This window comes from Salmo salar, unplaced genomic scaffold (assembly GCF_905237065.1).
Source record: "Salmo salar unplaced genomic scaffold, Ssal_v3.1, whole genome shotgun sequence".
NCBI lineage: Eukaryota > Metazoa > Chordata > Actinopteri > Salmoniformes > Salmonidae > Salmo > Salmo salar.
The window spans coordinates 78,975-151,063 of NW_025550917.1; the positions used below are offsets into that span (position 1 = coordinate 78,975).

General features: G+C 48.7%; 1 protein-coding gene across 3 annotated transcripts; it reads left to right on the top strand.

Annotated features, from left to right (window-relative positions):
- Nucleotides 1-12,723: 12,723 nt before the first annotated feature.
- Nucleotides 12,724-18,138, top strand: LOC106575937 (C5a anaphylatoxin chemotactic receptor 1). 3 transcript variants are annotated; one of them, XM_014152687.2, is made up of 4 exons: nt 12,756-12,808; nt 14,359-14,446; nt 15,152-15,345; nt 16,145-18,138. In XM_014152687.2, the coding sequence occupies exons 3-4, from the start codon at nt 15,199-15,201 to the stop codon at nt 17,117-17,119; spliced, it is 1,122 nt and encodes a 373-aa protein (XP_014008162.1). In that variant the 5' UTR covers nt 12,756-12,808; nt 14,359-14,446; nt 15,152-15,198; the 3' UTR covers nt 17,120-18,138. The 3 variants fall into 3 exon arrangements, with proteins under 3 accessions (XP_014008166.1, XP_014008162.1, XP_045569960.1); XM_014152691.2 differs by lacking the exon at nt 14,359-14,446 and having other exon boundaries at nt 12,724-12,808; XM_045714004.1 differs by lacking the exon at nt 12,756-12,808 and having other exon boundaries at nt 13,107-14,446.
- The last annotated feature ends 53,951 nt before the right edge of the window (nt 18,139-72,089 follow it).

The window sequence follows — 72,089 nt, forward strand, 5'->3', positions numbered from 1 at the left end:
GTCAGTTTTACGAGGGTATGTTTGGCAGCCTGAGTGAAGGAGGTTTTGTTGCGAAATAGGAAGCCGATTCTAGATTTAATTTTGGATTGGAGATGCTTAATGTGAATCTGGAAGGAGAGTTTACAGTCTAACCAGACACCTAGGTATTTGTAGTTGTCCACACATTCTAAGTCAGAACCATCCAGAGTAGTGATGCTAGTCGGGCGGGCGGGTGCGGGCAGCGATCGGTTGAAGAGCATGCATTTAGTTTTACTTGCATTTAAGACAAGTTGCAGGCCATGGAAGGAGTGTTGTATGGCATTGAAGCTCGTCTGGAGGGTTGTTAACACAGTGTCCAAAGAAGGGCCAGATGTATACAGAATGGTGTCATCTGCGTAGTGTTGGATCTGATACATACAGAGAAAAGAGTCGGCCCGAGAATTGAACCGTGGTACCCCCATAGAGACTGCCAGAGGTCTGGACAACAGGCCCTCCGATTTGACACACTGAACTCTGTCTGAGAAGTAGTTAGTGAACCAGGCGAGGCAGTCATTTGACAAACCAAGGCAGTCATTTGACAAACCAAGGAACCAAGGCTGTCGAGTCTGCCGAGAAGAATACGTTGATTGACAGAGTCGAAAGCCTTGGCCAGGTCGATGAAGACGGCAGCACAGTAAGGTCTCTTATTGATGGCGGTTATGATATTTACATTTTAGTCATTTAGCAGACGCTCTTATCCAGAGCGACTTACAGCAGTGAATGCATACATTTCATACATTTTTTCTCCGTACTGGTCCCCCGTGGGAATCGAACCCACAACCCTGGCATTGCAAACACCATGCTCTACCAACTGAGCCACACGGGACCACATGATATCATTTAGTACCTTGAGCGTGGTTGAGGTGCACCCGTGACCAGCTCTGGAAGCAGATTGCATAGCGGAGAAGGTACGGTGGGATTCAAAATGGTCAGTAATTTGTTTATTAACTTGGCTTTCGAAGACTTTAGAAAGGCAGGGTAGGATGGATATAGGTCTGTAACAGTTTGGGTCTAGAGTGTCTCCCCCTTTGAAGAGGGGGATGACCGCGGCAGCTTTCCAATCTTTGGGAATCTCAGACGATACGAAAAAGAGGTTGAACAGGCTAGACCTAACCCTAGCTCCTAACCCTAACCCTAACCCTAGCTCCTAACCCTAACCCTAACCCTAACCCTAGCTCCTAACCCTAACCATAGCTCCTAACCCTAACCCTAGCTCCTAACCCTAACCCTAGCTCCTAAACCTAACCCTAACCCTAGCTCCTAACCCTAACCCTAACTCTAACCCTAGCTCCTAACCCTAACCCTAGCTCCTAACCCTAGCTCCTAACCCTAACCCAAGCTCCTAACCCTAGCTCCTAACCCTAACTCTAACCCTAACCCTTAACCCTAACCCTAGCTCCTAACCCTAACCCTAGCTCCTAACCCTAACCCTAGCTCCTAACCCTAACCCTAACCCTAGCTCCTAACCCTAGCTCCTAACCCTAGCTCCTAACCCTAACCCTAGCTCCTAACCCTAACCCTAGCTCCTAACCCTAACCCTAGCTCCTAACCCTAACCCTAGCTCCTAACCCTAACCCTAGCTCCTAACCCTAACACCTAACCCTAACCATAGCTCCTAACCCTAACCCTAGCTCCTAACCCTAACCCTAGCTCCTAACCCTAACCCTAGCACCTAACCCTAACCATAGCTCCTAACCCTAAACCTAACCCTAACTCTAGCTCCTAACCCTAACCCTAAACCTAAACCTAACCCTAAACCTAACCCTAAACCTAAAACTAAACCTAACCCTAGCTTCTAAACCTTAACGTAATTCTAACCCTAACACTAATTCTAACTTTAACCTTAAACCCCCTAGAAATAGCATTTGACCTTGTGGGGACCAACAAAATGTTTAGACAGACAGACAGACAGACAGACAGACAGACAGACAGACAGACAGACAGACAGACAGACAGACAGAATTATTTTGTTTCTGTTCAGCTATAATAGTATCTTTCAGGGAAAGTGTGTCACCATGGCATCCTGGGTGAGAGAGAGAAGAGAAAGGAGACAACGATCTGAGAGTGAAGGGAAAGACAGGGGGAGAGAGAGAGAAGGTGGGGAGAGGCACAGAGAGATAGTAGGGAAACCCCCTGGTGGAAATTCACAGCCGCCTACATCTCAGAGTCAAGGCTCTGCTTCCAGTAAGAGGGATCACGTCTACTGATCCACAACTCAACTGTCCTTAATATCACATCTACTGATCCACAACTCAACTGTCTTTAATATCAATTCTACTGATCCACAACTCAACTGTCTTTAATATCACATCTACTAATCCACAACTCAACTGTCTTTAATATCAATTCTCCTGATCCACAACTAAACTGTCTTTAATATCAATTCTCCTGATCCACAACTCAACTGTCTTTAATATCACATCTACTGATCCACAACTCAACTGTCTTTAATATCAATTCTCCTGATCCACAACTCAACTGTCTTTAATATCAATTGTCCTGATCCACAACTCAACTGTCTTTAATATTAATTATCCTGATCCACAACTCAACTGTCTTTAATATCACATCTACTGATCCACAACTCAACTGTCTTTAATATCACATCTACTGATCCACAACTCAACTGTCTTTAATATCACATCTACTGATCCACAACTAAACTGTCTTTAATATCACATCTACTGATCCACAACTAAACTGTCTTGATACTTTACTTTCGTTTTTGACTCTATGAGTAGTTCCACCTTAGAGAATTTATACAGGAAGAAAACATTTGTGAGAGTTTGAGACAGAGGATAGTGTTAGTGGTGTTAAAACACTTTCTGTTCCTTCTTCTTCTTCTCTCTCTCTCTCTCCTTCTCTCCCTCTCTCATTGTACTTCTCTCCCTCCCTCTCATTGTACTTCTCTCCCTCCCTCTCTCTCTCATTGTACTTCTCTCCCTCCCTCTCTCTCTCTCATTGTACTTCTCTCTCTCTCTCTCATTGTACTTCTCTCTCTCTCTCTCTCTCTCCCTCCCTCCCTCCCTCCCAACCTCTCTCATTGTACTTCTCTCTCCCTCCTTCTCTCTCTGATTCAGTGATCTTTAAGTTCCACGTGGGTAACCTAACCCCATAACCGCACTCATGTTTTCCTGTCGTACATGGGGATGTACTATTAGTACAGACTGATTGTCATTTCCTGTCCCTTACGTTGTCGTAACGTAACAACAGCTCGTCTGTCTCCGTGGGTTCCAACAAGACAACGGTATTTATCAATCAGTAACAGTTATCGGGTCTACGGTTGCTGCAGTGGGTCTGTCTGCGCTTTGACCTAAGAGAGAGAGCCCCAACCCCCATCTCCACTGTTACCTGACCCCTGACCTTATGGTATGAAATGGGGGGCTCAGTACAACGGCAACGTTCCAGTACAGCTCCACCTACTAGAAAAATCATATATACACTGCCTTCCGGGAAGGTATTCACACACCTTGACTTTTATAAAATGCAATTAAAATGTATTTTAATTGTCTGTTTTTTGTTGTTGTTGTTGTTGTGAACGATCTACACAAAATACTCTGTAATGTCAAACGTTTCTAACATTCATGAGAAGAAAAAAAACCCACAAATGTATATTGATTAGATAAGTCTTTCTGGGTAAGTCTCTATGAGCTGATTAAAGGCTGATCGACCCACTAAGTCTCTATGAGCTGATTAAAGGCTGATCGACCCACTAAGTCTCTATGAGCAGATTAAAGGCTGATCGACCCACTAAGCCTCTATGAGCTGATTAAAGGCTGATCGACCCACTAAGCCTCTATGAGCTGATTAAAGGCTGATCGACCCACTAAGTCTCTATGAGCTGATTAAAGGCTGATCGACCCACTAAGTCTCTATGAGCTGATTAAAGGCTGATCGACCCACTAAGTCTCTATGAGCTGATTAAAGGCTGATCGACCCACTAAGTCTCTATGAGCTGATTAAAGGCTGATCGACCCACTAAGCCTCTATGAGCTGATTAAAGGCTGATCTACCCACTAAGTCTCTATGACCTGATTAAAGGGTGATCTACCCACTAAGACTCTATGAGCTGATTAAAGGCTGATCGACCCACTAAGAAAAAAAACTCTACGAAGAAAGAAAGTCTATGCTCTTTCCACACCTGGATTGTACATTTGCCCGTTATTCTTTTCAAAGTTCTTCAAGCTCTGTCAAATTGGCTGTTGATCATTGCTAGACAACCATTATCAGGTCTTGCCGTCAATTTTTCAAGTAGATTTAAGTGTAAACTGTAATTCGGCCCACTCAGGAACATTCCCTGTCTTCTTGGTAAGCGACTCCAGTGTAGATCTGGCCTTGTGTTTTTAGGTTATTGTCCTGCTGAAAGGTGAATTCATCTCCCAGTGTAGATTTGGCCTTGCGTTTTAGGTTATTGTCCTGCTGAAAGGTGAATTCATCTCCCAGTGTAGATCTGGCCTTGTGTTTTTAGGTTATTGTCCTGCTGAAAGGTGAATTCATCTCCCAGTGTAGATCTGGCCTTGTGTTTTCAGGTTATTGTTCTGCTGAAAGATGAATTCATCTCCCAGTGTAGATCTGGCCTTGTGTTTTTAGGTTATTGTCCTGCTGAAAGGTGAATTAATCTCCCAGTGTCTGGTGGTGTAACGTTTTCGCTGGGAGTCAGAAAGCAGGTGCAGAAGGTGAGTTTAATAATAATAATAATAATAATAATACAGAGGGTTAGATAATATAAAACAGGAGAAGTTTACTGAACAAGACAAAACCAATACTACCTGATGACTGAGGATACAGAGGGTTAGATAAAGGGAGAGTAATAAAGGTGATGATGGGTTCCAGGTGTGTAATAATGAGGTACAGGTGTGTGTAATGATGAGATCCAGGTGTGTAATGATGAGGTCCAGGTGTCTGTGATGATTAGGTCCAGGTGTGTGTAATGATGAGGTCCAGGTGTGTGTAATGATGAGGTCCAGGTGTGTGTAATGATGAGGTCCAGGTGTGTGTAATAATGAGGTCCAGGTGTGTGTAATGATGAGGTCCAGGTGTGTGTAATGATGAGGTCCAGGTATGCGTAATGATGGTGCCAGAAGCAGTGGCAGTGGCGACGTGGACCACTGGAGGGGGGTTGCGGGACTAGGCTTGACAAGTGGAAAGCAGACTGAACCAGGTTTTTCCTCTAGGATCCTGCCTGTGCTTAAGTCCATTCCCCGGTCCTTAACGATAACAAGCATACACATGACATGATGCAGCCACCACCATGCTTGGAAATATGGAGAGTGGTACTCAGTAATGTGTTGGATTTGTCCCAAACATAACACTTTGTATTCAGGACATAATGCTAATCGCTTTGCCACATTTTTTGGGAGTAGTACTTTAGTGCCTTGTTGCAAATGTTTTGTAATACTTTTTTATTCTGTACAGGCTTCCTTCTTTTCATTCTGTCATTTAGGTTAATATTGTGGAGTAACTACATTGTTGTTGATCCATCCTCAGTTTTCTCCTATCACAGCCATTAAACTCTGTAACTGTTTTAAAGTCACCATTGGCCTCATGGTGAAATCCCTGAGCGGTTTCCTTCCTCTCCGGCAACTGAGTTAGGAAGGACGCCTGTATCTTTGTAGTGACTGGGTGCATTTATACACCATCCAAAGTGTAATTAATAACTTCACCATGCTCAAAGGGATATTCAATGTCTGCTTTTATTTTATTTTTACCCATCTACCAATAGGTGCCCTTCTTTGCGAGGCATTGGGAAACCTCCCTGGTCTTTGCGGTTGAATCTGTGCTTCAAATTCACTGCTTGACTGAGGGACCTTACATATAATTCTATGTGTGAGGTACAGAGATGAGGTAGTCATTCTAAAATCATGATAAACACTTTTATTGCACACAGAGTGAGTCCATGCAACTTATTGTGTGACTTGTTAAGCTAATGTTTACTCCTGAATTTACACTACATGACCAAAAGCATGTGGACACCTGCTCGTCCAACATCTCATTCCAACATCATCATTAATATGGAGTTGGTCCCCCCCTTTGCAGCTATAACAGCCTCCACTCTTCAGGGAAGTCATTAATATGGAGTTGGTCCCCCCCTTTGCTGCTATAACAGCCTCCACTCTTCTGGGAAGTCATTAATATGGAGTTGGTCCCCCCCTTTGCTGCTATAACAGCCTCCACTCTTCAGGGAAGGCATTAATATGGAGTTGGTCCCCCCCTTTGCTGCTATAACAGCCTCCACTCTTCAGGGAAGTCATTAATATGGAGTTGGTCCCCCCTTTGCTGCTATAACAGCCTCCACTCTTCAGGGAAGGCATTAATATGGAGTTGGTCCCCCCTTTGCTGCTATAACAGCCTCCACTCTTCAGGGAAGTAATTAATATGGAGTTGGTCCCCCCTTTGCTGCTATAACAGCCTCCACTCTTTAGGGAAGGCTTTCCACTAGACGTTGGAACATTGCTGCAGGGACTTGCTTCCATTCAGCCACAAGAGCATTCGTGAGGTGGGGCCCTGATGTTGGGCGATTAGGTCCCGGCTCGCAGTCGACGTTCCAATTCATCCCAAAGGTGTTCGATGGGGTTAAGGTCAGGGCTCTGTGTAGGCCAGTCAAGTTCTTCCACACTGATCTCAACAAACTATTTCTGTATGGACCTCGCTTTGTGCACTGTCCTCGCTTTGTGCATTGTCATGCTGAAACAGGAAAAGGGCCTTCCCCCTGAACTCTTGCCACAAAATCGCCTAGAATGAGAGTCCAACGGCAGCGAGCTTTACACCACTCCACCCGACGCTTGGCATTGCGCATGGTGATCTTTAGGCTTGCGTGCGGCTGCTCAGCCATGGAAACCCATTTCACGAAGCTCCCGACGAACAGTTATTGTGCTGCCGTTGCTTCCAGAGGCGGTTTGGGAACTCAGTAGTTTAAGCGGTTCAGCACTCGGCGGTACCGTTCTGTGAGCTTTTGTGGCCTACCACTTTGCGGCTGAACCGTTGTTGCTCCTAGGTGTTTCCACTTCACTATAATAGAATTTACAGTTGACCGGGGGAAAGTCTAGCAGGGCAGAAATTTGACAGACTGACTTTTTGGAAAGGTGACATCCTTGAAAGTCACTGAACTCTTCAGTACAGGTCATTCTACTGCCAATGTTTGTCTATGGAGATTGCATGGCTGTGTGCTCAATTTTATACACCGGTTTGGCTGAAATAGCCAAATCCATTCATTTGAAGGGGTGTCCACATACTTTTGAATATATCGTGTATTTATGCTCGCCATAACAAACGGGTATAACACTTATTGATTCAAAACATTTCAGCTTTTCATTTTCATTAATTTGTAAAAATGTAAATAGATATAATTCCTCTTTGACATTATTGGGGTATTGTGTGTAGTCCAGTGACCTCAAAAATAAAAATCTCAATGTAATCTAATCCGTAACACAACAAAATGTGTTTAAAAAGTCAAGGGTCCGTTTCATTGGTCATTTTCCAGAGATGTGATGAAATGTGGACTGCCAGTACCAACATAACACACTTAGAAAGATATTTTACCTCAGAAATTAAAGTATTGTTATCCATGACACAATTTCCCTGTTATAACATGACAAAAAAAAATGGAAATATGTAAAATCATTTGATTAAAAGTCAATTCCCCAGTCCTCTGTCTATGACAAATACAGTACCCAGGGGGAAATACACAGAGACAACTGGAATTACCAACAAAACCAACAACTTTAACACTGTTATTCATATAAGACCCTACGACACGAACAATGACCCGGTTTATAAAGGACGATTAGTCAGAACACACCTGAGACCGTTGGTAGGGGTTTTGAGGGGGGGAGGGGTACGGCATTTTTACAGTCACTTGATAGGAACAATGAACGATGAAGGATTTGGCTAGGAATCTGAACTAGACAGGGGAATTCCCCTCACAGTCAGACTAGGAGAGCACTGAGAACTCTGTGACCTCAGAACACAGTGTGGTTCGGTCGCAAACGGCATCCTTTTCACCATGTGGCACACTACTATTGACCAGAGCCCTATGGACACCTATGGGCCTCCCTATGGGCCCCCCTATGGGCCCCCCTATGGGCCTCCCCTATGGGCCTCCCTATGGGCCTCCCTATGGGCCTCCCTATGGGCCTCCCTATGGGCCTCCCTATGTACCCTGGGCTGTAGGAAATACCCTGTCATGTAGGACGCAGCCTGTGGCTTTGTGTCCTGACAAACTGACATTGAACATTCAACATCATTGGCTCAGATGCAGACCCCCCCCCATTTTAATTAATTTACTTAACTTTCCTCCATTCCTCACGTCCTCTTTCCTCATCTCCTTCAACTAAAACCCACTGGAGAAGAAGGCCTGAACGGAGGGACCTTAGACATAAAAAAACGGTAACTGTAATTCGTTACGTTACCAGCAAAAAACTATTGTAATCAGATTACAGATACTTTAGAAAAACGACATGATTACTGAGAGAGGATTACTTTTAAACTCTGAAAATCTTTGACGCTTCTCTGTTTTCTCATCGACGTTCAAATCAACATTGAAAAAACATTGAAAAAAAGTTTACGTTTGTTCCACCTGAGCGAGTCTGACCACCAATCAGAGACCACTAATGATGACACACCAAATAATGACCACCAATCAGAGACCACTATGGTGACACAACAAACGATGACCACCAATCAGAGACCACTAATGATGACACACCAAATGATGACCACCAATCAGAGACCACTATGGTGACACACCAAATGATGACCACCAATCAGAGACCACTAATGATGACACACCAAATGATGACCACCAATCAGAGACCACTATGGTGACACACCAAATGATGACCACCAATCAGAGACCACTATGGTGACACACCAAATGATGACCACCAATCAGAGACCACTATGATCACACACCAAATACTGACCACCAATCAGAGAACACTATGATGACACTCCAAATAGGTTACGGACGATACGGATATCACTTATTACTGATATCTACATAGAGCATTGACGCGAATCACACTGCTGCTGCTCTCTCATTTAGCGATTTGAGCCTTTACGGATTGTTGTTGTTGTGGACGGCTGATCACAAATCTAAACGTGTATTTGAACCCAATTTATGGTGGAATTCAAGAAGTTGAAGCTGCCTATCAAATCATTGTTTTTTAATCCAGTGGACAGCGAGCGAAACCATGTGTGGATCCCAGCCTATAGAATAACAGCTGCATAGTGTGGATCCCAGCCTATAGAATAACAGCTGCATAGTGTGGATCCCAGCCTATAGAATAACAGCTGCATAGTGTGGATCCCAGCCTATAGAATAACAGCTGTATAGTGTGGATCCCAGCCTATAGAATAACAGCTGCATAGTGTGGATCCCAGCCTATAGAATAACAGCTGCATAGTGTGGATCCCAGCCTATAGAATAACAGCTGTATAGTGTGGATCCCAGCCTATAGAATAACAGCTGCATAGTGTGGATCCCAGCCTATAGAATAACAGCTGCATAGTGTGGATCCCAGCCTATAGAATAACAGCTGTATAGTGTGGATCCCAGCCTATAGAATAACAGCTGCATAGTGTGGATCCCAGCCTATAGAATAAAAGTGTGGCTTTTATTGATCAATCTAATTCATGCTGATAAAATAAATAAATCCACAGGTCTAATGGACACATGATTAAACTCGTAGACTTTTGATAGACTTAAAGAGGTAATCTGTAGTTGCTACATCCGTATTTGGACTTATAAATTATATATATACATACACATCCATTAATTCTTGAAGAATATAACTTATATGAGCTTAGTTCAACTGTCACATGAGAATCTGAAATATAAGCTTGTTTTCTCCTATGTTTGTAAATATTGTAAATGTAAACAAACACTGTAAGTCCTCATAACATGGTTAAAAAACAATCATTTTGATATCATGGATGGTCATTCCTTGCATCTGTCTAGTAATCTGAAAGTTAGTTAACATTTCTCCAGGCCCATCCCTCAGCTTTTTTTTACCAAAACAGAGTCGGGGTAGACGTTTTGTTATTTTTCTGTTATTTTACCAGGTAAGTTGACTGAGAACACGTTCTCATTTACAGCAAACGACCTGGGGAATAGTTACAGGGGAGAAGAGGGGGATGAATGAGCCAATTGTAAGCTAACATTGTGATAGCCTGGAACCTGTCTCTACACCTTAATACAGCCATCTATTGGCCATGGAAGGTAACAGCCTGGAACCTGTCTCTTCACCGTAATACAGCCATCTATTGACCATGGAAGGTAACAGCCTGGAACCTCCTGTCTCTACACCTTAATACAGCCATCTATTGACCATGGAAGGTAACAGCCTGGAACCTGTATCTACACCTTAATACAGCCATCTATTGACCATGGAAAGTAACAGCCTGGAACCTGTCTCTACACCTTAATACAGCCATCTATTGACCATGGAAGGTAACAGCCTGGAACCTCCTGTCTCTACACCTTAATACAGCCATCTGTTGACCATGGAAGGTAACAGCCTGGAACCTGTCTCTTCACCGTAATACAGCCATCTATTGACCATGGAAGATAACAGCCTGGAACCTCCTGTCTCTACACCTTAATACAGCCATCTATTGATATTAGAACTGCTGGGGTGAGAGAGAGAGAGAGATTTTCGTTTTTTACTTTAGAGCTCCAGTGACTAAAAGAGTTCCTTCCTCCGTGATGAAATAGTCTGTTAAAACATTGTGAAACAAAACAAAAATACTATCTTATTCTGTTGCAGTCATTAGACGATACTACGCTCTAAGACCCAGTCAAAAGCATAGCCACTATTAAAGGCTGCAGGTCCAGACAAGCTGGACCCCTACCTGTTAAAGATAGCAGCTGATATTATTACTGAATCTGTAGCTCACATCTTTAACGTGAGTCTCTTGACCAATTCCATACCCAGCATTTAGAAATCAGTTTATGTCTTCCCACTGCTAAAGGGTGGAGATCCCTCAGATGCTAATAATTACCGTCCTATCTCTAAACTCCCTATCCTGGACAAAGTCTATGAATCCCTAGTGAATTCCCTATCCTGGACAAAGTCTATGAATCTCTAGTGAACTCTCTATCCTGGACAAAGTCTATGAATCAGGTGAATCCAGGTGAAAGCTATGATCCCTTATTGATGTCAAATGTTAAATCCACTTAGGTCAGTGTCGATAAAGGGGTGGATACTGGTTAAAGAAGGATTTTTAAGCCTTGATACAATTGAGACATGGATTGTGTGTGCGTGTGTACCATTCAGAGGGTGAACGAGCAAGACAAAATATTTAAGGGCCTTTTGAACAGGGTACGAGTATTGATCCCAGGCGCACCGGTTTGTGTCAAAGAACTGCAACGCTGCTGGGGTTCTTCACGCTCAAAAGTTTCCAGTGTGTTTCAAAAACGATCCACCATCCAAAAGGGCATCCAGCCAACTTGGCACAACTGTGGGAAGCATTGGAGTCAGCATGGGCCCAGCATCGCTGTGGAACGCTTGACATCCTGTAGAGTCCATGCTCCGACGAGTTGACGCTGTACTGAGGGCAAAACGTGCTGCAAGTCAATATTAGGAAGGCGTTCTTAATGTTTTGTACACTCAGTGTATATTGACAATTTGAACTATTCATTTAGTGTAAATGGCTCAGTTCTGCCTCAAGGACAAGATTCATCCCAACGTCAACATGCATATCAGATGGTAAATCCTCCTTCCTGATCGTTCCTGTAGACGTATCATACTATATCAGATGGTAAATCCTCCATCCTAACCCTTCCTGTAGACGTATCATACTGTATCAGATGGTAAATCCTCCACCCTGACCCTTCCTGTAGACGTATCATACTGTATCAGATGGTAAATCCTCCATCCTGATCGTTCCTGTAGACGTATCATACTGTATCAGATGGTAAATCCTCCATCCTGATCGTTCCTGTAGACGTATCATACTGTATCAGATGGTAAATCCTCCATCCTGATCGTTCCTGTAGACGTATCATACTGTATCAGATGGTAAATCCTCCACCCTGACCCTTCCTGTAGACGTATCATACTGTATCAGTTGGTAAATCCTCCACCCTGACCTTTCCTGTAGACGTATCATACTGTATCAGATGGTAAATCCTCCACCCTGACCCTTCCTGTAGACGTATCATACTGTATCAGATGGTAAATCCTCCACCCTGACCCTTCCTGTAGACGTATCATACTGTATCAGATGGTAAATCCTCCACCCTGACCCTTCCTGTAGACGTATCATACTGTATCAGATGGTAAATCCTCCACCCTGACCCTTCCTGTAGACGTATCATACTGTATCAGATGGTAAATCCTCCACCCTGACCCTTCCTGTAGACGTATCATACTGTATCAGATGGTAAATCCTCCACCCTGACCATTCCTGTAGACGTATCATACTGTATCAGATGGTAAATCCTCCATCCTGGTCCTTCCTGTAGACGTATCATACTGTATCAGATGGTAAATCCTGGTAAATCCTGACCCTTCCTGTAGATGTAACTCAGAAAGGAAAAGCATCCGCAGAGGCGTGTAATGATCCTCCACGTGTTTAGTGTTGCCTTCGTAGAGAGAGAGAGAGAGAGAGAGAGAGAGAGAGAGAGAGAGAGAGAGAGAGAAGAGGAAACACATCCTCTAGCAAGCTACCTTCTCAAGAGATTGCATCAATAAATTCTGCCTAGCCACTCCTTCCTCTTTTATTCTGTCCTCCTCCTCCTCGCTCTCTGTCTCAGAAGCACAGGGCGGCCCGACAGACGCAGAGGCATGTAAGTCAAACCTTCCCTTAAAACTTCCCTACCCATCTATTAAATAAATATATCTTATCACAAAAAAAATAGCACATGTATTTGTGAAATGGAAATCGTTTCTATGTGTTGTTTTTGTATAAAAAGCCATGGCTCTCAGCAGCGGTCAGTGAAAACTGATAAGTTATCAGAGAACACAGAGTTGCAGTGAGTTGGCAGAAGTCAGCGTTCCCATTGTGCTGGAAGTAGACCCGGAGGCATGAAGGTGAAGGTGTGTTGCAAGGCAGGATGGGGGAGGGGGGGCTGTATTGGAGGAGGTGAGGGGTGTGTTGGAGCGTGGTTCAGGGTGTGTTGTAATTTAGTAATTCTTAGGATGGTAGCTAGGTATGTCTGATAAGCATGGACAGGCCCAGAGAGAGAGAGAAGAGAGAAGAGAATGAGAGAAAAGAGAGAGAGCGAGAGAGAGAGACAGAGGGGGGAGAGAGAGAGACAGAGAGAGAGCGAGAGAGAGAGACAGAGGGAGAGAGAGAGAGAGAGAAAGAGACAGAGGAGAAAGACGGAGAGCGCGAGAGAGAGACAGAGATTAGTATTAGCGGCGTCCCACTGGACACATACATCAGTTCAACGTCTAGTCAGGATTTACATTGGGTTGAGATTTAGGTTCAAAGGTTAAAAAGAGACTAAATGCCCCTACGTTGATGACTTTTTGCAAATCCAATCAGTTTTCCACATTGATTCAACGTGATCACTGGTTGAAATGATGTGGAAACAACGTTGATTCAGATTCAAACTGTTTTTTCCCCAATGGTGTGTGTGTGTGTGTAGGACAATAGTGTCTGATGTGTGTAGACAGGCCCAGAGAGAGAGAGAGTGTAGGAGTGAACCACAGGTTGTGGTGAGCCGACCTCATGTTGTGGTTGTGCTGAGCCGACCTCATGTAAGTCGCTCTGGATAAGAGCGTCTGCTAAATGACTTAAATGTTAAATGTTAATGTTGTGGTGAGCCGACCCTCGGGTTGTGGTTGTGGTGAGCCGACCCTCGGGTTGTGGTTGTGCCGAGCCGAGCCGACCCTCGGGTTGTGGTTGTGCCGAGCCGAGCCGACCCTCGGGTTGTGGTTGTGCCGAGCCGACCCTCGGGTTGTGGTTGTGCCGAGCCGACCCTCGGGTTGTGCCGAGCCGACCCTCGGGTTGTGGTGAGCCGAACCTCGGGTTGTGGTGAGCCGAACCTCGGGTTGTGGTTGCGATGACTTCAGGGTGGGATCGTCCTCATTCCTTTTTCACCCAACACATCCCTGACTCACTCACTGTGCATTTCCTCCGAAATACTCCAGGCAGAGGATGAATGAACCGGGAAGCATGTGGTTTTGACACGTTAAACCCTCTCTGGACAGGTTTCTCAGACCCAGACTAAAGCCTGGTCCTGGACTAAACACTCTTTCAATGGCAAGTCTCCATTTAGAATAATTGTTTTTCCGTGACAAGGTTTAATCTGGATTTGGGAATCCGGGCCTCTGAGTAAATATTTTTAGAACATCAAACGTATATTAAATGTATTAACATTAACATTAACAGAAGGATTGGTTACCCAGACCCAGCTGGACACGTTGGACGAGGCAATAAAACCAGTCCTGCAGGCTGTCAGTCACAGAACAGTGACAGGGTAAACACGAATACAATGTTACACCGTACTGTAGTCTAGCTAGTCTGACTCCTCCCTGTAGTCTAGCTAGTCTGACTCCTCCCTGTAGTCTAGCTAGTCTGACTCCTCCCTGTAGTCTAGCTAGTCTGTCTCCACAGGTCTCCTCACTGTAGTCTAGCTAGTCTGACTCCTCCCTGTAGTCTAGCTTGTCTGTCTCCACAGGTCTCCTCACTGTAGTCTAGCTAGTCTGACTCCTCCCTGTAGTCTAGCTAGTCTGTCTCCCCAGGTCTCCTTCCTGTAGTCTAGCTAGTCTGTCTCCACAGGTCTCCTCCCTGTAGTCTAGCTAGTCTGTCTCCACAGGTCTCCTCCCTGTAGTCTAGCTAGTCTGACTCCACAGGTCTCCTCCCTCTAGTCTAGCTAGTCTGTCTCCACAGGTCTCCTCCCTCTAGTCTAGCTAGTCTGTCTCCACAGGTCTCCTCCCTCTAGTCTAGCTAGTCTGTCTCCACAGGTCTCCTCCCTCTAGTCTAGCTAGTCTGTCTCCACAGGTCTCCTCCCTGTAGTCTAGCTAGTCTGTCTCCACAGGTCTCCTCACTGTAGTCTAGCTAGTCTTTCTCCACAGGTCTCCTCCCTGTAGTCTAGCTAGTCTGTCTCCACAGGTCTCCTCCCTGTAGTCTAGCTAGTCTGTCTCCACACTAAAATATATCTCCATGCTGTCTGTCTCCACAGGTCTCCTCCCTGCAGCTCCAGGTGTATATCTTCCTATCTGAGCCACTATGAACGTTGTGAACAGCAGCCAGTGGTTCCTGAGCCAGCCGTCTCCCAGCCCAGCGGGACCCAGTAAAGGACTGGGCTGTACTGATACCTGGCAGGCAGAGACGGGCCGTATCGCTCAGATGATAATCACCATATTCATCTTCCTGGTGAGTCTCTAGTCTAGAGACTCATTCTAGTTCAGTCCACTTCAATCCAGTTACTGCTGTCTAGGTTTTCGTTCCAGCACGCTTGATTCAAAAATCGGCTTTAATCATGACCGTGCCATGGTGAATCAGTGGGGGTTAGTGCTGGGTTGGAACAAGACCATGCCATGGTGAATCAGTGGGGGTTAGTGCTGGGCTGGAACAAGACCATGCCATGTTGAATCAGGGGGGTTTGTGCTGGGCTGGAACAAGACCATGCCATGGTGAATCAGTGGGGGTTAGTGCTGGGCTGGAACAAGACCATGCCATGGTGAATCAGTGGGGGTTAGTGTTGGGTTGGAACAAGACCATGCCATGGTGAATCAGTGGGGGTTAGTGCTGGGTTGGAACAAGACCATGCCATGGTGAATCAGGGGGTTAGTGCTGGGCTGGAACAAGACCATGCCATGTTGAATCAGGGGGGTTAAAGCTGGGCTGGAACAAGACCAGGCCATGTTGAATCAGGGTGGTTAGTGCTGGGCTGGAACAAGACCATGCCATGGTGAATCAGGGGGGTTAGTGGTGGGCTGGAACAAGACCATGCCATGTTGAATCAGGGGGGTTAGTGCTGGGCTGGAACAAGACCGTGCGATGTTGAATCAGGGGGGTTAGTGCTGGGCTGGAACAAGACCATGCCATGTTGAATCAGCTGTGTTAGTGCTGGGCTGGAACAAGACCATTCCCACTTGGCATAGCTTCAGTTCTTGAGGTTCCTGCAGAGTCTTGCTGGTTTATGACATCACTTCCTCTTATCTGTCCCCAGGTGGGCGTGTCCTTGAACAGCCTAGTGGTGTATGCGTTGGCCTGGCGTGGGCGTGGCCGCCTGACGAGGCGTGGCAGCTTGGGCATAGGGGAGACGCGTGGCGCCAGTAGCTTCCGCGTCTACGTCGTGAACCTGGCGTTGGCTGACCTGGTTCTCCTCCTCCGCACCCCACTGATGCTGGCGTACCTGGCCCACGGCTGTAGCTGGCCCATTGGGAAAGTAGCCTGCCGCCTGGTGGTATTCCTGAGAGGCCTGGGGCTATACGCCGCAGCCTTCCTGCTGTGTGCCGTGGCTGTGGAGAGATGCCTGTGTCTCCTCAGACCGGTCTGGTCCAGTCTGAAGCGTCCTCGTTGGGCCGTTCCCCTGGTGTGCGGTCTCCTCTGGGGGCTTGCTGCTACCCTGGCTGCCCCTTACCTCCACACTGCAGACCTGCTGGAGATCAACGGTACTACCCAGTGTCTGGAAAGCATGGGGTACAGCACAGGGCTGTTTGTGACAGAGACGGTCGCTGGGTTCCTCCTGCCTTTGACGGTGTTCCTGGTGAGTAACGTAGCCGTGCTGTGGACCGCCGGGAAAGCAGGGGGCGCAGGACCGACCTCTCCATCCACCTCTTCTTCTTCCTCTTCGGCGACTGCGAGACAGATGGCCAGGCTGTACCGGGTCCTCTTCCTCACCATGCTCCTCTTCCTCTCCTGCTGGGTCCCTTACTTTACCTGCCGCTTCCTGCGGGCGCTGGCCGCAGGGCGACCTGACCGGGCGGGACTGTACCGGGCGTCGTTCACGGGGGCATACGTCTCTCTGTTCCTGGTGTACCTGAAGAGCTCCCTGAACCCTGTCCTCTACGTGTTCGCTGCACGAGGCCTGGGGCGCACCGTCCGCGCCTCGCTCCCCTCCACCATCGAGAGAGTCTTCAACGATGACTTTTCTGACTCCAGGAGTAGACGGACCCTAAGGAGGGAGGATTCACAGATCTAGTGCCCTAAAAATCCCCGTTAGGGACCTTACATATGGGAGATTCACAGATCTAGTGCTGGGACCTTGCAATTTTACTAGCAGACTGTAGAGATCCACTGTGACTGCTGGCCAACATGAACTCAGACGTTACAGCTTGCTTCAGCCCTATCTGGACTACATGGCCTACATTATTAGGACTATATTGCATTATCTTAGGCTGGGTGGCAGGCTTGCTTCAGCCCTATCTGGACTACATTATTAGGACTATATTGCATTATCTTAGGCTGGGTGGTAGGCTTGCTTCTGCCCTGTCTGAACTACATGGACTACATTTTTAGGACTATACTGCATTATCTTAGGCTGGGTTGCAGGCTCCCTTCAGCCCTGTCTGGACTACATTATTAGGACTATATTGCATTATCTTAGGCTGGGTTGCAGGCTTACTTCAGCCCTATCTGGACTACATTATTAGGACTATACTGCATTACCTTAGGCTGGGTGGAAGGCTTGCTTCAGCCCATTGACGTCATCAGACCTGGACTTTCGGGGATTTAGCCCCGAGTCTTGGTGTAAAACAAGCTAGGCTGCACTGCATTATACACTGCAAAGAACTCCAAACATGAGGCCTGCCCTGCCTTTTCAGTGCTGCCTAAAACAACCACTTCTGTGTACGGTGGCCCTTTAGGAGCACTAGCGGGGGGGGGCCAATGCCCCTGTGACAACAATTTTGGACCCCCTTTGTGGCCCCCCTAAATGTGGAGTATGAAATAATTTTTACATTACAAATTTTTTGCCATCGTTCTTTTTTTTTTACATCCGTTATTAGACAGTGGCAACAATGATGATTATGAACATGGTCTTTTGCCTGCTAATGCCTGCAATGCAGTGAAGAAAATGATATGACAACAATAACGTCTAATGTAACTGGCCCCTCTAACAGTACAACTGGCCCCAGCTTGGCCCCTCTAACAGTACAACTGGCCCCTCTAGAACCAAGCAAGGAGGGGTGCAGAACCAAGCAAGGAGGGGGGGGCAGAACCAAGCAAGGAGGGGGGGCAGAACCAAGCAAGGAGGGGGGCAGAACCAAGCAAGGAGGGGGTGGGCAGAACCAAGCAAGGAGGGGGGGAAGAACCAAGCAAGGATGGGGGCAGAACCAAGCAAGGAGGGGGGGGAAGAACCAAGCAAGGATGGGGGCAGAACCAAGCAAGGAGGGGGGAGCAGAACCAAGCAAGGAGGGGGGGCAGAACCAAGCAAGGAGGGGGGGCAGAACCAAGCAAGGAGGGGGGGCAGAACCAAGCAAGGAGGGGGGGCAGAACCAAGCAAGGAGGGGGGGCAGAACCAAGCAAGGAGGGGGGGGCAGAACCAAGCAAGGAGGGGGGGCAGAACCAAGCAAGGAGGGGGGGCAGAACCAAGCAAGGAGGGGGGCAGAAGCAAGGAGGGGGGGCAGAACCAAGCAAGGAGGGGGGGGCAGAACCAAGGAGAGGGGGGGCAGAACCAAGGAGAGGGGGGGCAGAACCAAGCAAGGAGGGGGGCAGAACCAAGCAAGGGGGGGCAGAACCAAGCAGAGGAGGGGGGCAGAACCAAGCAAAGATGGGGGCAGAACCAAGCAAAGATGGGGGGCAGAACCAAGCAAGGAGGGGGGGGCAGAACCAAGCAAGGAGGGGGGGCAGAACCAAGCAAGGAGGGGGGCAGAACCAAGCAAGGAGGGGGGCAGAACCAAGCAAGGAGGGGGGCAGAACCAAGCAAGGAGGGGGGGCAGAACCAGGGAGGGGGTGGGGCAGAACCAGGGAGGGGGTGGGGCAGAACCAGGGAGGGGGTGGGGCAGAACCAGGGAGGGGGGGGCAGAACCAGGGAGGGGGTGGGGCAGAACCAGGGAGGGGTGGGGCAGAACCAAGCAAAGATGGGGGGGCAGAACCAAGCAAGGGGGGGGGCAGAACCAAGCAAGGAGGGGGGCAGAACCAAGCAAGGAGGGGGGCAGAACCAAGCAAGGAGGGGGGGCAGAACCAAGCAAGGAGGGGGGCAGAACCAAGCAAGGAGGGGGGGCAGAACCAAGCAAGGAGGGGGGGCAGAACCAAGCAAGGAGGGGGGGCAGAACCAAGCAAGGAGGGGGGGGCAGAACCAAGCAACGAGGAGGGGGGCAGAACCAAGCAAGGAGGGGGGGGCAGAACCAAGCAAGGAGGGGGGGGCAGAACCAAGCAAGGAGGGGGGGGCAGAACCAAGCAAGGAGGGGGGGCAGAACCAAGCAAGGAGGGGGGGGCAGAACCAAGCAAGGAGGGGGGGCAGAACCAAGCAAGGAGGGGGGGGCAGAACCAAGCAAGGGGGGGGGGGCAGAACCAAGCAAGGGGGGGCAGAACCGAGCAAGGAGGGGGGGCAGAACCGAGCAAGGTGGGGGGGGCAGAACCGAGCAAAGAGGGGGGGGCAGAACCAAGCAAGGAGGGGGGGCAGAACCAAGCAAGGAGGGGGGGGCAGAACCAAGGAGAGGGGGGGGCAGAACCAGGGAGGGGGGGCAGAACCAAGCAAGGATGGGGGCAGAACCAAGCAAGGAGGGGGGGCAGAACCAAGCAAGGAGGGGGGGGCAGAACCAAGCAAGGAGGGGGGCAGAACCAAGCAAGGAGGGGGGCAGAACCAAGCAAGGAGAGGGGGGCAGAACCAAGCAAGGAGAGGGGGGCAGAACCAAGCAAGGAGAGGGGGGCAGAACCAAGCAAGGAGAGGGGGGCAGAACCAAGCAAGGAGAGGGGGGCAGAACCAAGCAAGGAGAGGGGGGCAGAACCAAGCAAGGAGGGGGGCAGAACCAAGCAAGGAGGGGGGGGGGGCAGAACCTAGGAGAGGGGGGCAGAACCAAGCAAGACCTGGTGTAACAGGGTTGGTTGTGTTTCCACTTGCCTCTAAATAAATGTGTATTTAATGTTCAAGCATTCTTATTGGTTGGTTCAACTTTGATGACAATACAGTGTGTTGTGATGGGCCCCCGCTTGCAGATAGGGATGAGATCGGGAACGTCAGGTCTCCCCCAGTATGAAAATGTGATGCAAGTGGTCGGTCACGTTCTGAATACAAGTTTGCTGTACGTTACTGATTTATACATGTGTAGGGGTATATGGTACCTGTTAGGGATTGAGGGGGCTTTCTGGGATGTGCTTTGGCGTATGATTGCTGTAGATAAGTGTGTTAGCTAGCATACACCGACGTAATCGGTCACATAATCCCACTGCTAACACAGTTGTCTTCATGCTATAGATTTTACCATTGACAGCCATCCAATACAGTTAAACCCTGCACAACTACTGTGCTGTTTCCCATTTAACAACAGGTATTAAAATGACGGTCAACTGGGACCACTGGCTGGTGTGATCTATTAGGGCAAAAACACAACGCCAGGAGATTTACATCTGTTTACACCGGCGAGATCCTATTGGTGCGTTCTAGCGTCATCTGGCAGCTTCATTAAATAGTACCCGCAAAACACCAGTCTCAACGTCAACAGTGAAGAGGCGACTCCGGGACGCTAGCCTTCTAGGCAGAGGTCCTCTGTCCAGTGTCTGTTCTTTTGCCCATCTTAATCTTTTATTTTTATTGGCCAGTCTGAGAGATGGCCATTTCTTTGCAACTCTGCCTAGAAGGCCAGCATCCCGGAGTCGCCTCTTCACTGTTGACGATGAGACTGGTGTTTTGCGGGTACTATTTAATGAAGCTGCCAGTTGAGGACTTGTGAGGCATCTGTTTCTTAAACTAGACACTAATGTACTTGTCCTCTTGCTCAGTTGTGCACCGGGGCCTCCCACTCCTCTTTCTATTCTGGTTAGAGCCCGTTTGCACTGTTCTGTGAAGGGAGTAGTACACAGCGTTGTACGAGATCTTCAGTTTCTTGGCAATTTCTCGCATAGAATAGCCTTCATTTCTCAGAACAAGAATAGACGGACGAATTTCAGAAGAAAGTTCTTTGTTTCTGGCCATTTTGAGCCTGGAATCGAACCCACAAATGCTGATGCTCCAGATACTCAACTAGTCTAAATAAGGCCAGTTTTATTGCGTCTTTAAAAATCAGCACAACAGTTTTCAGCTGTGCTAACATAATTGCAAAAGGGTTTTCTAATGATCAATTAGCCTTTTTAAAATGATAAACTTGGATTAGCTAACAACGTGCCATTGGAACACAGGAGTGATGGTTGCTGATAATGGGCCTCTGTACGCCTACGTAGATATTCCATTTAAAAAACAAATAATAATAATAAAAAAAAATAATAATAATCACCCGTTTCCAGCTACAATAGTCATTTACAACATTAACAAATGTATACACTGTATTTCTGATCAATTTGTTGTTATTTTAAATGGAGAAAAATAAAAAAGTGCTTTTCTTTCAAAAACAAGGACATTTCTAAGTGACTCCAAACCGTTGAATAGTAGTGTATCTGTCAAAGACCTCCAGGTGTTTTTGAGAGCTCTTAAATTAAAGAAAACATTTCTTCCCTGAAAGAACTTCGTTAACAGGATGGAGGAGTAAGCAGAATGCCGTAGATGTGTCTGGCCACTTCCCCCTTCTACAGAACTCACAGATCACAGCCGCAATAAACCACAGCTATGAAAACCAGTTCTTTTGACAGCCTCAGGTTATCAAAATGCATGGAAACCGTGTGTGTGTGTGTGTGTGTGTGTGTGATAAGAGAATTATCTAATAAATGTAAATGAATCAATAAACCATGATGAATTATTAGTCATACAGCAGGTTTAATGAATAATCAATGTAATGATCAATGTAGGGATCGATTAGTCTGATTAGTTCCGGAAAGTCCAGAAACCACTGGAGAGGGAAAGAAATGTGTGTATGCAATTAGGAGGGACACCAGGAGACAGGTGGTCAAGGGAGTGAAAGCTTCAAAGAGTTCTTGAACCTTGAGGGAAAAGAACTGGCTGAGCGCTGGATAGTGATAAAGTGTGAGAAGTTTATGGGGGATGCAGGTCACCAACGGATTGTGTGTAAATGCATGTGCGTAAGTAAGCAAGAACTATATAATGACTGTTTTGTTATCCTGACCTCAGAACGTTCTCTGAATAAAGCTACAGAAACCTTTTGCAGAAAGCTGAGTCCTTGCCTAATTATTTTAACCCATTGTCTTACAAACCTTGGGCATTAGTCAAGGCGAATTGATTATTATCATCATCAAGATATAAAATTCCTTTAACAGTGTGTGTGTGTGTGTGTGTGTGTGTGTGTGTGTGTGTGTGTGTGTGTGTGTGTGTGTGTGTGTTATAGCTTGCTTGTTGACCTGTAAGGGTCTGTCTTTGCGCTGAGGTACAGGGGGGAGACGCAGGACTCCTTGCTCTGACAACTGGAGGATCTGAAACAACAGGGGGAGAGGAGAGAAGGAGACATAAACAGAAGCACACAGTCTGCATCTCAAATGACATTAGACCCAGAGCCTGTTCCCTATATTAGCGCATTAGACCAGAGCCTGTTCCCTATATTAGCGCATTAGACCAGAGCCTGTTCCCTATATTAGCGCATTAGACCAGAGCCTGTTCCCTATATTAGCGCATTAGACCAGAGCCTGTTCCCTATATTAGCGCATTAGACCAGAGCCTGTTCCCTATATTAGCGCATTAGACCAGAGCCTGTTCCCTATATTAGCGCATTAGACCAGAGCCTGTTCCCTATATTAGCGCATTAGACCAGAGCCTGTTCCCTATATTAGCGCATTAGACCAGAGCCTATTCCCTATATTAGCGCATTAGACCAGAGCCTATTCCCTATATTAGCGCATTAGACCAGAGCCTATTCCCTATATTAGCGCATTAGCCTTTGACCAGAGCCTTTGGGCCCTGGGGGAAATATTGCCGTATTTAGGTAATAGGGTACTATTTACAACGCAGGAGAGGACTTGATCCCATCAAAGAGGAAGCTTTCTAGTCAATGAAAGAACCAACCACCAGAGGCCTCAGACCAGATACCTAAATATGGACTTCCTTCCTATTTTCTAGTCCTTCTATTACAAAACCAATTGTAGGCCTGGGAGGAGGGGGGGAAGAGGAAGAAAGATGCCTTCTGAGAAGCACGGAGGGGGGAGGGGGAGAAGCATTCTGAGAAGCACGGAAGGGAAGAGATGCATTCTGAGAAGCACGGAGGAAGGAGGGAGTGATGCATTCTGAGAAGCACGGAGGGGAGAGATGCATTCTGAGAAGCACGAAGGGACAGATGCATCCTGAGAAGCACAAGCATAGAACCGTCGCTAAAAATACTATTGAGGGAAAAAGACAAGTCTTCAAAGCAACTACTGTTGTTCTAGTTACAGACATGTGTCACAGCTTTCTGTGAGTATATGATGTATTTCTGACCTGGTAACATTGGGTTATTGGCACCAAAGAGGAGTCACAGCTTTCTGTGAGTATATGATGTATTTCTGACCTGGTAACATTGGGTTCGTGGCTCCAGAGAGGAGGAGTCACAGCTTTCTGTTAGTATATGATACATTTCTGACCTGGTAACATTGGGTTCGTGGCACCACTTTACAACCCGGAGAAGGCTGTAGTTAGTAGGGTTTTGATGCCCGCGAGGCCGAGCCGAGCGCTCGATTTGCAGTGAAGAGGTCAAGTAGCCTAGGCCTAGCGCTGGCAAGTTTCTGTAGGATATTAGTCTACATTTACTGATATACAATTAGGACATGTAGGCTAATTTGATTAATCTATCTAGCAACAATATGATGATATTTAGAGAGTTAGCAACAGGGTGTTTTGAGTTCCCACTTCCTCAGGCTGTGAATAAAACAGCCGTTACGTAAAAAAAAAAAAAATTGCGGCAAATTCTCTGAAGAGCCAAAAATAAAAACAATTCGGATCATTCCGGATCCTATTTTGACAGGTTACACATCGGAATATAAAATCATGCATTTCCTGGTTATGTTAGATGAAATATCTTTTTTTAAATCATAAGCTACCGCGCCAGTTGTCTTACGAGGCAGTGAGACCACTGGTTCAGAGCCCTGCTGCTAACGTAAAGTAACTATGTCTTCAAAAAAACAGTTTGTAACTATGTTGCTGGATAACAATCATCACAATATGTCCATATCAGACAGATCTAGAACCTCCCCCCACAAAGGATCTATTGTCATTTATCGCTGATTTATCATTATCGCAGAACAAGTTTAGCTGGGCCATTTACGGAATGGCCCCGGCCGCGGGGGAAAGGATACGGAACGGCCCCGGGGGAAAGGATACGGAACGGCCCCGGCGGAAAGGATACGGAATGGCCCCGGCTGCGGGGGAAAGGATACGGAACGGCCCCGGCTGCAGCGGAAAGGATACGGAACGGCCCCGGCTGTGGGGGAAAGCATATGAGATATTTGAAGTAGTATTTGAACCAAGGTCTGGTTTGTCTTACCTGCTGGTTACTCTCTTCCTGCTGTTCTAGTTGTTGTCTGAGGTTAGAACACTGGTGCTCCAGAGAGTCTCTCTCCTTCTCTAGCTGTTCTAGAGAGCCCACCACAGCACTCAGCTCCACCTGGACACACAGTAGCAACATCAGACTAGGTAACCACACACACACACCCCCCTTCCTGTGTCTCACCACCAGCTTGTCGAGGATCTTCTTGCCAACAGCTGACTTCCTAGTCTCTTCCTGGTGTTGACGGGAAGAATGACTCGTCACTTCCTGTTTCTGGATTGGGACTGACAGTTGAGCCAGTTTAGACAGGAACCTCAAACCAGAATACAGTCAACGTGTTAGCCAAGAAAGACAGTACCAGGGGGCGGCAGCGTAGCCTAGTGGTTAGAGCGTAGGGGCGGCAGCGTAGCCTAGTGGTTAGAGCGTAGGGGCGGCAGCGTAGCCTAGTGGTTAGAGCGTTGGAACCAGAATACAGTCAACATGTTAGCCAAGAAAGACAGTGCCAGGGGGCGGCAGCGTAGCCTAGTGGTTAGAGCGTTGGACTAGTAACCGAAAGGTTGCAAGATCGAATCCCTGAGCTGATAAGGTAAAAATCTGTCGTTCTGCCCCTGAACAAGGCAGTTAACCCACTGTTCCTAGGCTGTCATTGTAAATAAGAATGTTCTTATTAACTGACTTGCCTAGTTAAATTAAATAAAAATCTTACAGTAGGCTCAAGTTGCTCAACATATATACATGCATTCAGAAAGTATTCAGACCCCTTCCCTTTTTCCACATTTTGTTACGTTACAGCCTTAAATCTACACACAATATCCCATAATGACAAAGCAAAAAAAAAATAGTTTTTTTTTTTTTAATAATAACTTATTTACATAAGAATTCAGACCCTTTGCTATGAGACTCGAAATTGATCATCCTCGAGATGTTTCTACTTGATTGGAGTCCACCTGTGGTAAATTCAATTGATTGGACATGATTTGGAAAGGCACACACCTGTCTATATAAGGTCCCACAGTTGACAGTGCATGTCAGAGCAAAAACCAAGCCATGAGGTCGAAGGACTTGTCCGTAGAGCTCCAAGACAGGATTGTGTCAAGGCACAGATCTGGGGAAGGGTACCAAAAAAAGTCTGAATGTCCTTTAGTGGCCCAGCCAGAGCCCGGACTTGAACCCAATCGAACATCTCTGGAGAAACCTGAAAATAGCTGTCCAGCGACGCTCCCCATCCAACCTGACAGAGCTTGAGAGGATCTGCAGAGAAGAATGGGAGAAACTCCCCAAATACAGGTGTGCCAAGCTTGTAGCATCATACCCAAGAAGACTCGAGGCAGTAATCGCTGCCAAAGGCGCTTCAATAAAAAATGAATGAGTCAAGGTCTGAAAACTTATGTAAATGTAATATTTCAGTTTGACATTTTTTATAAATTTGCAAACATTTCGAAAAAAAAAAAATTTTGCTTTCCTCTGTCCAGTGTCTGTGTTATTTTGCCCATCTTAATCTTTTCTTTTTATTGGCCAGTCTGAAATATTGCTTTTTCTTTGCAACTCTGCCTAGAAGGCCAGCATCCCGGAGTCGCCTCTTCACTGTTGATGTTGAGACTGGTGTTTTGCGGGTACTATTTAATGAAGCTGCCAGTTGAGGACTTGTGAGGCGTCTGTTTCTCAAACTAGACACTAATGTACTTGTCCTCTTGCTCAGTTGTGTACCGGGGCCTCCCACTCCTCTTTCTATTCTGGTTAGAGCCCGTTTGCGCTGTTCTGTGAAGGGAGTAGTACACAGCGTTGTACGAGATCTTCAGTTTCTTGGCAATTTCTCGCATAGAATAGCCTTCATTTCTCAGAACAAGAATAGACGGACGAATTTCAGAAGAAAGTTCTTTGTTTCTGGCCATTTTGAGCCTGTAATCGAACCCACAAATGCTGATGCTCCAGATACTCAACTAGTCTAAAGAAGGCCAGTTTTATTGCTTCTTTAAATCAGATCAACAGTTTTCAGCTGTGCTAACAGAATTGCAAAATGGTTTTCTAATGATCAATTAGCCTAAAAAGATACAACTTTTTTTATTATTATTTTTATTTTTTAAATCAGCCGTTTCCAGCTACAATAGTCATTTACAACCTTAATGTCTACGTTGTTTCTGATCAATTTTAATGGACAATTTTTAATTTTTTTCTTCAAAAACAAGGACATTTTTAAGTGAAAACAAACTTTTGAAAGGTAGTGTATATTATTCATTTAACTAGTCAGTTAAGAACAAATTCTTATTTACAATGACAGCCTAGGAACAGTGGGTTAACTGCCTTGTTCAGGGGCCGAACGACAGATTTTTACCTTGTCAGCTCGGGGATTCGATCGAGCAACCTTTCGGTTAACTAGCCCAACGCCCTAACCACTAGGCTACCTGCTGGTTACTGGCCCAACGCCCTAACCACTAGGCTACCTGCTGGTTACTGGCCCAACGCCCTAACCACTAGGCTACCTGCTGGTTACTGGCCCAACGCCCTAACCACTAGGCTACCTGCTGGTTACTGGCCCAACGCCCTAACCACTAGGCTACCTGCTGGTTACTGGCCCAACGCCCTAACCACTAGGCTACCTGCTGGTTACTGGCCCAACGCCCTAACCACTAGGCTACCTGCTGGTTACTGGCCCAACGCCTAACCACTAGGCTACCTGCTGGTTACTGGCCCAACGCCCTAACCACTAGGCTACCTGCTGGTTACTGGCCCAACGCCCTAACCACTAGGCTACCCGCTGGTTACTGGCCCAACGCCCTAACCACTAGGCTACCCGCTGGTTACTGGCCCAACGCTCTAACCACTAGGCTACCCTGCTGGTTACTGGCCCAACCACTAGTCTACCTGCTGGTTACTGGCCCAACCACTAGGCTACCTGCTGGTTACTAGTCCAACGTTCTAACCACTAGGCTACCTGCTGGTTACTGTACCCCCGCACACCGACCAGCCTGTACCTGTACCCCCTGTATATAGCCTCGTTATTGTTATGTAATTTTCTTGTTACTTTTTTTATTTAGTAAATATTTTACTAAATTTTACTTAACTATTTCTTGAACTGCATTATTGCTTAAGGGCTTATAAGTAAGCTTTTCACGGTAAGGTCTACTACACCTGTTGTATTCGGAGCATGTGACAAATAACATTTGATTTGTTCAGAGAAGACTGTGTTGCTGCACAGAAACCACTACTAAAGGACACCAATAATAAGAAGAGACTTGTTTGGGCAAAGAAACACGAGCAATGGACATTAGACCGGTGGAAATCTGTCCTTTGGTCTGATGAGTCCAAATTAGAGATTTTTGGTTCCAACCGTTCCCACAGTGAAGCATGGAGGAGGAGGTGTGGTGGTGCTTTGCTGGCGACACTGATTTATTTAGAAATCAAGGCACACTGAACCAGCATGTCTACCACAGCGATACGCCATCCCATCTGGTTTGGGCTTAGTGGGGCTATCATTTGTTTTTCAACAGGACAATGACCCAATACACTTCCAGGCTGTGTAAGGGCTATTTGACCAAGAAGGAGAGTGATGGAAGGCTGCATCCAATGACCTGGCCTCCACAATCACCCAACCTCAACCTAATTGAGATGGTTTAGGAAGAGTTGGACAGCAGAATGAAGGAAAAGCAGCCAACAAGTGCTTAGCATATGTGGAAACTCCAAGACTTTTGGAAAAGCATTCCAGGTGAAGCTGGTTGAGAGAATGCCAAGCGTGTCGAAAGCTGTCAAGGCAAAGGGTGACTACTTTGAAGAATCTCAAATAGAAAAAATATTTTGATTTGTTGAATACTTTTTTGGTTACTACATGATTCCATATGTGTTATTTCATAGTTTTGATGTCTTCACTATTATCCAACAATGTTGAAAATAGTAAAAATAAAAGAAACTCTGGAAGGTGGTGTGTCCAAACTTTTGACTGATACTGTATATGAAAATAATGAGTAATCCAGTATTTTGGGGTGACATAAGTGCATCTATGGATGGGCTTATCCCTCAGTACAGGGCTAGGCGATGCTGATCATAGTGTAGCACTGGGGACAGCGGACCCACTGAGTTCTGTTCTCTCACCTGTTTTTCACAATGTTCAGATGTTTCTGTGATTCCTCCTTCTTAGTCCGTCTTCCGGCCAGAACAGACCTGAGGGAGGGAGAAACAGAGAGAAAAGGGTTTTAACTAATGAATCAGTTAGTAAACAACAACCTAGTGAAATCTTAAACCAGGGCCATTTTAACCTTCAGTTCACCGATGGGCCAGTGGCCATGTTACAGCTCCTCTGTGTTCCTAGACAGATGAACATTGGCTGAGATTCACAGTACAGACAGGCCCAGTCAAGAACCATCATGGAGGACGCTACTCACAGTACAGACAGGCCCAGTCAAGAACCATCATGGAGGACGCTACTCACAGTACAGACAGGCCCAGTCAAGAACCATCATGGAAGACGCTACTCACAGTACAGACAGGCCCAGTCAAAAACCATCATGGAGGACGCTACTCACAGTACAGACAGGCCCAGTCAAGAACCATCATGGAGGACGCTACTCACAGTACAGACAGGCCCAGTCAAGAACCATCATGGAGGACGCTACTCACAGTACAGACAGGCCCAGTCAAGAACCATCATGGAGGACGCTACTCACAGTACAGACAGGCCCAGTCAAGAACCATCATGGAGGACGCTACTCACAGTACAGACAGGCCCAGTCAAGAACCATCATGGAGGACGCTACTCACAGTACAGACAGGCCCAGTCAAGAACCATCATGGAGGACGCTACTCACAGTACAGACAGGCCCAGTCAAGAACCATCATGGAGGACGCTACTCACAGTACAGACAGGCCCAGTCAAGAACCATCATGGAGGACGCTACTCACAGTACAGACAGGCCCAGTCAAGAACCATCATGGAGGACGCTACTCACAGTACAGACAGGCCCAGTCAAGAACCATCATGGAGGACGCTACTCACAGTACAGACAGGCCCAGTCAGAACCATCATGGAGGACGTTACTGACAGTATAGACAGGCCCAGTCAGAACCATAATGGAGGATGTTACTGACAGTATAGACAGGCCCAGTCAGAACCATAATGGAGGATGTTACAGTATAGACAGGCCCAGTCAGAACCATAATGGAGGATGTTACTCACAGTAGACAGGCCCAGTATGTTGTCTGGAGCCGTAATGGAGGACTTGGTCAGCGTTTTCCACTTCTCCTGACCTTTCAACTTCCTGGGACCTGCAACTGTGCCGCCTTTCTTCTTCTTCTTCTTCTTCTGTGGTTTTGGCAGAGGGACCTGGCTGCTGGTTCCTGGCTGGGGCTCCTCCTAAAAAGGGAGGGAGGGTACATGCAGACAGAACTTGTGTGAGAATGATGCGATGAAAGCAAAGGAGAACCATTTTACATTTTAGTCATTTAGCAGACGCTCTTATCCAGAGCGACTTACATTTTAAATACTGGTCCCCCGTGGGAATCGAACCCACAACCCTGGCGTTGCAAAACACCACGCTCTACCAACTGAGCTACAGTGGGACTATATTTTAGCTACAGTTTCCTCTCAAGAGGTTTAATTCTTCCCGAACTTTCTCACCTGAGATATTCTCCGTTGACATGTCTTTATAGCGGGTTTATTTGTCTTGTCGCCTGTCTTCTTGCCTTTAGGTGTCTGGGACGGGACGCGTTGAGATCCCCGGACAAGCTTCATAATTTTAACTAGGGAATAAAATACCGCGTCAGATTAGACGCTGTCAAGGCATATACGGGAAAAAACATAGCCGCTAAATAGATAATGATATACAATCTGAAAGCGAGCAAACATGAACACTGCCTAGACGAAACACGGATGTAGTTTGTTAAGTCAACAACAACAGCTAACGTTAAAGCTAGCTAAGGACCTTTTAACATTTTATACACAAGGCGACTGAGTAGAACAGTTTACAGGTGACATTTCTCGTTGCCGTTACAGCCAATGTCGGGAGAATAACAATAGCTAAAACACTTTAAAAACAAACGTTTGTAACTTTGACTTACCAGTTTGGCGGTATATTTCTTTCAAAAACGTTTGTTTTTGTACTCATTGCGCATGCGTTGTGAGCGGCAGGCAGACCACTCCCGGCGGCCATGATGGAAAGGTCAATGCGCTCTCCTCATAGAGAATGGTTGAGACCTCTAGTGGCCATGATGGAAAGCTCAATGCGCTCTCCTGATAGAGGACGGTAGAGACCTCTAGTGGCCATGATGGAAAGGGCAATGCGCTCTCCTCATAGCGGATGGTAGAGACCTCTAGTGGCCATGATGGAAAGGTCAATGCGCTCTCCTCATAGAGGATGGTAGAGACCTCTAGTGGCCATGATGGAAAGGTCGATGCGCTCTCCTCATAGAGGATGGTAGAGATCTCTGGTGGCCATGATGGAAAGGTCAATGCGCTCTCCTCATAGAGGATGGTAGAGATCTCTAGTGGCAATGATGGAAAAATCAATGCGCTCTCCTCATAGAGGATGGTAGTGGCCACGATGGAAAGGTCGATGAGCTCTCCTCATAGAGGATGGCAGAAGTCTCTGGTGACCATGAAGGAATGGTCAATGCGCTCTCCTCATAGAGGATGATAGAGACCTCTAGCGGCCATGATGGAATGGTCAATGCGCTCTCCTCATAGAGGATGGTAGAGACCTCTAGCGGCGATGATGGAAAGGTTAATGCGCTCTCCTCATAGAGGATGGTAGAGACCTCTAGTGGCCATGATGGAAAGATCAATGCGCTCTCCTCATAGAGGATGGTAGAGACCTCTAGTGGCCATGATGGAAAGGTCAATGCGCTCTCCTGATAGAGCATGGTACAGATCTCTAGTGGCCATGATGGAAAGGTCGATGCGCTCTCCTCATAGAGGATGGTAGAGATCTCTAGTGGCCATGATGGAAAGGTCAATGCGCTCTCCTCATAGAGGGTGATAGAGACCTCTAGCTGCGCCGATGGAAAGGCTAATGCGCTCTCCTCATAGAGGATGGTAGAGCTCTCTAGTGGCCATGATGGAAAGGTCAATGCACTCTCCTCATAGAGGATGGTAGAGTCCTCTTGTGGCCACGATGGAAAGGTCGATGAGCTCTCCTCATAGAGGATGGCACAGATCTCTAGTGGCCATGATGTAAAGGTCAATGCCTCTCCTCATAGAGGATGGTAGAGATCTCTAGTGGCCATGATGGAAAAGTCAATGCGCTCTCCTCATAGAGGATGGTAGAGATCTCAAGTGGCCATGATGGAAAGGTCAATGCGCTCTCCTCATAGAGGATGATAGAGACCTCTAGCGGCCATGATGGAATGGTCAATGCGCTGTCCTCATAGAGGATGGTAGAGACCTCTAGCGGCCATGATGGAAAGGTCAATGCACTCTCCTCATAGAGGATGGTAGAGACCTCTAGTGGCCATGATGGAAAGTGCAATGCGCTCTCCTCATAGAGGATGATAGAGACCTCTAGCGGCCATGATGGAAAGGTCGATGCGCTCTCCTCATAGAGGATGGTAGAGATCTCTGGTCTCCATGATGGAAAGGTCAATGCGCTCTCCTCATAGAGGATGGTAAAGACCTCTAGCGGCCATGATGTAAAGGTCAATGCCTCTCCTCATAGAGCATAGTAGAGACCTCTAATGGCCATGATGGAAAGGCTAATGCGCTCTCCTCATAGAGGATGGTAGAGACCTCTAGTGGCCATTATGGAAAGGTCAATGCACTCTCCTCATAGAGGAGGATAGAGACCTCTAGCTGCCACGATGGAAAGGTCAATGCGCTCTCCTCATAGAGGAGGATAGAGACCTCTAGTGGCCATGATGGAAAGGTCAATGCGCTCTCCTCATAGAGGATGGTAGAGATCTCTAGCGGCCATGATGGAAAGGTCAATGCGCTCTCCTCATAGAGGATGGTAGAGACCTCTAGCGACCATGATGGAAAGGTCAATGCGCTCTCCTCATAGAGGATGGTAGAGACCTCTAGCGGCCATGATGGAAAGGTCAATGCGCTCTCCTCATAGAGGAGGATAGAGATCTCTAGCTGCCACGATGGAAAGGTCAATGCGCTCTCCTCATAGAGGATGATAGAGACCTCTAGCTGCCACGATGGAAAGGTCAATGCGCTCTCCTGATAGAGGTAGGTACAGATCTCTAGTGGCCATGATGGAAAGGTCAATATGCTCTCCTCAAAGAGGATGCTACAGATCTCTAATGGTCATGATGGAAAGGTCAATGCACTCTACTCATAGAGGATGGGAGAGTCCTCTAGTGTCCACGATGGAAAGGTCAATATGCTCTCCTCAAAGAGGATGGTAGAGACCTCTAGTGGCCATGATGGAAAGGTCAATGCACTCTACTCATAGAGGATGGGAGAGTCCTCTAGTGTCCACGATGGAAAAGTCAATGCGCTCTCCTCATAGTGGATTGTAGAGACCTCTAAGGGCCATGATGGAAAGGTCGATGCGCTCTCCTCAAAGAGGATGGTAGAGACCTCTGGTGGCCATGATGGAAAGGTCAATGCGCTCTCCTCATAGAGGATGGTAGAGACCTCTAGTGGCAATGATGGAAAGATCAATGCGCTCTCCTCATAGAGGATGGTAGAGTCCTCTAGTGGCCACGATGGAAAGGTCGATGAGCTCTCCTCATAGAGGATGGCAGAGGTCTCTGGTGGCCATGAAGGAATGGTCAATGCGCTCTCCTCATAGAGGATGATAGAGACCTCTAGCGGCCATGATGGAATGGTCAATGCGCTCTCCTCATAGAGGATGGTAGAGACCTCTAGCGGCCATGATGGAAAGTTTAATGCGCTCTCCTCATAGAGGATGGTAGAGACCTCTAGTGGCCATGATGGAAAGTTCAATGCACTCTCCTCATAGAGGATGGTAGAGACCTCTAGTGGCCATGATGGAAAGATCAATGCGCTCTCCTGATAGAGGATGGTACAGATCTCTAGTGGCCATGATGGAAAGGTCAATGCGCTCTCCTCATAGAGGATGGTAGAGATCTCTAGTGGCCATGATGGAAAAGTCAATGCGCTCTCCTCATAGAGGATGATAGAGACCTCTAGCGGCCATGATGGAAAGGTCAATGCGCTCTCCTCATAGAGGATGGTAGAGACCTCTAGCGGCCATGATGGAAAGGTCAATGCGCTCTCCTGATAGAGGACGTTACAGATCTCTAGTGGCCATGATGGAAAGGTCGATGCGCTCTCCTCATAGAGGATGGTAGAGATCTCTAGTGGCCATGATGGAAAGGTCAATGCGCTCTCCTCATAGAGGATGATAGAGACCTCTAGCGGCCATGATGGAAAGGTCAATTCGCTCTCCTCATAGAGGATGGTAGAGACCTCTAGCGGCCATGATGGAAAGGTCAATGCGCTCTCCTGATAGAGGACGTTACAGATCTCTAGTGGCCATGATGGAAAGGTCGATGCGCTCTCCTCATAGAGGATGGTAGAGATCTCTAGTGGCCATGATGGAAAGGTCAATGCGCTCTCCTCATAGAGGGTGATAGAGACCTCTAGCTGTGCCGATGGAAAGGTCAATGCGTTCTCCTGAAAGAGGATGGTACAGATCTCTAGTGGCCATGATGGAAAGGTCAATGCGCTCTCCTCATAGAGGATGGTACAGATCTCTAGTGGCCATGATGGAATGGTCAATGCGCTGTCCTCATAGAGGATGGTAGAGACCTCTAGCGGCCATGATGGAAAGGTCAATGCGCTCTCCTCATAGAGGATGGTAGAGACCTTTAGTGGCCATGATGGAAAGGTCAATGCGCTCTCCTCATAGAGGAGGATAGAGACCTCTATCTGCCACGATGGAAAGGTCAATGCGCTCTCCTGATAGAGGACGGTACAGATCTCTAGTGGCCATGATGGAAAGGTCGATGCGCTCTCCTCATAGAGGATGGTAGAGATCTCTAGTGGCCATGATGGAAAGGTCAATGCGCTCTCCTCATAAAGGGTGATAGAGACATCTAGCTGCGCCGATGGAAAGGTCAATGCGCTCTCCTGAAAGAGGATGGTACAGATCTCTAGTGGCCATGATGGAAAGGTCAATGCACTCTCCTCATAGAGGATGGTAGAGTACTCTAGTGGCCACGATGGAAAGGTCGATGAGCTCTCCTCATAGAGGATTGCACAGATCTCTAGTGGCCATGATGTAAAGGTCAATGCCTCTCCTCATAGAGGATGGTAGAGATCTCTAGTGGCCATGATGGAAAAGTCAATGCGCTCTCCTCATAGAGGATGGTAGAGATCTCTAGCGGCCATGATGGAATGGTCAATACGCTCTCCTCATAGAGGTTGGTAGAGATCTCTAGCGGCCATGATGGAAAGTTCAATGCGCTGTACACATAGAGGATGGTAGAGACCTCTAGCGGCCATGTTGGAAAGGTCAATGCGCTCTCCTCATAGAGGATGGTAGAGACTTCTAGTGGCCATGATGGAAAGGTCAATGCGCTCTCCTCATAGAGGAGGATAGAGACCTCTAGCTGCCACGATGGAAAGGTCAATGCGCTCTCCTCATAGAGGAGGATAGAGACCTCTAGCTGCCACGATGGAAAGGTCAATGCGCTCTCCTCAAAGAGGATGGTAGAGACCTCTAGTGGCCATGATGGAAAGGTCAATGCACTCTCCTCATAGAGGATGGGAGAGTCCTCTAGTGGCCACGATGGAAAGGTCAATGCACTCTCCTCATAGAGGATGATAGAGACCTCTAGCGGCCATGATGGAAAGGTCAATGCGCTCTCCTCATAGAGGATGGTAGAGACCTCTAGCGGCCATGATGGAAATGTCAATGCGCTCTCCTGATAGAGCATGGTACAGATCTCTAGTGGCCATGATGGAAAGGTCGATGCGCTCTCCTCATAGAGGATGGTAGAGATCTCTAGTGGCCATGATGGAAAGGTCAATGCGCTCTCCTCATAGAGGGTGATAGAGACCTCTAGCTGCGCCGATGGAAAGGCTAATGCGCTCTCCTCATAGAGGATGGTAGAGCTCTCTAGTGGCCATGATGGAAAGGTCAATGCACTCTCCTCATAGAGGATGGTAGAGTCCTCTAGTGGCCACGATGGAAAGGTCGATGAGCTCTCCTCATAGAGGATGGTAGAGATCTCAAGTGGCCATGATGGAAAGGTCAATGCGCTCTCCTCATAGAGGATGATAGAGACCTCTAGCGGCCATGATGGAATGGTCAATGCGCTGTCCTCATAGAGGATGGTAGAGACCTCTAGCGGCCATGATGGAAAGGTCAATGCACTCTCCTCATAGAGGATGGTAGAGACCTCTAGTGGCCATGATGGAAAGGTCAATGCGCTCTCCTCATAGAGGATGATAGAGACCTCTAGCGGCCATGATGGAAAGGTCGATGCGCTCTCCTCATAGAGGATGGTAGAGATCTCTGGTCTCCATGATGGAAAGGTCAATGCGCTCTCCTCATAGAGGATGGTAGAGACCTCTAGCGGCCATGATGTAAAGGTCAATGCCTCTCCTCATAGAGCATGGTAGAGACCTCTAATGGCCATGATGGAAAGGCTAATGCGCTCTCCTCATAGAGGATGGTAGAGCTCTCTAGTGGCCATGATGGAAAGGTCAATGCACTCTCCTCATAGAGGATGGTAGAGTCCTCTAGTGGCCACGATGGAAAGGTCGATGAGCTCTCCTCATAGAGGATGGCACAGATCTCTAGTGGCCATGATGTAAAGGTCAATGCCTCTCCTCAAAGAGGATGGTAGAGACCTCTAGCGGCCATGATGGAAAGGTCAATGCACTCTCCTCATAGAGGATGGTAGAGATCTCTAGCGGCCATGATGGAAAGGTCAATGCACTCTCCTCATAGAGGAGGGTAGAGACCTCTAGCTGCCATGATGGAAAGGTCAATGCGCTCTCCTCATAGAGGAGGATAGAGACCTCTAGCTGCCACGATGGAAAGGTCAATGCGCTCTCCTCATAGAGGAGGATAGAGACCTCTAGCTGGCCATGATGGAAAGGTCAATGCGCTCTCCTCATAGAGGATGGTAGAGACCTCTAGTGGCCATGATGGAAAGGTCAATGCGCTCTCCTCATAGAGGATGGTAGAGATCTCTAGCGGCCATGATGGAAAGGTCAATGAGCTCTCCTCATTGAGGATGGCAGAGACCTCTAGTGGCCATGATGGAAAGGTCAATGCGCTCTCCTCATAGAGGAGGTAGAGATCTCTAGCGGCCACGATGGAAAGGTCAATGCGCTCTCCTCATAGAGGATGGTAGAGATCTCTAGTGGCCATGATGGAAAGGTCAATGAGCTCTCTTCATAGAGGATGGCAGAGACCTCTAGTGGCCATGATGGAAAGGTCAATGCGCTCTCCTCATAGAGGATGGTAGAGGTCTCTGTCGGCCATGATGGAATGGTCAATGCGCTCTCCTCATAGAGGATGATAGAGATCTCTAGCGGCAATGATGGAAAGGTCAATGCGCTCTCCTCATAGAGGATGGTAGAGACCTCTAGTGGCCATGATGGAATGGTCAATGCGCTCTACTCATAGAGGATGGTAGAGACCTCTAGCGGCCATGATGGAGTGGTCAATGCGCTCTCCTCATAGAGGATGGTAGAGACTTCTAGTGGCCATGATGGAAAGGTCAATGCGCTCTCCTCATAGAGGAGGGTAGAGACCTCTAGCTGCCACGATGGAAAGGTCAATGCGCTCTCCTCATAGAGGAGGATAGAGACCTCTAGCTGCCACGATGGAAAGGTCAATGCGCTCTCCTCAAAGAGGATGGTAGAGACCTCTAGTGGCCATGATGGAAAGGTCAATGCACTCTCCTCATAGAGGATGGGAGAGTCCTCTAGTGGCCACGATGGAAAGGTCAATGCACTCTCCTCATAGAGGATGATAGAGACCTCTAGCGGCCATGATGGAAAGGTCAATGCGCTCTCCTCATAGAGGATGGTAGAGACCTCTAGCGGCCATGATGGAAATGTCAATGAGCTCTCCTCATAGAGGATGGTAGAGACCTCTAGTGGCCATGATGGAAAGATCAATGCACTCTCCTCATAGAGGATGGTAGAGACCTCTAGTGGCCATGAAGGAAAGATCAATGCGCTCTCCTGATAGAGCATGGTACAGATCTCTATTGGCCATGATGGAAAGGTCGATGCGCTCTCCTCATAGAGGATGATAGAGACCTATAGCGGCCATGATGGAAAGGTCAATGCGCTCTCCTCATAGAGGATGGTAGAGACCTTTAGTGGCCATGATGGAAAGGTCAATGCGCTCTCCTCATAGAGGAGGATAGAGACCTCTAGCTGCCACGATGGAAAGGTCAATGCGCTCTCCTGATAGAGGACGGTACAGATCTCTAGTGGCCATGATGGAAAGGTCGATGCGCTCTCCTCATAGAGGATGGTAGAGATCTCTAGTGGCCATGATGGAAAGGTCAATGCGCTCTCCTCATAAAGGGTGATAGAGACATCTAGCTGCGCCGATGGAAAGGTCAATGCGCTCTCCTGAAAGAGGATGGTACAGATCTCTAGTGGCCATGATGGAAAGGTCAATGCACTCTCCTCATAGAGGATGGTAGAGTACTCTAGTGGCCACGATGGAAAGGTCGATGAGCTCTCCTCATAGAGGATGGCACAGATCTCTAGTGGCCATGATGTAAAGGTCAATGCCTCTCCTCATAGAGGATGGTAGAGATCTCTAGTGGCCATGATGGAAAAGTCAATGCGCTCTCCTCATAGAGGATGGTAGAGATCTCTAGCGGCCATGATGGAATGGTCAATACGCTCTCCTCATAGAGGTTGGTAGAGATCTCTAGCGGCCATGATGGAAAGTTCAATGCGCTGTACACATAGAGGATGGTAGAGACCTCTAGCGGCCATGTTGGAAAGGTCAATGCGCTCTCCTCATAGAGGATGGTAGAGACTTCTAGTGGCCATGATGGAAAGGTCAATGCGCTCTCCTCATAGAGGAGGATAGAGACCTCTAGCTGCCACGATGGAAAGGTCAATGCGCTCTCCTCCTAGAGGAGGATAGAGACCTCTAGCTGCCACGATGGAAAGGTCAATGCGCTCTCCTCAAAGAGGATGGTAGAGACCTCTAGTGGCCATGATGGAAAGGTCAATGCACTCTCCTCATAGAGGATGGGAGAGTCCTCTAGTGGCCACGATGGAAAGGTCAATGCACTCTCCTCATAGAGGATGATAGAGACCTCTAGCGGCCATGATGGAAAGGTCAATGCGCTCTCCTCATAGAGGATGGTAGAGACCTCTAGCGGCCATGATGGAAATGTCAATGAGCTCTCCTCATAGAGGATGGTAGAGACCTCTAGTGGCCATGATGGAAAGATCAATGCACTCTCCTCATAGAGGATGGTAGAGACCTCTAGTGGCCAGGAAGGAAAGATCAATGCGCTCTCCTGATAGAGCATGGTACAGATCTCTAGTGGCCATGATGGAAAGATCGATGCGCTCTCCTCATAGAGGATGGTAGAGATCTCTAGTGGCCATGATGGAAAGGTCAATGCACTCTCCTCATAGAGGATGATAGAGACCTCTAGCGGCCATGATGGAAAGGTCAATGCGCTCTCCTCATAGAGGATGGTAGAGACCTCTAGCGGCCATGATGGAAATGTCAATGAGCTCTCCTCATAGAGGATGGTAGAGACCTTTAGTGGCCATGATGGAAAGGTCAATGCGCTCTCCTCATAGAGGAGGACAGAGACCTCTAGCTGCCACGATGGAAAGGTCAATGCGCTCTCCTGATAGAGGTAGGTACAGATCTCTAGTGGTCATGATGGAAAGGTCAATGCGCTCTCCTCAAAGAGGATGGTACAGATCTCTAATGGCCATGATGGAAAGGCTAATGCACTGTCCTCATAGAAGATGGTAAAGATCTCTAGTGGCTATGATGGAAAGGTCAATGCACTCTCCTCATAGAGGATAGGAGAGTCCTCTAGTGGCAAAGATGGAAAAGTCAATGCGCTCTCCTCATAATGGATTGTAGAGACCTCTCGTGGCCATGATGGAAAGGTCGATGAGCTCTCCTCATAGAGGATGGCAGAGATCTCTGGTGGCCATGAAGGAATGGTCAATGTGCTCTCCTCATAGAGGATGGTAGAGACCTCTAGCGGCCATGATGGAAAGGTTAATGCGCTCTCCTCATAGAGGATGGTAGAGACCTCTAGTGGCCATGATGGAAAGATCAATGCGCTCTCCTCATAGAGGATGGTAGAGACCTCTAGTGGCCATGATGGAAAGGTCGATGCCCTCTCCTCATAGAGGATGGTAGAGATCTCTAGTGGCCATGATAGAAAGGTCAATGCACTCTCCTCATAGAGGATGATAGAGACTTCTAGCGGCCATGATGGAAAGGTCAATGCGCTCTCCTCATAGAGGATGGTAGAGACCTTTAGTGGCCATGATGGAAAGGTCAATGCGCTCTCCTGATAGAGGACGGTACAGATCTCTAGTGGCCATGATGGAAAGGTCGATGCGCTCTCCTCATAGAGGACGGTACAGATCTCTAGTGGCCATGATGGAAAGGTCGATGCGCTCTCCTCATAGAGGATGGTATAGATCTCTAGTGGCCATGATGGAAAGGTCGATGCGCTCTCCTCATAGAGGATGGTATAGATCTCTAGTGGCCACGATGGAAAGGTCAATGCGCTCTCCTGAAAGAGGTAGGTACAGATCTCTAGTGGCCATGATGGAAAGGTCAATGCGCTCTCCTCAAAGAGGATGGTAGAGACCTCTAGTGGCCATGATGGAAAGGCCAATGCGCTCTCCTCATAGAGGATGGTAGAGATCTCTAGTGGCCATGATGGAAAGGTCAATGCGCTCTCCTCATAGAGGATGGTAGAGTCCTCTAGTGGCCACAATGGAAAGGTCGATGAGCTCTCCTCATAGAGGATGGCACAGATCTCTAGTGGCCATGATGGAAAAGTCAATGCGCTCTCCTCATAGAGTATGATAGAGACCTCTAGCTGCGCCGATGGAAAGGTCAATGCGCTCTCCTGAAAGAGGATGGTACAGATCTCTAGTGGCCATGATGGAAAGGTCAATGCGCTCTCCTCATAGAGGATGGTAGAGACCTCTAGTGGCCATGATGGAAAGGTCAATGCGCTCTCCTCATAGAGGAGGATAGAGACCTCTAGCTGCCACGATGGAAAGGTCAATGCGCTCTCCTCATAGAGGATGATAGAGACCTCTAGCTGCCACGATGGAAAGGTCAATGCGCTCTCCTGATAGAGGACGGTACAGATCTCTAGTGGCCATGATGGAAAGGTCGATGCGCTCTCCTCATAGAGGATGGTTGAGATCTCTAGTGGCCATGATGGAAAGGTCAATGCGCTCTCCTCATAGAGGATGGTAGAGCTCTCTAGTGGCCATGATGGAAAGGTCAATGCACTCTCCTCATAGAGGATGGTAGAGTCCTCTAGTGGCCACGATGGAAAGGTCGATGAGCTCTCCTCATAGAGGATGGCACAGATCTCTAGTGGCCATGATGGAAAGATCAATGCGCTCTCCTCATAGAGGATGATAGAGACCTCTAGCGGCCATGATGGAAAGGTCGATGCGCTGTCCTCATAGAGGATGGTAGAGATCGCTGGTCTCCATGATGGAAAGGTCAATGCGCTCTCCTCATAGAGGATGATAGAGACCTCTAGTGGCCATGATGGAAAGGTCAATGCGCTCTCCTCATAGAGGAGGATAGAGACCTCTAGCTGCCATGATGGAAAGGTCAATGCGCTCTCCTCATAGAGGATGGTAGAGATCTCTAGTGGCCATGATGGGAAGGTCGATGCGCTCTCCTCATAGAGGATGGTAGAGACCTCTAGCGGCCATGTTGGAAAGGTCAATGCGCTCTCCTCATAGAGGAGGATAGAGACCTCTAGCTGCCACGATGGAAAGGTCAATGCACTCTCCTCATAGAGGAGGATAGAGACCTCTAGCTGCCACGATGGAAAGGTCAATGCGCTCTCCTGATAGAGGTAGGTACAGATCTCTAGTGGTCATGATGGAAAGGTCAATATGCTCTCCTCAAAGAGGATGGTAGAGACCTCTAGTGGCCATGATGGAAAGGTCAATGCGCTCTCATCAAAGAGGATGGTACAGATCTCTAATGGCCATGATGGAAAGGCTAATGCACTCTCCTCATAGAAGATGGTAAAGATCTCTAGTGGCTATGATGGAAAGGTCAATGCACTCTCCTCATAGAGGATGTGAGAGTCCTCTAGTGGCCACGATGGAAAAGTCAATGCGCTCTCCTCATAATGGATTGTAGAGACCTCTCGTGGCCATGATGGAAAGGTCGATGCGCTCTCCTCATAGAGGATGGTAGAGATCTCTGGTGGCCATGATGGAAAGGTCAATGCGCTCTCCTCATAGAGGATGGTAGAGATCTCTCGCAGCCATGATGGAAAGGTGAATGCGCTCTACACATAGAGGATGGTAGAGACCTCTAGTGGCCATGTTGGAAAGGTCGATGCGCTCTCCTCATAGAGGATGGTAGAGATCTCTGGTCTTCATGATGGAAAGGTCAATGCGGTCTCCTCATAGAGGATGATAGAGACCTCTGGTGGCCATGATGGAATGGTCAATGCGCTCTCCTCATAGAGGATGGTGGAGACCTCTAGCGGCCATGATGGAAAGGTTAATGCGCTCTCCTCATAGAGGATGGTAGAGACCTCTAGTGGCCATGATGGAAAGATCAATGCGCTCTCCTCATAGAGGATGGTAGAGACCTCTAGCGGCCATGATGGAAATGTCAATGCGCTCTCCTCATAGAGGATGGTAGAGACCTTTAGTGGCCATGATGGAAAGGTCAATGCGCTCTCCTCATAGAGGAGGATAGAGACCTCTAGCTGCCACGATGGAAAGGTCAATGCGCTCTCCTCATAGAGGAGGATAGAGACCTCTAGCTGCCACGATGGAAAGGTCAATGCGCTCTCCTGATAGAGGACGGTACAGATCTCTAGTGGCCATGATGGAAAGGTCGATGCGCTCTCCTCATAGAGGATGGTATAGATCTCTAGTGGCCATGATGGAAAGGTCAATGCGCTCTCCTCATAGAGGGTGATAGAGACCTCTAGCTGCCACGATGGAAAGGTCAATGCGCTCTCCTGAAAGAGGATGGTAGAGACCTCTAGTGGCCATGATGGAAAGGTCAATGCGCTCTCCTCATAGAGGAGGATAGAGACCTCTAGCTGCCACGATGGAAAGGTCAATGCGCTCTCCTCATAGAGGAGGATAGAGACCTCTAGCTGCCACGATGGAAAGGTCAATGCGCTCTCTTATAGAGGACGGTACAGATCTCTAGTGGCCATGATGGAAAGGTCAATATGCTCTCCTCAAAGAGGATGGTAGAGACCCCTAGTGGCCATGATGGAAAGGTCAATGCGCTCTCATCAAAGAGGATGGTACAGATCTCTAATGGCCATGATGGAAAGGCTAATGCACACTCCTCATAGAGCATGGTATAGATCTCTAGTGGCCATGATGGAAAGGTCAATGCGCTCTCCTGAAAGAGGTAGGTACAGATCTCTTGTGGCCATGATGGAAAGGTCAATGCGCTCTCCTCAAAGAGGATGGTAGAGACCTCTAGTGGCCATGATGGAAAGGCCAATGCGCTCTCCTCATAGAGGATGGTAGAGACCTCTAGCTGCCACGATGGAAAGGTCAATGCGCTCTCCTCATAGAGGAGGATAGAGACCTCTAGCTGCCACGATGGAAAGGTCAATGCGCTCTCTTATAGAGGACGGTACAGATCTCTAGTGGCCATGATGGAAAGGTCGATGCGCTCTCCTCATAGAGGATGGTAGAGATCTCTAGTGGCCATGATGGAAAGGTCAATGCGCTCTCCTCATAGAGGATGATAGAGACCTCTAGCGGCCATGATGGAAAGGTCAATGCGCTCTCCTCATAGAGGATGGTAGAGACCTCTAGCGGCCATGATGTAAAGGTCAATGCCTCTCCTCATAGAGGAGGATAGAGACCTCTAGCTGCCACGATGGAAAGGTCAATGCGCTCTCCTCATAGAGGAGGATAGAGACCTCTAGCTGCCACGATGGAAAGGTCAATGCGCTCTCCTGATAGAGGTAGGTACAGATCTCTAGTGGCCATGATGGAAAGGTCAATATGCTCTCCTCAAAGAGGATGGTAGAGACCCCTAGTGGCCATGATGGAAAGGTCAATGCGCTCTCATCAAAGAGGATGGTACAGATCTCTAATGGCCATGATGGAAAGGCTAATGCACACTCCTCATAGAGCATAGTATAGATCTCTAGTGGCCATGATGGAAAGGTCAATGCGCTCTCCTCATAGAGGGTGATAGAGACCTCTAGCTGCCACGATGGAAAGGTCAATGCGCTCTCCTGAAAGAGGTAGGTACAGATCTCTAGTGGCCATGATGGAAAGGTCAATGCGCTCTCCTCAAAGAGGATGGTAGAGATCTCTAGTGGCCATGATGGAAAGGTCAATGCGCTCTCCTCATAGAGGAGGATAGAGACCTCTAGCTGCCACGATGGAAAGGTCAATGCGCTCTCCTGATAGAGGTAGGTACAGATCTCTAGTGGCCATGATGGAAAGGTCAATATGCTCTCCTCAAAGAGGATGGTAGAGACCCCTAGTGGCCATGATGGAAAGGTCAATGCGCTCTCATCAAAGAGGATGGTACAGATCTCTAATGGCCATGATGGAAAGGCTAATGCACACTCCTCATAGAGCATGGTATAGATCTCTAGTGGCCATGATGGAAAGGTCAATGCGCTCTCCTCATAGAGGGTGATAGAGACCTCTTGCTGCCACGATGGAAAGGTCAATGCGCTCTCCTGAAAGAGGTAGGTACAGATCTCTAGTGGCCATGATGGAAAGGTCAATGCGCTCTCCTCAAAGAGGATGGTAGAGATCTCTAGTGGCCATGATGGAAAGGTCAATGCGCTCTCCTCATAGAGGATGGTAGAGTCCTCTAGTGGCCACGATGGAAAGGTCGATGAGCTCTCCTCATAGAGGATGGCACAGATCTCTAGTGGCCATGATGTAAAGGTCAATGCCTATCCTCATAGAGGATGGTAGAGATCTCTAGTGGCCATGATGGAAAAGTCAATGCGCTCTCCTCATAGAGTATGATAGAGACCTCTAGCTGCACATATGGAAAGGTCAATGCGCTCTCCTGAAAGAGGATGGTACAGATCTCTAGAAGCCATGATGGAAAGGTCAATGCGCTCTCCTCATAGAGGATGGTAGAGATCTCTGGTCTCCATGATGGAAAGGTCAATGCGCTCTCCTAATAGAGGATGATAGAGACCTCTAGTGGCCATGATGGAAAGGTCAATGCGCTCTCCTCATAGAGGAGGATAGAGACCTCTAGCTGCCATGATGGAAAGGTCAATGAGCTCTCCTCATAGAGGATGGGAGAGTCCTCTAGTGGCCACGATGGAAAAGTCAATGCGCTCTCCTCATAGTGGATTGTAGAGACCTCTAGTGGCCATGATGGAAAGGTCGATGCGCTCTCCTCATAGAGGATGGTAGAGACCTCTTGTGGCCATGATGGAATGGTCAATGCGCTCTCCTCATAGAGGATGGCAGAGATCTCTAGTGGCCATGATGGAAAGGTCAATGCGCTCTCCTCATAGAGGATGGCAGAGATCTCTGGTGGCCATGAAGGAATGGTCAATGTGCTCTCCTCATAGAGGATGATAGAGACCTCTAGCGGCCATGATAGAATGGTCAATGCGCTCTCCTCATAGAGGATGGTAGAGACCTTTAGCGGTCATGATGGAAAGATCAATGCACTCTCCTCATAGAGGATGGTAGAGACCTCTTGTGGCCATGATGGAAAGATCAATGCACTCTCCTGATAGAGCATGGTACAGATCTCTAGTGGCCATGATGGAAAGGTCGATGCGCTCTCCTCATAGAGGATGGTAGAGATCTTTAGTGGCCATGATGGAAAGGTCAATGCACTCTCCTCATAGAGGATGATAGAGACCTCTAGCGGCCATGATGGAAAGGTCAATGCGCTCTCCTCATAGAGGATGGTAGAGACCTCTAGCGGCCATGATGGAAATGTCAATGAGCTCTCCTCATAGAGGATGGTAGAGACCTTTAGTGGCCATGATGGAAAGGTCAATGCGCTCTCCTCATAGAGGAGGATAGAGACCTCTAGCTGCCACGATGGAAAGGTCAATGCGCTCTCCTCATAGAGGAGGATAGAGACCTCTAGCTGCCACGATGGAAAGGTCAATGCGCTCTCCTGATAGAGGTAGGTACAGATCTCTAGTGGTCATGATGGAAAGGTCAATGCGCTCTCCTCAAAGAGGATGGTAGAGACCTCTAGTGGCCATGATGGAAAGGTCAATGCGCTCTCCTCAAAGAGGATGGTACAGATCTCTAATGGCCATGATGGAAAGGTCAATGCGCTCTCCTCATAGAGGAGGATAGAGACCTCTAGCTGCCACGATGGAAAGGTCAATGCGCTCTCCTCATAGAGGAGGATAGAGACCTCTAGCTGCCACGATGGAAAGGTCAATGCGCTCTCCTGATAGAGGTAGGTACAGATCTCTAGTGGCCATGATGGAAAGGTCAATGCGCTCTCCTCATAGAGGATGGTAAAGATCTCTAGTGGCCACGATGGAAAAGTCAATGCGCTCTCCTCATTGTGGATTGTAGAGACCTCTAGTGGCCATGATGGAAAGGTCAATGCGCTCTCCTCATAGAGGATGGTAGAGATCTCTCGCGGCCATGATGGAAAGGTCAATGCCTCTCCTCATAGAGGATGGTAGAGATCTCTAGTGGCCATGATGAAAAGTCAATGCGCTCTCCTCATAGTGGATTGTAGAGACCTCTAGTGGCCATGATGGAAAGGTCGATGCGCTCTCCTCATAGAGGATGGTAGAGATCTCTGGTCTCCATGATGGAAAGGTCAATGCGCTCTCCTCATAGAGGATGATAGAGACCTCTAGCTGCCACGATGGAAAGGTCAATGCACTCTCCTGAAAGAGGTAGGTACAGATCTCTAGTGGCCATGATGGAAAGGTCAATGCGCTCTCCTCAAAGAGGATGGTAGAGACCTCTAGTGGCCATGATGGAAAGGCCAATGCGCTCTCCTCATAGAGGATGGTAGAGACCTCTAGTGGCCATGATGGAAAGGTCAATGCGCTCTCCTCATAGAGGATGGTAGAGACCTCTAGCGGCCATGATGGAAATGTCAATGAGCTCTCCTCATAGAGGATGGTAGAGACCTTTAGTGGCCATGATGGAAAGGTCAATGCGCTCTCCTCATAGAGGAGGATAGAGACCTCTAGCTGCCACGATGGAAAGGTCAATGCGCTCTCCTCATAGAGGATGGTAGAGACCTCTAGCGGCCATGATGGAAAGGTCAATGCGCTCTCCTCATAGAGGATGGTAGAGACCTCTAGCGGCCATGATGGAAAGGTCAATGCGCTCTCCTCATAGAGGAGGATAGAGACCTCTAGCTGCCACGATGGAAAGGTCAATGCGCTCTCCTCATAGAGGAGGATAGAGACCTCTAGCTGCCACGATGGAAAGGTCAATGCGCTCTCCTGATAGAGGTAGGTACAGATCTCTAGTGGTCATGATGGAAAGGTCAATGCGCTCTCCTCAAAGAGGATGGTAGAGACCTCTAGTGGCCATGATGGAAAGGTCAATGCGCTCTCCTCATAGAGGATGATAGAGACCTCTAGCGGCCATGATGGAAAGGTCAATGCGCTCTCCTCATAGAGGAGGATAGAGACCTCTAGCTGCCACGATGGAAAGGTCAATGCTCTCTCCTCATAGAGGAGGATAGAGACCTCTAGCTGCCACGATGGAAAGGTCAATGCGCTCTCCTGATAGAGGACGGTACAGATCTCTAGTGGCCATGATGGAAAGGTCGATGCGCTCTCCTCATAGAGGATGGTAGAGATCTCTAGTGGCCATGATGGAAAGATCAATGCGCTCTCCTCATAGTGGATTGTAGAGACCTCTAGTGGCCATGATGGAAAGGTCGATGCGCTCTCCTCATAGAGGATGGTAGAGACCTCTTGTGGCCATGATGGAATGGTCAATGCGCTCTCCTCATAGAGGATGGCAGAGATCTCTAGTGGCCATGATGGAAAGGTCAATGCGCTCTCCTCAGAGAGGATGGTAGAGTCCTCTAGTGGCCACGATGGAAAGGTCGATGAGCTCTCCTCATAGAGGATGGCAGAGATCTCTGGTGGCCATGAAGGAATGGTCAATGTGCTCTCCTCATAGAGGATGATAGAGACCTCTAGCGGCCATGATAGAATGGTCAATGCGCTCTCCTCATAGAGGATGGTAGAGACCTCTAGCGGCCATGATGGAAAGGTTAATGCGCTCTCCTCATAGAGGATGGTAGAGACCTTTAGCGGCCATGATGGAAAGATCAATGCACTCTCCTCATAGAGGATGGTAGAGACCTCTAGTGGCCATGATGGAAAGATCAATGCACTCTCCTGATAGAGCATGGTACAGATCTCTAGTGGCCATGATGGAAAGGTCGATGCGCTCTCCTCATAGAGGATGGTAGAGATCTCTAGTGGCCATGATGGAAAGGTCAATGCACTCTCCTCATAGAGGATGATAGAGACCTCTAGCGGCCATGATGGAAAGGTCAATGCGCTCTCCTCATAGAGGATGGTAGAGACCTCTAGCGGCCATGATGGAAATGTCAATGAGCTCTCCTCATAGAGGATGGTAGAGACCTTTAGTGGCCATGATGGAAAGGTCAATGCGCTCTCCTCATAGAGGAGGATAGAGACCTCTAGCTGCCACGATGGAAAGTTCAATGCGCTCTCCTGATAGAGGACGGTACAGATCTCTAGTGGCCATGATGGAAAGGTCGACGCGCTCTCCTCATAGAGGATGGTAGAGATCTCTAGTGGCCATAATGGAAAGGTCAATGCGCTCTCCTCATAGAGGATGATAGAGACCTCTAGCGGCCATGATGGAAAGGTCAATGCGCTCTCCTCATAGAGGATGGTAGAGACCTCTAGCGGCCATGATGGAAAGGTCAATGCGCTCTCCTCATAGAGGATGGTAGAGACCTCTAGCGGCCATGATGGAAAGGTCAATGCGCTCTCCTCATAGAGGAGGATAGAGACCTCTAGCTGCCACGATGGAAAGGTCAATGCGCTCTCCTCATAGAGGAGGATAGAGACCTCTAGCTGCCACGATGGAAAGGTCAATGCGCTCTCCTGATAGAGGTAGGTACAGATCTCTAGTGGTCATGATGGAAAGGTCAATGCGCTCTCCTCAAAGAGGATGGTAGAGACCTCTAGTGGCCATGATGGAAAGGCCAATGCGCTCTCCTCATAGAGGATGGTAGAGATCTCTAGTGGCCACGATGGAAAGGACAACGCGCTCTCCTCATAGAGGATGGTAGAGACCTCTAGTGGCCATGATGGAAAGATCAATGCGCTCTCCTCATAGAGGATGGTAGAGACCTCTAGTGGCCATGATAGAAAGATCAATGCGCTCTCCTCATAGAGGATGGTAGAGACCTCTAGTGGCCATGATGGAAAGGTCAATGCGCTCTCCTGATAGAGGATGGTACAGATCTCTAGTGGCCATGATGGAAAGGCCGATGCGCTCTCCTCATAGAGGATGGTAGAGATCTCTAGTGGCCATGATGGAAAGGTCAATGCGCTCTCCTCATAGAGGATGATAGAGACCTCTAGCTGCCACGATGGAAAGGTCAATGCGCTCTCCTCATAGAGGATGGTAGAGTCCTCTAGTGGCCACGATGGAAAGGTCGATGAGCTCTCCTCATAGAGGATGGTACAGATCTCTAGTGGCCACGATGTAAAGGTCAATGCGCTCTCTTCATAGAGGATGGTAGAGATCTCTAGTGGCCATGATGGAAAAGTCAATGCGCTCTCCTCATAGAGGAGGATAGAGACCTCTAGCTGCCACGATGGAAAGGTCAATGCGCTCTCCTCATAGAGGAGGATAGAGTCCTCTAGCTGCCACGATGGAAAGGTCAATGCGCTCTCCTGAAAGAGGTAGGTACAGATCTCTAGTGGCCATGATGGAAAGGTCAATGCGCTCTCCTCAAAGAGGATGGTAGAGACCTCTAGTGGCCATGATGGAAAGGCCAATGCGCTCTCCTCATAGAGGATGGCAGAGATCTCTAGTGGCCATGATGGAAAGATCAATGCTCTCTCCTCATAGAGGATGGTAGAGACCTCTAGTGGCCATGATGGAAAGATCAATGCTCTCTCCTCATAGAGGATGATAGAGACTTCTAGCGGCCATGATGGAAAGGTCAATGCGCTCTCCTCATAGAGGATGGTAGAGACCTTTTTTGGCCATGATGGAAAGGTCAATGCGCTCTCCTCATAGAGGAGGATAGAGACCTCTAGCTGCCACGATGGAAAGGTCAATGCGCTCTCCTCATAGAGGAGGATAGAGACCTCTAGCTGCCACGATGGAAAGGTCAATGCGCTCTCCTGATAGAGGACGGTACAGATCTCTAGTGGCCATGATGGAAAGGTCGATGCGCTCTCCTCATAGAGGATGGTATAGATCTCTAGTGGCCATGATGGAAAGGTCAATGCACTCTCCTCATAGAGGGTGATAGAGACCTCTAGCTGCCACGATGGAAAGGTCAATGCGCTCTCCTGAAAGAGGTAGGTACAGATCTCTAGTGGCCATGATGGAAAGGTCAATGCGCTCTCCTCAAAGAGGATGGTAGAGACCTCTAGTGGCCATGATGGAAAGGCCAATGCGCTCTCCTCATAGAGGATGGTAGAGATCTCTAGTGGCCATGATGGAAAGGTCAATGCGCTCTCCTCATAGAGGATGGTAGAGTCCTCTAGTGGCCACGATGGAAAGGTCGATGAGCTCTCCTCATAGAGGATGGCACAGATCTCTAGTGGCCATGATGGAAAGGTCGATGCGCTCTCCTCATAGAGGATGGTAGAGATCTCTAGTGGCCATGATGGAAAAGTCAATGCGCTCTCCTCATAGAGTATGATAGAGACCTCTAGCTTCGCCGATGGAAAGGTCAATGAGCTCTCCTCATAGAGGAGGATAGAGACCTCTAGCTGCCACGATGGAAAGGTCAATGCGCTCTCCTGATAGAGGACGGTACAGATCTCTAGTGGCCATGATGGAAAGGTCGATGCGCTCTCCTCATAGAGGATGGTAGAGATCTCTAGTGGCCATGATGGAAAGGTCAATGCGCTCTCCTCATAGAGGACGGTAGAGACCTCTAATGGCCATGATGGAAAGGCTAATGCGCTCTCCTCATAGAGGATGGTAGAGCTCTCTAGTGGCCATGATGGAAAGGTCAATGCACTCTCCTCATAGAGGATGGTAGAGTCCTCTAGTGGCCACGATGGAAAGGTCGATGAGCTCTCCTCATAGAGGATGGCACAGATCTCTAGCGGCCATGATGTAAAGGTCAATGCCTCTCCTCATAGAGGATGGTAGAGATCTCTAGCGGCCATGATGGAAAGGTCAATGCACTCTCCTCATAGAGGATGGTAGAGACCTCTAGTGGCCATGATGGAAATGTCAATGCGCTCTCCTCATAGAGGAGGATAGAGACCTCTAGCTGCCACGATGGAAAGGTCAATGCGCTCTCCTGATAGAGGTAGGTACAGATCTCTAGTGGCCATGATGGAAAGGTCAATGCGCTCTCATCAAAGAGGATGGTACAGATCTCTAATGGCCATGATGGAAAGGCTAATGCACACTCCTCATAGAGCATGGTAGAGATCTCTAATGGCCATGATGGAAAGGTCGATGCGCTCTCCTCATAGAGGATGGTAGAGATCTCTAGTGGCCATGATGGAAAGATCAATGCGCTCTCCTCATAGAGGATGATAGAGACCTCTAGCGGCCATGATGGAAAGGTCCATGCGCTGTCCTCATAGAGGATGGTAGAGATCTCTGGTCTCCATGATGGAAAGGTCAATGCGCTCTCCTCATAGAGGATGGTAGAGACCTCTAGCGGCCATGTTGGAAAGGTCAATGCGCTCTCCTCATAGAGGAGGATAGAGACCTCTAGCTGCCACGATGGAAAGGTCAATGCACTCTCCTCATAGAGGAGGATAGAGACCTCTAGCTGCCACGATGGAAAGGTCAATGCGCTCTCCTGATAGAGGTAGGTACAGATCTCTAGTGGTCATGATGGAAAGGTCAATATGCTCTCCTCAAAGAGGATGGTAGAGACCTCTAGTGGCCATGATGGAAAGGTCAATGCGCTCTCATCAAAGAGGATGGTACAGATCTCTAATGGCCATGATGGAAAGGCTAATGCACTCTCCTCATAGAAGATGGTAAAGATCTCTAGTGGCCATGATGGAAAGGTCGATGCGCTCTCCTCATAGAGGATGGTAGAGATCTCTGGTGGCCATGATGGAAAATGTCAATGCGCTCTCCTCATAGAGGATGGTAGAGATCTCTCGCGGCCATGATGGAAAGGTGAATGCGCTCTACACATAGAGGATGGTAGAGACCTCTAGTGGCCATGTTGGAAAGGTCAATGTGCTCTCCTCATAGAGGATGGCAGAGATCTCTAGTGGCCATGATGTAAAGGTCAATGCCTCTCCTCATAGAGGATGGTAGAGATTTCTAGTGGCCATGATGAAAAGTCAATGCGCTCTCCTCATAGTGGATTGTAGAGACCTCTAGTGGTCATGATGGAAAGGTCGATGCGCTCTCCTCATAGAGGATGGTAGAGATCTCTGGTCTTCATGATGGAAAGGTCAATGCGGTCTCCTCATAGAGGATGATAGAGACCTCTGGTGGCCATGAAGGAATGGTCAATGCGCTCTCCTCATAGAGGATGGTAGAGTCCTCTAGTGGCCACGATGGAAAGGTCGATGAGCTCTCCTCATAGAGGATGGCAGAGATCTCTGGTGGCCATGAAGGAATGGTCAATGCGCTCTCCTCATAGAGGATGATAGAGACCTCTAGCGGCCATGATGGAATGGTCAATGCGCTCTCCTCATAGAGGATGGTGGAGACCTCTAGCGGCCATGATGGAAAGGTTAATGCGCTCTCCTCATAGAGGATGGTAGAGACCTCTAGTGGCCATGATGGAAAGATCAATGCGCTCTCCTCATAGAGGATGGTAGAGACCTCTAGTGGCCATGATGGAAAGGTTGATGCCCTCTCCTCATAGAGGATGGTAGAGATCTCTAGTGGCCATGATGGAAAGGTCAATGCACTCTCCTCATAGAGGATGATAGAGACTTCTAGCGGCCATGATGGAAAGGTCAATGCGCTCTCCTCATAGAGGATGGTAGAGACCTCTAGCGGCCATGATGGAAATGTCAATGCGCTCTCCTCATAGAGGAGGATAGAGACCTCTAGCTGCCACGATGGAAAGGTCAATGCGCTCTCCTCATAGAGGAGGATAGAGACCTCTAGCTGCCACGATGGAAAGGTCAATGCGCTCTCCTGATAGAGGACGGTACAGATCTCTAGTGGCCATGATGGAAAGGTCGATGCGCTCTCCTCATAGAGGTTGGTATAGATCTCTAGTGGCCATGATGGAAAGGTCAATGCGCTCTCCTCATAGAGGGTGATAGAGACCTCTAGCTGCCACGATGGAAAGGTCAATGCGCTCTCCTGAAAGAGGTAGGTACAGATCTCTAGTGGCCATGATGGAAAGGTCAATGCGCTCTCCTCAAAGAGGATGGTAGAGACCTCTAGTGGCCATGATGGAAAGGCCAATGCGCTCTCCTCATAGAGGATGGTAGAGATCTCTAGTGGCCATGATGGAAAGGTCAATGCGCTCTCCTCATAGAGGATGGTAGAGTCCTCTAGTGGCCACGATGGAAAGGTCGATGAGCTCTCCTCATAGAGGATGGCACAGATCTCTAGTGGCCATGATGTAAAGGTCAATGCCTATCCTCATAGAGGAGGATAGAGACCTCTAGCTGCGCCGATGGAAAGGTCAATGCGCTCTCCTGAAAGAGGATGGTACAGATCTCTAGAAGCCATGATGGAAAGGTCGATGCGCTCTCCTCATAGAGGATGGTAGAGATCTCTAGTGGCCATGATGGAAAGGTCGATGCGCTCTCCTCATAGAGGATGGTAGAGACCTCTAGCGGCCATGATGTAAAGGTCAATGCCTCTCCTCATAGAGGAGGATAGAGACCTCTAGCTGCCACGATGGAAAGGTCAATGCGCTCTCCTCATAGAGGAGGATAGAGACCTCTAGCTGCCACGATGGAAAGGTCAATGCGCTCTCCTGATAGAGGTAGGTACAGATCTCTAGTGGCCATGATGGAAAGGTCAATATGCTCTCCTCAAAGAGGATGGTAGAGACCCCTAGTGGCCATGATGGAAAGGTCAATGCGCTCTCATCAAAGAGGATGGTACAGATCTCTAATGGCCATGATGGAAAGGCTAATGCACACTCCTCATAGAGCATGGTAGAGATCTCTAGTGGCCATGATGGAAAGGTCGATGCGCTCTCCTCATAGAGGATGGTAGAGATCTCTAGTGGCCATGATGGAAAGGTCAATGCGCTCTCCTCATAGAGGAGGATAGAGACCTCTAGCTGCCATGATGGAAAGGTCAATGAGCTCTCCTCATAGAGGATAGGAGAGTCCTCTAGTGGCCACGATGGAAAAGTCAATGCGCTCTCCTCATAGTGGATTGTAGAGACCTCTAGTGGCCATGATGGAAAGGTCGATGCGCTCTCCTCATAGAGGATGGTAGAGACCTCTTGTGGCCATGATGGAATGGTCAATGCGCTCTCCTCATAGAGGATGGCAGAGATCTCTAGTGGCCATGATGGAAAGGTCAATGCGCTCTCCTCAGAGAGGATGAAAGAGACCTCTAGTGGCAATGATGGAAAGATCAATGCGCTCTCCTCATAGAGGATGGTAGAGTCCTCTAGTGGCCACGATGGAAAGGTCGATGAGCTCTCCTCATAGAGGATGGCAGAGATCTCTGGTGGCCATGAAGGAATGGTCAATGTGCTCTCCTCATAGAGGATGATAGAGACCTCTAGCGGCCATGATAGAATGGTCAATGCGCTCTCCTCATAGAGGATGGTAGAGACCTCTAGCGGCCACGATGGAAAGGTTAATGCGCTCTCCTCATAGAGGATGGTAGAGACCTCTAGCGGCCATGATGGTAAGGTCGATGCGCTCTCCTCATAGAGGATGGTAGAGATCTCTAGTGGCCATGATGGAAAGGTCAATGCGCTCTCCTGATAGAGGATGGTACAGATCTCTAGTGGCCATGATGGAAAGGTCGATGCGCTCTCCTCATAGAGGATGGTAGAGACCTCTAGTGGCCATGATGGAAAGGTCAATGCGCTCTCCTCATAGAGGATGATAGAGACCTCTAGCGGCCATGATGGAAAGGTCAATGCGCTCTCCTCATAGAGGATGGTAGAGACCTCTAGCGGCCATGATGGAAATGTCAATGAGCTCTCCTCATAGAGGATGGTAGAGACCTTTAGTGGCCATGATGGAAAGGTCAATGCTCTCTCCTCATAGAGGAGGATAGAGACCTCTAGCTGCAACGATGGAAAGTTCAATGCGCTCTCCTGAAAGAGGATGGTACAGATCTCTAGTGGCCATGATGGAAAGGCCAATGCGCTCTCCTCATAGAGGATGGTAGAGATCTCTAGTGGCCACGATGGAAAGGACAATGCGCTCTCCTCAAAGAGGATGTTAGAGACCTCTAGTGGCCATGATGGAAAGGTCAATGCGCTCTCCTCAAAGAGGATGGTAGAGACCTCTAGTGGCCATGATGGAAAGGCCAATGCGCTCTCCTCATAGAGGATGGTAGAGACCTCTAGTGGCCATGATGGAAAGGTCAATGCGCTCTCCTCAAAGAGGATGGTAGAGACCTCTAGTGGCCATGATGGAAAGGCCAATGCGCTCTCCTCATAGAGGATGGTAGAGACCTCTAGTGGCCATGATGGAAAGATCAATGCGCTCTCCTCATAGAGGATGGTAGAGACCTCTAGTGGCCATGATGGAAAGGTCAATGCGCTCTCCTGATAGAGGATGGTAGAGATCTCTAGTGGCCATGATGGAAAGGCCGATGCGCTCTCCTCATAGAGGATGGTAGAGATCTCTAGTGGCCATGATGGAAAGGTCAATGCGCTCTCCTCATAGAGGATGATAGAGACCTCTAGCGGCCATGATGGAAAGGTCAATGCGCTCTCCTCATAGAGGATGGTAGAGACCTCTAGTGGCCACGATGGAAAGGTCAATGCGCTCTCCTCATAGAGGAGGATAGAGACCTCTAGCTGCCACGATGGAAAGGTCAATGCGCTCTCCTCATAGAGGAGGATAGAGACCTCTAGCTGCCACGATGGAAAGGTCAATGCGCTCTCCTGATAGAGGACGGTACAGATCTCTAGTGGCCATGATGGAAAGGTCGATGCGCTCTCCTCATAGAGGATGGTAGAGATCTCTAGTGGCCATGATGGAAAGGTCAATGCGCTCTCCTCATAGAGGATGATAGAGACCTCTAGCTGCCACGATGGAAAGGTCAATGCGCTCTCCTCATAGAGGATGGTAGAGTCCTCTAGTGGCCACGATGGAAAGGTCGATGAGCTCTCCTCATAGAGGATGGCACAGATCTCTAGTGGCCATGATGGAAAGGTCAATGCGCTCTCCTCATAGAGGAGGATAGAGACCTCTAGCTGCCACGATGGAAAGGTCAATGCGCTCTCCTGATAGAGGACGGTACAGATCTCTAGTGGCCATGATGGAAAGGTCGATGCGCTCTCCTCATAGAGGATGGTAGAGATCTCTAGTGGCCATGATGGAAAGGTCAATGCGCTCTCCTCATAGAGGATGATAGAGACCTCTAGCTGCCACGATGGAAAGGTCAATGCGCTCTCCTCATAGAGGATGGTAGAGTCCTCTAGTGGCCACGATGGAAAGGTCGATGAGCTCTCCTCATAGAGGATGGCACAGATCTCTAGTGGCCATGATGTAAAGGTCAATGCCTCTCTTCATAGAGGATGGTAGAGATCTCTAGTGGCCATGATGGAAAAGTCAATGCGCTCTCCTCATAGAGGATGATAGAGACCTCTAGCTGCCACGATGGAAAGGTCAATGCGCTCTCCTCATAGAGGAGGATAGAGACCTCTAGCTGCCACGATGGAAAGGTCAATGCGCTCTCCTCATAGAGGAGGATAGAGTCCTCTAGCTGCCACGATGGAAAGGTCAATGCGCTCTCCTGATAGAGGACGGTACAGATCTCTAGTGGCCATGATGGAAAGGTCAATGCGCTCTCCTCAAAGAGGATGGTAGAGACCTCTAGTGGCCATGATGGAAAGGCCAATGCGCTCTCCTCATAGAGGATGGTAGAGATCTCTAGTGGCCATGATGGAAAGGACAATGCGCTCTCCTCATAGAGGATGGTAGAGACCTCTAGTGGCCATGATGGAAAGATCAATGCGCTCTCCTCATAGAGGATGGTAGAAAGATCAATGCTCTCTCCTCATAGAGGATGGTAGAGTCCTCTAGTGGCCACGATGGAAAGGTCGATGAGCTCTCCTCATAGAGGATGGTAGAGTCCTCTAGTGGCCATGATGGAAAGGTCAATGCGCTCTCCTCATAGAGGAGGATAGAGACCTCTAGCTGCCACGATGGAAAGGTCAATGCGCTCTCCTCATAGAGGAGGATAGAGACCTCTAGCTGCCACGATGGAAAGGTCAATGCGCTCTCCTGATAGAGGACGGTACAGATCTCTAGTGGCCATGATGGAAAGGTCGATGCGCTCTCCTCATAGAGGATGGTAGAGATCTCTAGTGGCCATGATGGAAAGGTCAATGCGCTCTCCTCATAGAGGATGATAGAGACCTCTAGCTGCCACGATGGAAAGGTCAATGCGCTCTCCTCATAGAGGATGGTAGAGTCCTCTAGTGGCCACGATGGAAAGGTCGATGAGCTCTCCTCATAGAGGATGGCACAGATCTCTAGTGGCCATGATGTAAAGGTCAATGCCTCTCTTCATAGAGGATGGTAGAGATCTCTAGTGGCCATGATGGAAAAGTCAATGCGCTCTCCTCATAGAGGAGGATAGAGACCTCTAGCTGCCACGATGGAAAGGTCAATGCGCTCTCCTCATAGAGGAGGATAGAGTCCTCTAGCTGCCACGATGGAAAGGTCAATGCGCTCTCCTGATAGAGGACGGTACAGATCTCTAGTGGCCATGATGGAAAGGTCAATGCGCTCTCCTCAAAGAGGATGGTAGAGACCTCTAGTGGCCATGATGGAAAGGCCAATGCGCTCTCCTCATAGAGGATGGTAGAGATCTCTAGTGGCCATGATGGAAAGGACAATGCGCTCTCCTCATAGAGGATGGTAGAGACCTCTAGTGGCCATGATGGAAAGATCAATGCGCTCTCCTCATAGAGGATGGTAGAAAGATCAATGCTCTCTCCTCATAGAGGATGGTAGAGACCTCTAGTGGCCATGATGGAAAGGTCAATGCGCTCTCCTGATAGAGGATGGTACAGATCTCTAGTGGCCATGATGGAAAGGTCGATGCGCTCTCCTCATAGAGGATGATAGAGACCTCTAGCGGCCATGATGGAAAGGTCAATGCGCTCTCCTCATAGAGGATGGTAGAGACCTTTAGTGGCCATGATGGAAAGGTCAATGCGCTCTCCTCATAGAGGATGGTAGAGACCTTTAGTGGCCATGATGGAAAGGTCAATGCGCTCTCCTCATAGAGGAGGATAGAGACCTCTAGCTGCCACGATGGAAAGGTCAATGCGCTCTCCTCATAGAGGAGGATAGAGACCTCTAGCTGCCACGATGGAAAGGTCAATGCGCTCTCCTCATAGAGGATGGTACAGATCTCTAGTGGCCATGATGGAAAGGTCGATGCGCTCTCCTCATAGAGGATGGTAGAGATCTCTAGTGGCCATGATGGAAAGGTCAATGCGCTCTCCTCATAGAGGATGATAGAGACCTCTAGCTGCCACGATGGAAAGGTCAATGCGCTCTCCTCATAGAGGATGGTAGAGTCCTCTAGTGGCCACGATGGAAAGGTCGATGAGCTCTCCTCATAGAGGATGGCACAGATCTCTAGTGGCCATGATGGAAAGGTCAATGCGCTATCCTCATAGAGGAGGATAGAGACCTCTAGCTGCCACGATGGAAAGGTCAATGCGCTCTCCTCATAGAGGAGGATAGAGACCTCTAGCTGCCACGATGGAAAGGTCAATGCGCTCTCCTGATAGAGGACGGTACAGATCTCTAGTGGCCATGATGGAAAGGTCGATGCGCTCTCCTCATAGAGGATGGTAGAGTCCTCTAGTGGCCACGATGGAAAGGTCGATGAGCTCTCCTCATAGAGGATGGCACAGATCTCTAGTGGCCATGATGTAAAGGTCAATGCCTCTCTTCATAGAGGATGGTAGAGATCTCTAGTGGCCATGATGGAAAAGTCAATGCGCTCTCCTCATAGAGGAGGATAGAGACCTCTAGCTGCCACGATGGAAATGTCAATGCGCTATCCTCATAGAGGAGGATAGAGACCTCTAGCTGCCACGATGGAAAGGTCAATGCGCTCTCCTCATAGAGGAGGATAGAGTCCTCTAGCTGCCACGATGGAAAGGTCAATGCGCTCTCCTGATAGAGGACGGTACAGATCTCTAGTGGCCATGATGGAAAGGTCGATGCGCTCTCCTCATAGAGGATGGTAGAGATCTCTAGTGGCCATGATGGAAAGGTCAATGCGCTCTCCTCATAGAGGATGATAGAGACCTCTAGCTGCCACGATTGATAGGTCAATGCGCTCTCCTGAAAGAGGTAGGTACAGATCTCTAGTGGCCATGATGGAAAGGTCAATGCGCTCTCCTCAAAGAGGATGGTAGAGACCTCTAGTGGCCATGATGGAAAGGCCAATGCGCTCTCCTCATAGAGGATGGTAGAGATCTCTAGTGGCCATGATGGAAAGGACAATGCGCTCTCCTCATAGAGGATGGTAGAGACCTCTAGTGGCCATGATGGAAAGATCAATGCTCTCTCCTCATAGAGGATGGTAGAGACCTCTAGTGGCCATGTTGGAAAGGTCAATGCGCTCTCCTCATAGAGGAGGATAGAGTCCTCTAGCTGCCACGATGGAAAGGTCAATGCGCTCTCCTGATAGAGGACGGTACAGATCTCTAGTGGCCATGATGGAAAGGTCGATGCGCTCTCCTCATAGAGGATGGTAGAGATCTCTAGTGGACATGATGGAAAGGCCAATGCGCTCTCCTGAAAGAGGTAGGTACAGATCTCTAGTGGCCATGATGGAAAAGTCAATGCGCTCTCCTCAAAGAGGATGGTAGAGACCTCTAGTGGCCATGATGGAAAGGCCAGTGCGCTCTCCTCGATAGAGGATGGTAGAGATCTCTAGTGGCCATGATGGAAAGGTCAATGCGCTCTCCTCATAGAGGATGGTAGAGTCCTCTAGTGGCCACGATGGAAAGGTCGATGAGCTCTCCTCATAGAGGATGGTAGAGATCTCTAGTGGCCATGATGGAAAGGTCAATGCGCTCTCCTCATAGAGGATGGTAGAGTCCTCTAGTGGCCACGATGGAAAGGTCGATGAGCTCTCCTCATAGAGGATGGCACAGATCTCTAGTGGCCATGATGTAAAGGTCAATGACTCTCCTCATAGAGGATGGTAGAGATCTCTAGTGGCCATGATGGAAAAGTCAATGTGCTCTCCTCATAGAGGATGATAGAGACCTCTAGCTGCCACGATGGAAAGGTCAATGCGCTCTCCTGAAAGAGGATGGTACAGATCTCTAGTGGCCATGATGGAAAGGTCAATGCGCTCTCCTCATAGAGGATGGCAGAGATCTCTAGTGGCCATGATGGAAAGGTCAATGCCTCTTCTCATAGAGGATGGTAGAGATCTCTAGTGGCCATGATGGAAAATTCAATGCGCTCTCCTCATAGAGGATGATAGAAACCTCTAGCTGCCACGATGGAAAGGTCAATGCGCTCTCCTCAAAGAGGATGGTAGAGACCTCTAGTGGCCATGATGGAAAGGCGAATGCACTCTCCTCATAGAGGATGGTAGAGACCTCTAATGGCCATGATGGAAAGGCTAATGCGCTCTCCTCATAGAGGATGGTAGAGCTCTCCAGTGGCCATGATGGAAAATGTCAATGCACTCTCCGCATAGAGGATGGTAGAGACCTCTAGCGGCCATGATGGAAATGTCAATGAGCTCTCCTCATAGAGGATGGTAGAGAACTTTAGTGGCCATGATGGAAAGGTCAATGCGCTCTCATAGAGGAGGATAGAGACCTCTAGCTGCCACGATGGAAAGTTCAATGCGCTCTCCTGATAGAGGACGGTACAGATCTCTAGTGGCCATGATGGAAAGGTCAATGCGCTCTCCTCATAGAGGATGATAGAGACCTCTAGCGGCCATGATGGAAAGGTCCATGCGCTCTCCTCATAGTGGATGGTAGAGACCTTTAGTGGCCATGATGGAAAGGTCAATGCGCTCTCCTCATAGATAAGGATAGAGACCTCTAGCTGCCACGATGGAAAGGTCAATGCGCTCTCCTCATAGAGGAGGATAGAGACCTCTAGCTGCCACGATGGAAAGGTCAATGCGCTTTTCTGATAGAGGACGGTACAGATCTCTAGTGTCCATGATGGAAAGGTCGATGCGCTCTCCTCATAGAGGATGGTAGAGATCTCTAGTGGCCATGATGGAAAGGTCAATGCGCTCTCCTCATAGAGGGTGATAGAGACCTCTAGCTGCCACGATGGAAAGGTCAATGGCTCTCCTGAAAGAGGTAGGTACAGATCTCTAGTGGCCATGATGGAAAGGTAAATGCGCTCTCCTCAAAGAGGATGGTAAAGACCTCTAGTGGCCATGATGGAATGGTCAATGCGCTCTCCTCATAGAGGATGGCAGAGATCTCTAGTGGCCATGATGGAAAGGTCAATGCCTCTCCTCATAGAGGATGGTAGAGATCTCTAGTGGCCATGATGGAAAATTCAATGCGCTCTCCTCATAGAGGATGATAGAAACCTCTAGCTGCCACGATGGAAAGGTCAATGCGCTCTCCTCAAAGAGGATTGTAGAGACCTCTAGTGGCCATGATGGAAAGGCGAATGCACTCTCCTCATAGAGGATGGTAGAGACCTCTAATGGCCATGATGGAAAAGCTAATGCGCTCTCCTCATAGAGGATGGTAGAGCTCTCCAGTGGCCATGATGGAAAGGTCAATGCACTCTCCGCATAGAGGATGGTAGAGACCTCTAGCGGCCATGATGGAAATGTCAATGAGCTCTCCTCATAGAGGATGGTAGAGAACTTTAGTGGCCATGATGGAAAGGTCAATGCGCTCTCCTCATAGAGGAGGATAGAGACCTCTAGCTGCCACGATGGAAAGGTCAATGAGCTCTCCTCATAGAGGAGGATAGAGACCTCTAGCTGCAACGATGGAAAGTTCAATGCGCTCTCCTGATAGAGGACGGTACAGATCTCTAGTGGCCATGATGGAAAGGTCAATGCGCTCTCCTCATAGAGGATGATAGAGACCTCTAGCGGCCATGATGGAAAGGTCCATGCGCTCTCCTCATAGTGGATGGTAGAGACCTTTAGTGGCCATGATGGAAAGGTCAATGCGCTCTCCTCATAGAGGAGGATAGAGACCTCTAGCTGCCACGATGGAAAGGTCAATGCGCTCTCCTCATAGAGGAGGATAGAGACCTCTAGCTGCCACGATGGAAAGGTCAATGAGCTTTTCTGATAGAGGACGGTACAGATCTCTAGTGGCCATGATGGAAAGGTCGATGCGCTCTCCTCATAGAGGATGGTAGAGATCTCTAGTGGCCATGATGGAAAGGTCAATGCGCTCTCCTCATAGAGGGTGATAGAGACCTCTAGCTGCCACGATGGAAAGGTCAATGGCTCTCCTGAAAGAGGTAGGTACAGATCTCTAGTGGCCATGATGGAAAGGTCAATGCGCTCTCCTCAAAGAGGATGGTAAAGACCTCTAGTGGCCATGATGGAAAGGCCGATGCGCTCTCCTCATAGAGGATGATAGAGACCTCTAGTGGCCATGATGGAAAGGTCAATGCGCTCTCCTCATAGAGGATGATAGAGACCTCTAGCGGCCATGATGGAATGGTCAATGCACTCTCCTGATAGAGGATGGTAGAGACCTTTAGCGGCCATGATGGAAAGGTCAATGCGCTCTCCTCATAGAGGATGGTAGAGACCTCTAGTGGCCATGATGGAAAGATCAATGCGCTCTCCTCATAGAGGATGGTAGAGACCTCTAGTGGCCATGATGGAAAGGTCAATGCGCTCTCCTGATAGAGGATGGTACAGATCTCTAGTGGCCATGATGGAAAAGTCAATGCGCTCTCCTCATAGAGGATGATAGAGACCTCTAGCTGCCACGATGGAAAGGTCAATGCGCTCTCCTGAAAGAGGATGGCACAGATCTCTAGTGGCCATGATGTAAAGGTCAATGCCTCTCCTCATAGAGGATGGTAGAGATCTCTAGTGGCCATGATGGAAAAGTCAATGCGCTATCCTCATAGAGGATGGTAGAGATCTCTAGTGGCCATGATGGAAAGGTCAATGCGCTCTCCTCATAGAGGATGATAGAGACCTCTAGTGGCCATGATGGAAAGGTCAATGCGCTCTCCTCATAGAGGATGATAGAGACCTCTAGCGGCCATGATGGAATGGTCAATGCACTCTCCTGATAGAGGATGGTAGAGACCTTTAGCGGCCATGATGGAAAGGTCAATGCGCTCTCCTCATAGATGAGGATAGAGACCTCTAGCTGCCACGATGGAAAGGTCAATGCGCTCTCCTGAAAGAGGTAGGTACAGATCTCTAGTGGCCATGATGGAAAGGTCAAAGCGCTCTCCTCAAAGAGGATGGTAGAGACCTCTAGTGGCCATGATGGAAAGGCCAGTGCGCTCTCCTCGATAGAGGATGGTAGAGATCTCTAGTGGCCATGATGGAAAGGTCAATGCGCTCTCCTCATAGAGGATGGTAGAGTCGTCTAGTGGCCACGATGGAAAGGTCGATGAGCTCTCCTCATAGAGGATGGTAGAGATCTCTAGTGGCCATGATGGAAAGGTCAATGCGCTCTCCTCATAGAGGATGGTAGAGTCCTCTAGTAGCCACGATGGAAAGGTCGATGAGCTCTCCTCATAGAGGATGGCACAGATCTCTAGTGGCCATGATGTAAAGGTCAATGCACTCTCCTGATAGAGGATGGTAGAGACCTTTAGCGGCCATGATGGAAAGGTCAATGCGCTCTCCTCATAGAGGATGGTAGAGACCTCTAGTGGCCATGTTGGAAAGGTCAATGCGCTATCCTCATAGAGGAGGATAGAGACCTCTAGCTGCCACGATGGAAAGGTCAATGCGCTCTCCTGATAGAGGACGGTACAGATCTCTAGTGGCCATGATGGAAAGGTCAATGCGCTCTCCTCATAGAGGATGGTAGAGATCTCTAGTGGACATGATGGAAAGGCTAATGCGCTCTCCTGAAAGAGGTAGGTACAGATCTCTAGTGGCCATGATGGAAAGGTCAATGCGCTCTCCTCAAAGAGGATGATAGAGACCTCTAGCTGCCACGATGGAAAGGTCAATGCGCTCTCCTGAAAGAGGATGGTACAGATCTCTAGTGGCCATGATGGAAAGGTCAATGCGCTCTCCTCATAGAGGATGGCAGAGATCTCTAGTGGCCATGATGGAAAGGTCAATGCCTCTCCTCATAGAGGATGGTAGAGATCTCTAGTGGCCATGATGGAAAATTCAATGCGCTCTCCTCATAGAGGATGATAGAAACCTCTAGCTGCCACGATGGAAAGGTCAATGCGCTCTCCTCAAAGAGGATTGTAGAGACCTCTAGTGGCCATGATGGAAAGGCGAATGCGCTCTCCTCATAGAGGATGGTAGAGACCTCTAATGGCCATGATGGAAAAGCTAATGCGCTCTCCTCATAGAGGATGGTAGAGCTCTCCAGTGGCCATGATGGAAAGGTCAATGCACTCTCCGCATAGAGGATGGTAGAGACCTCTAGCGGCCATGATGGAAATGTCAATGAGCTCTCCTCATAGAGGATGGTAGAGAACTTTAGTGGCCATGATGGAAAGGTCAATGCGCTCTCCTCATAGAGGAGGATAGAGACCTCTAGCGGCCATGATGGAAAGGTCCATGCGCTCTCCTCATAGTGGATGGTAGAGACCTTTAGTGGCCATGATGGAAAGGTCAATGCGCTCTCCTCATAGAGGAGGATAGAGACCTCTAGCTGCCACGATGGAAAGGTCAATGCGCTCTCCTCATAGAGGAGGATAGAGACCTCTAGCTGCCACGATGGAAAGGTCAATGAGCTTTTCTGATAGAGGACGGTACAGATCTCTAGTGGCCATGATGGAAAGGTCGATGCGCTCTCCTCATAGAGGATGGTAGAGATCTCTAGTGGCCATGATGGAAAGGTCAATGCGCTCTCCTCATAGAGGGTGATAGAGACCTCTAGCTGCCACGATGGAAAGGTCAATGGCTCTCCTGAAAGAGGTAGGTACAGATCTCTAGTGGCCATGATGGAAAGGTCAATGCGCTCTCCTCAAAGAGGATGGTAAAGACCTCTAGTGGCCATGATGGAAAGGCCGATGCGCTCTCCTCATAGAGGATGATAGAGACCTCTAGTGGCCATGATGGAAAGGTCAATGCGCTCTCCTCATAGAGGATGATAGAGACCTCTAGCGGCCATGATGGAATGGTCAATGCACTCTCCTGATAGAGGATGGTAGAGACCTTTAGCGGCCATGATGGAAAGGTCAATGCGCTCTCCTCATAGAGGATGGTAGAGACCTCTAGTGGCCATGATGGAAAGATCAATGCTCTCTCCTCATAGAGGATGGTAGAGACCTCTAGTGGCCATGATGGAAAGGTCAATGCGCTCTCCTGATAGAGGATGGTACAGATCTCTAGTGGCCATGATGGAAAAGTCAATGCGCTCTCCTCATAGAGGATGATAGAGACCTCTAGCTGCCACGATGGAAAGGTCAATGCGCTCTCCTGAAAGAGGATGGCACAGATCTCTAGTGGCCATGATGTAAAGGTCAATGCCTCTCCTCATAGAGGATGGTAGAGATCTCTAGTGGCCATGATGGAAAAGTCAATGCGCTCTCCTCATAGAGGATGGTAGAGATCTCTAGTGGCCATGATGGAAAGGTCAATGCGCTCTCCTCATAGAGGATGATAGAGACCTCTAGTGGCCATGATGGAAAGGTCAATGCGCTCTCCTCATAGAGGATGATAGAGACCTCTAGCGGCCATGATGGAATGGTCAATGCACTCTCCTGATAGAGGATGGTAGAGACCTTTAGCGGCCATGATGGAAAGGTCAATGCGCTCTCCTCATAGAGGATGGTAGAGACCTCTAGTGGCCATGTTGGAAAGGTCAATGCGCTCTCCTCATAGATGAGGATAGAGACCTCTAGCTGCCACGATGGAAAGGTCAATGCGCTCTCCTGAAAGAGGTAGGTACAGATCTCTAGTGGCCATGATGGAAAGGTCAAAGCGCTCTCCTCAAAGAGGATGGTAGAGACCTCTAGTGGCCATGATGGAAAGGCCAGTGCGCTCTCCTCGATAGAGGATGGTAGAGATCTCTAGTGGCCATGATGGAAAGGTCAATGCGCTCTCCTCATAGAGGATGGTAGAGTCGTCTAGTGGCCACGATGGAAAGGTCGATGAGCTCTCCTCATAGAGGATGGTAGAGATCTCTAGTGGCCATGATGGAAAGGTCAATGCGCTCTCCTCATAGAGGATGGTAGAGTCCTCTAGTAGCCACGATGGAAAGGTCGATGAGCTCTCCTCATAGAGGATGGCACAGATCTCTAGTGGCCATGATGTAAAGGTCAATGCACTCTCCTGATAGAGGATGGTAGAGACCTTTAGCGGCCATGATGGAAAGGTCAATGCGCTCTCCTCATAGAGGATGGTAGAGACCTCTAGTGGCCATGTTGGAAAGGTCAATGCGCTATCCTCATAGAGGAGGATAGAGACCTCTAGCTGCCACGATGGAAAGGTCAATGCGCTCTCCTGATAGAGGACGGTAGAGATCTCTAGTGGCCATGATGGAAAGGTCAATGCGCTCTCCTCATAGAGGATGGTAGAGATCTCTAGTGGCCATGATGGAAAGGCTAATGCGCTCTCCTGAAAGAGGTAGGTACAGATCTCTAGTGGCCATGATGGAAAGGTCAATGCGCTCTCCTCATAGAGGATGATAGAGACCTCTAGCTGCCACGATGGAAAGGTCAATGCGCTCTCCTGAAAGAGGATGGTACAGATCTCTAGTGGCCATGATGGAAAGGTCAATGCGCTCTCCTCATAGAGGATGGCAGAGATCTCTAGTGGCCATGATGGAAAGGTCAATGCCTCTCCTCATAGAGGATGGTAGAGATCTCTAGTGGCCATGATGGAAAATTCAATGCGCTCTCCTCATAGAGGATGATAGAAACCTCTAGCTGCCACGATGGAAAGGTCAATGCGCTCTCCTGAAAGAGGATGGTACAGATCTCTAGTGGCCATGATGGAAAGGTCAATGCGCTCTCCTCATAGAGGATGGCAGAGATCTCTAGTGGCCATGATGGAAAATTCAATGCGCTCTCCTCATAGAGGATGATAGAAACCTCTAGCTGCCACGATGGAAAGGTCAATGCGCTCTCCTCAAAGAGGATGGTAGAGACCTCTAGTGGCCATGATGGAAAGGCGAATGCACTCTCCTCATAGAGGATGGTAGAGACCTCTAATGGCCATGATGGAAAGGCTAATGCGATCTCCTCATAGAGGATGGTAGAGCTCTCCAGTGGCCATGATGGAAAGGTCAATGCACTCTCCGCATAGAGGATGGTAGAGACCTCTAGCGGCCATGATGGAAATGTCAATGAGCTCTCCTCATAGAGGATGGTAGAGAACTTTAGTGGCCATGATGGAAAGGTCAATGCGCTCTCCTCATAGAGGAGGATAGAGACCTCTAGCTGCCACGATGGAAAGGTCAATGAGCTCACCTCATAGAGGAGGATAGAGACCTCTAGCTGCAACGATGGAAAGTTCAATGCGCTCTCCTGATAGAGGACGGTACAGATCTCTAGTGGCCATGATGGAAAGGTCAATGCGCTCTCCTCAAAGAGGATGGTAGAGACCTCTAGTGGCCATGATGGAAAGGCCAGTGCGCTCTCCTCGATAGAGGATGGTAGAGATCTCTAGTGGCCATGATGGAAAGGTCAATGCGCTCTCCTCATAGAGGATGGTAGAGTCCTCTAGTGGCCACGATGGAAAGGTCGATGAGCTCTCCTCATAGAGGATGGTAGAGATCTCTAGTGGCCATGATGGAAAGGTCAATGCGCTCTCCTCATAGAGGATGGTAGAGTCCTCTAGTGGCCACGATGGAAAGGTCGATGAGCTCTCCTCATAGAGGATGGCACAGATCTCTAGTGGCCATGATGTAAAGGTCAATGACTCTCCTCATAGAGGATGGTAGAGATCTCTAGTGGCCATGATGGAAAAGTCAATGCGCTCTCCTCATAGAGGATGGTAGAGACCTCTAGTGGCCATGATGGAAAGGCCAATGCGCTCTCCTCATAGAGGATGATAGAGACCTCTAGTGGCCATGATGGAAAGGTCAATGCGCTCTCCTCATAGAGGATGATAGAGACCTCTAGCGGCCATGATGGAATGGTCAATGCACTCTCCTGATAGAGGATGGTAGATACCTTTAGCGGCCATGATGGAAAGGTCAATGAGCTCTCCTCATAGAGGAGGATAGAGACCTCTAGCTGCCACGATGGAAAGGTCAATGCGCTCTCCTCATAGAGGATGATAGAGACCTCTAGCGGCCATGATGGAAAGGTCCATGCGCTCTCCTCATTGTGGATGGTAGAGACCTTTAGTGGCCATGATGGAAAGGTCAATGCGCTCTCCTCATAGAGGAGGATAGAGACCTCTAGCTGCCACGATGGAAAGGTCAATGCGCTTTTCTGATAGAGGACGGTACAGATCTCTAGTGGCCATGATGGAAAGGTCGATGCGCTCTCCTCATAGAGGATGGTAGAGATCTCTAGTGGCCATGATGGAAAGGTCAATGCGCTCTCCTCATAGAGGGTGATAGAGACCTCTAGCTGCCACGATGGAAAGGTCAATGGCTCTCCTGAAAGAGGTAGGTACAGATCTCTAGTGGCCATGATGGAAAGGTCAATGCGCTCTCCTCAAAGAGGATGATAGAGACCTCTAGCGGCCATGATGGAAAGGTCAATGCGCTCTCCTCATAGAGGATGATAGAGACCTCTAGCGGCCATGATGGAATGGTCAATGCACTCTCCTGATAGAGGATGGTAGAGACCTTTAGCGGCCATGATGGAAAGGTCAATGCGCTCTCCTCATAGAGGATGGTAGAGACCTCTAGTGGCCATGTTGGAAAGGTCAATGCGCTCTCCTCATAGAGGAGGATAGAGACCTCTAGGTGCCACAATGGAAAGGTCAATGCGCTCTCCTGATAGAGGACGGTACAGATCTCTAGTGGCCATGATGGAAAGGTCGATGCGCTCTCCTCATAGAGGATGGTAGAGATCTCTAGTGGCCATGATGGAAAGGCCAATGCGCTCTCCTGAAAGAGGTAGGTACAGATCTCTAGTGGCCATGATGGAAAGGTCAATGCGCTCTCCTCAAAGATGATGGTAGAGACCTCTAGTGGCCATGATGGAAATGCCAGTGCGCTCTCCTCGATAGAGGATGGTAGAGATCTCTAGTGGCCATGATGGAAAGGTCAATGCGCTCCCCTCATAGAGGATGGTAGAGTCCTCTAGTGGCCACGATGGAAAGGTCGATGAGCTCTCCTCATAGAGGATGGTAGAGATCTCTAGTGGCCATGATGGAAAGGTCAATGCGCTCTCCTCATAGAGGATGGTAGAGTCCTCTAGTGGCCACGATGGAAAGGTCGATGAGCTCTCCTCATAGAGGATGGCACAGATCTCTAGTGGCCATGATGTAAAGGTCAATGCCTCTCCTCATACAGGATGGTAGAGATCTCTAGTGGCCATGATGGAAAAGTCAATGCGCTCTCCTCATAGAGGATGATAGAGACCTCTGGTGGCCATGATGGAAAGGTCAATGCGCTCTCCTCATAGAGGATGATAGAGACCTCTGGTGGCCACGATGGAAAGGTCGATGAGCTCTCCTCATAGAGGATGGCAGAGGTCTCTGGTGGCCATGAAGGAATGGTCAATGCGCTCTCCTCATAGAGGATGATAGAGACCTCTAGCGGCCATGATGGAATGGTCAATGCGCTCTCCTCATAGAGGATGGTAGAGACCTCTAGCGGCCATGATGGAAAGGTTAATGCGCTCTCCTCATAGAGGATGGTAGAGACCTCTAGTGGCCATGATGGAAAGATCAAAGCACTCTCCTCATAGAGGATGGTATAGACCTCTAGTGGCCATGATGGAAAGATCAATGCGCTCTCCTGATAGAGGATGGTACAGATCTCTAGTGGCCATGATGGAAAGGTCGATGCGCTTTCCTCATAGAGGATGATAGAGATCTCTAGTGGCCATGATGGAAAGGTCAATGCGCTCTCCTCATAGAGGATGGTAGAGACCTCTAGCTGCCACGATGGAAAGGTCAATGCGCTCTCCTGATAGAGGTAGGTACAGATCTCTAGTGGTCATGATGGAAAGGTCAATGCGCTCTCCTCAAAGAGGATGGTAGAGACCTCTAGTGGCCAAGATGGAAAGGTCAATGCGCTCTCCTCAAAGAGGATGGTACAGATCTCTAATGGCCATGATGAAAAGTCAATGCGCTCTCCTCATAGTGGATTGTAGAGACCTCTAGTGGCCATGATGGAAAGGTCGATGCGCTCTCCTCATAGAGGATGGTAGAGATCTCTGGTCTCCATTATGGAAAGGTCAATGCGCTCTCCTCATAGAGGATGATAGAGACCTCTGGTGGCCATGATGGAAAGGTCAATGCGCTCTCCTCATAGAGGATGGTAGAGACCTCTAGTGGCCATGATGGAAAGATCAATGCGCTCTCCTCATAGAGGATGGTAGAGACCTCTAGTGGCCATGATGGAAAGGTCAATGCGCTCTCCTGATAGAGGATGGTACAGATCTCTAGTGGCCATGATGGAAAGGTCGATGCGCTCTCCTCATAGAGGATGGTAGAGATCTCTAGTGGCCATGATGGAAAGGTCAATGCGCTCTCCTCATAGAGGATGATAGAGACCTATAGCGGCCATGATGGAAAGGTCAATGCGCTCTCCTCATAGAGGATGGTAGAGACCTTTAGTGGCCATGATGGAAAGGTCAATGCGCTCTCCTCATAGAGGAGGATAGAGACCTCTAGCTGCCACGATGGAAAGGTCAATGCGCTCTCCTCATAGAGGAGGATAGAGACCTCTAGCTGCCACGATGGAAAGGTCAATGCGCTCTCCTGATAGAGGACGGTACAGATCTCTAGTGGCCATGATGGAAAGGTCGATGCGCTCTCCTCATAGAGGATGGTAGAGATCTCTAGTGGCCATGATGGAAAGGCGAATGCACTCTCCTCATAGAGGATGGTAGAGACCTCTAATGGCCATGATGGAAAGGCTAATGCGCACTCCTCATAGAGGATGGTAGAGCTCTCTAGTGGCCATGATGGAAAGGTCAATGCACTCTCCTCATAGAGGATGGTAGAGTCCTCTAGTGGCCACGATGGAAAGGTCGATGAGCTCTCCTCATAGAGGATGGCACAGATCTCTAGTGGCCATGATGTAAAGGTCAATGCCTCTCCTCATAGAGGATGGTAGAGATCTCTAGTGGCCATGATGGAAAGGTCGATGCGCTCTCCTCATAGAGGATGGTAGAGATCTCTAGTGGCCATGATGGAAAGATCAATGCGCTCTCCTCATAGAGGATGATAGAGACCTCTAGCGGCCATGATGGAAAGGTCGATGCGCTCTCCTCATAGAGGATGGTAGAGACCTCTAGCGGCCATGATGGAAAGGTCGATGCGCTCTCCTCATAGAGGATGGTAGAGATCTCTGGTCTCCATGATGGAAAGGTCAATGCGCTCTCCTCATAGAGGATGATAGAGACCTCTAGTGGCCATGATGGAAAGGTCAATGCGCTCTCCTCATAGAGGAGGAGAGAGACCTCTAGCTGCCATGATGGAAAGGTCAATGCGCTCTCCTCATAGAGGATGGTAGAGATCTCTAGTGGCCATGATGGAAAGGTCGATGCGCTCTCCTCATAGAGGATGGTAGAGATCTCTGGTGGCCATGATGGAAAGGTCAATGCGCTCTCCTCATAGAGGATGGTAGAGATCTCTAGCGGCCATGATGGAATGGTCAATACGCTCTCCTCATAGAGGTTGGTAGAGATCTCTAGCGGCCATGATGGAAAGGTCAATGCGCTCTACACATAGAGGATGGTAGATACCTCTAGTGGCCATGTTGGAAAGGTCATTGCGCTCTCCTCATAGAGGATGGTAGAGACTTCTAGTGGCCATGATGGAAAGGTCAATGCGCTCTCCTCATACAGGAGGATAGAGACCTCTAGCTGCCACAATGGAAAAGTCAATGCGCTCTCCTCATAGAGGAGGATAGAGACCTCTAGCTGCCACGATGG

Bases quoted from the DNA above. Each gene is read 5' to 3' on its own strand.
- LOC106575937 (XM_014152691.2), top strand. From the start codon at position 15,199: ATGAACGTTGTGAACAGCAGCCAGTGGTTCCTGAGCCAGCCGTCTCCC. The intron at 15,346-16,144 runs GTGAGTCTCTAG...ATCTGTCCCCAG, and splicing joins TCACCATATTCATCTTCCTG to GTGGGCGTGTCCTTGAACAG.